The sequence below is a fragment of the Oncorhynchus mykiss genome, chromosome 24 (genome assembly GCF_057628025.1).
Source record: "Oncorhynchus mykiss isolate SJ-2025 chromosome 24, ASM5762802v1, whole genome shotgun sequence".
Classification (NCBI taxonomy): Eukaryota; Metazoa; Chordata; class Actinopteri; order Salmoniformes; family Salmonidae; genus Oncorhynchus; species Oncorhynchus mykiss.
This window is the reverse complement of record NC_143045.1, coordinates 2352032-2424120: the sequence shown is the minus strand read 5'-3', so window position 1 is coordinate 2424120 and position 72089 is coordinate 2352032. Positions and strand designations below refer to the sequence as shown.

Below are 72089 nucleotides of genomic sequence, written 5' to 3'. Positions count from 1 at the left end.
TGGTCTGATACTCCTTCCATTTCAATATTATCGCTTGCACAGTGCTCCTTGGGATGTTTAAAGATCGGGAAATCTTTTTGTTTCCAAATCCGGCTTTAAACTTCTTCACAACAGTATCTCGGACCTGCCTGGTGTGTTCCTTGTTCTTCATGATGCTCTCTGCGCTTTTAACGGACCTCTGAGACTATCACAGTGCAGGTGCATTTATACGGAGACTTGATTACACACAGGTGGATTGTATTTATCATCATTAGTCATTAAGGTCAACATTGGATCATTCAGAGATCCTCACTGAACTTCTGGAGAGAGTTTGCTGCACTGAAAGTAAAGGGGCTGAATAATTTTGCACGCCCAATTTTTCAGTTTTTGATTTGTTAAAAAAGTTTGAAATATCCAATAAATGTCGTTCCACTTCATGATTGTGTCCCACTTGTTGTTGATTCTTCACAAACAAATACAGTTTTATATCTTTATGTTTGAAGCCTGAAATGTGGCAAAAGGTCGCAAAGTTCAAGGGGGCCGAATACTTTCGCAAGGCACTGTAACATCCAATCAAAATTCAGCCGGTGGAAGCCAGCGGGCAATTCTAGGCGTTTCGGCTAATACAAAATTCTTCAGACCTCCAAAGGTGCGGCGTGACAACAATGTGATTTGAAGGTATGGCTAATCGAAACTATACCTTTTCAGACTGTTCAAATCTGCAAAAACCCTTTCCGGTCACAACTTGCAGACTTGTTTACGTGTTGCTGTGCATTTTGTTCCCAACCTTACTTTGCTACCTGACAACTTTACGGTTTTTACTTTTTATTTACCGTTTATGATTTTAGTTTTTCCCTCACTCACTTTTTTCTATTAAACTTTTTCACTCCGGACGCTTTATCTGGACATGGTTTGTCAGGACCTCCAGCAGCCGAAGCTAAGTAGTAACATTAACATGATGCCTTCTAATTGCAGTCGCTGTACTCATAATATACAGGAGAACGATCGCCTTACGGCGAGGATAGCTGTGCTGCAAGCCCAGCTTCAGACGCAATCGTTAGGCAAGAGTAATTCTAAGTGTAGGAAAGGATGTAACAGCGTCTGTACCACCAGTAAGTACAGATAGTAACGTTAGTATAAATCCCCTCGCACGGTCCACGCAGCCTGACAACTTTCTCATGGCTTCTGGAGGGAAATGCTGTAGGAATGCTCAACCGGTGACACTCATTCAGCCGACAAACTTTCAACCTGTTTTCCCCATAAAGCAGCGAGTCGGAGTCTGAATCTTGTCTCTACTCCTCCCATTACGGGGTCTGAGACGCCGAAGCTTCCCACCATTAGCTCTGACAAATTGAAAACCCTAGTCATTGGCGACTCCATTACCCGCAGTATTAGAATTAAAACGAATCATCCAGTGATCATACACTGTTTACCAGGGGGCAGGGCTACCGACGTTAAGGCTAATCTGAAGATGGTGCTGGCTAAAACTAAAACAGGCCAGTGTAGAGAGTATAGAGATATTGTTATCCACGTTGGCACCAACGATGTTAGGATGAAACAGTCAGAGGTCACCAAGCGCAACATAGCTTCAGCGTGTAAATCAGCTAGAAAGATGTGTCGGCATCGTGTAATTGTCTCTGGCCCCCTCCCAGTTAGGGGGAGTGATGAGCTCTACAGCAGAGTCTCACAACTCAATCGCTGGTTGAAAACTGTTTTCTGCCCCTCCCAAAAGATAGAATTTGTAGATAATTGGCCCTCTTTCTGGGACTCACCCACAAACAGGACCAGTTCTTGCCTGGTTTAGATCTTATCTGTCGGAAAGATATCAGTTTGTCTCTGTGAATGGTTTGACCTCTGACAAATCAACTGTAAATTTCGGTGTTCCTCAAGGTTCCGTTTTAGGACCACTATTGTTTTCACTATATATTTTACCTCTTGGGGTTGTCATTCGAAAACATAATGTTAACTTTCACTGCTATGCGGATGACACACAGCTGTACATTTCAATGAAACATGGTGAAGCCCCAAAATTGACCTCGCTAGAAGCCTGTGTTTCAGACATAAGGAAGAGGATGGCTGCAAACTTTCTACTTTTAAACTCGGACAAAACAGAGATGCTTGTTCTAGGTACCAAGAAACAAAGAGATCTTCTGTTGAATCTGACAATTAATCTTGATGGTTTTTCAGTCGTCTCAAATAAAACTGTGAAGGACATTGGCATTACTCTGGACCCTGATTTGTCTTTTGACGAACATATCAAGACTGTTTCAAGGACAGCTTTTTTCCATCTACGTAAACATTGCAAAAATCAGAAACTTTCGGTCCAAAAATTATGCAGAAAAATGAATCCATGCTTTTGTTACTTCTAGGTTAGACTACTTCAATGCTCTACTTTACGGCTACCCGGATAAAGCACAAAATAAACTTCAGTTAGTGCTAAATACGACTGCTAGAATCCTGACTAGAAGCAAAAAATGCGATCATATTACTCCAGTGCTAGCCTCCCTACACTGGCTTCCTGTTAAGGCAAGGGCTGATTTCAAGGTTTTACTGCTAACCTACAAAGCATTACATGGGCTTGCTCCTACCTATCTTTATGTTAAAGGAATTTCATTCCTATATGTTCATCAACCAATTCAATTAAAATACTCTGCCCATTTCTAAGAATTTGTAAGATACTTATTTGCATAAAATGGACAGAGACCAGTCTCAAAATCAATCAATAGCATTTATTCTCGAGAGTACTGATCATAATACAATGTACATTGGTTTATATACATCACATTTCGTCATAGCGTTTTGAATGCTGCTCCTCCTTCTCTCCGATACAATGGCAACATAGTTCACAAGCCTTCCCACATTGTCTGCCACCTGTTAAACAATCTACTACTAGCCCAAGGTCTCTCCCCTCCCTGGGTAGAGACAGGATGTCCTGTAAGGAACACAGCATTCCAACCAGTCTGACGATAGCTCAGTTCGTTTCTAACAAGGAACAGACAGTCCTTGTTCTAATTCTTGACTAAAATTACACACATTATATTCAGCATTATGATTATAATAAGATTTATACATCCATACAGTAACATAGTAGTATTCTGTTTAGTTATAGTTTTAAGTTAAATGTATACATCATTTAGTCATTATTCATCAAAATCCCATAGCACTTTCTGATTTGGTCCTGCTGTACATATCTACACGTACGCTACGGTCACAAGACGCAGGCCTCCTAATTGTCCCTAGAATTTGTAAGCAAACAGCTGGAGGCAGGGCTTTCTCCTATAGAGCTCCATTTTTATGGAATGGTCTGCCTACCCATGTGAGAGACGCAGACTCGGTCTCAACCTTTAAGTCTTTACTGAAGACTCATCTCTTCAGTGGGTCACATGATTGAGTGTAGTCTGGCCCAGGAGTGTGAAGGTGAACGGAAAGGCTCTGGAGCAACGAACACACAGAACCCTATTACAGGGGCTGAGTCACTGGCTTACTGGTGCTCTTTCATGCCGTCCCTAGGAGGTGTTTGTCACATGAGTGAGTTGAGTCACTGATGTGATCATCTTCCTGTCTGGTTTGGCGCACCCCCTTTGGGTTGTGCCGTGGCGGAGATCTTTGTAGGCTATACTCGGCTTTGTCTCAGGATGGTAAGTTGGTGGTTGAAGGTATCCCTCTAGGGGTGTGGGCGCTGTGCTTTGGCAAAGTGGGTGGGGTTATATCCTGCCTGTTTGGCCCTGTCCGGGGAGGTCTGGTATCATCGGCTGGGGCCAGGGTGTCTCCTGACCCCTCCTGTCTCAGCCTCCAGTATTTTTGCTGCAGTAGTTTATGTGTCGGGGGCTAGGGTCAGTCTGTTATATCTGGAGTACTTCTCCTGTCCTGTGTGAATTTAAGTATGCTCTCTCTAATTCTCTCTTTCTCTCTTCTTTCTCTCGGTGGACCTGAGCCCTAGGACCATGCCTCAGGACTACCTGGCATGAGGACTCTTTGCTGTCCCCAGTCCACCTGGCCGTACAGACATTGGTTATATGTAGAGCCAGGAGTTTTTCCTGACTATATGACTGTACCAGGAAAAATTCTGGGAACTAGATATGATGAACCCAAGGACTCTGAATTAACTTCGGCAAGGGTTCTATATTACAAAGGTTACATTTTTCTCGGTCAAGTCACAGGATCAGGAGAGACTCCAGGCATTAGTTATACACAGCATTATTAAGTTAATATAGACTCATCTGGCCCATATCTACCAGAATTCAAATCTGAAAACGTTATTACAATTCAACAAGCATTAATAGGAATTGATCTAGGCGTGTAGGCCTACACGGAACAAAAACATCAACATCAGCTGCAAAAATACAACCTTATTATACTGTCATACTGTTTCCACCTTTGTCTTTTCCAGCCACCATGGTTCCCCAGTTCACCCCTGCTGACCTGGGGTGGTTACAGGAAGAGCGGGAGTGTCTGCCCTGCCTCCCAGGGAGGTTCTGCAGGTATGGTACTAGAACAGTCTTTTCTCATTAACACCTCACTCTACAGTCAAACACTAAACTCTCAGTTACATACCAAATTAGAAAGGCCCTCAAGCATGTGTGGTTCAGTGATTATGGTTCAAGAGAGGGCCAATTATAACACTTTTGAAATCGCTTATTTTGTGCTTTGTGGCCATTGCAATGCAGTTATATTGCACTTCTGTCCCTCCCCTCCCCCATCCTCTTCTGTGAGCTCATCGACAGATCTGTGTATATTGACTATAGCCTAATTTACTGTAGCCCCCTTTTTATGTGGTGTGATATGTCAACAGTAAATACATTTCATATATGATATCGGTAGTGGTGGAAAAAGTACTCAATTGTCATACTTGAGTAAAAGTAAATATACCTCAAAAGAAAATGACTTAAGTAAAAGTGAAAGTCACCCAGTAAAATACTACTTGAGTAAAAGTATCTGGTTTTAAATGTACAGTGGTGGGGAAATACTCAACTGTCATACTTGAGTAAAAGTAAATGCTATCAGATTCCATATCTTAACTAACTAACAACAACAAAAAATATAAATAATTATGGACAGACAGGGTCACATTCTGACATATTTACAAATGCAGTATTTGTGTTTAGTAAGTCCTCCATATCAAAGGCAATAGGTATGATAACGTGTTATATTGATAGGTGCTTGAATTGGACCATATTACTGTCCTGCCTGAGCATTCGAAATATAACTAGTACTTTTGGGTGTATGGGAAAATGTATGGGAGTAAAAAGTACAGATTTTCTTTAGTAGTGGAGTAAAATAAAAGTTGTCAAATATATAAATAGTAAAGTACACATACCCCAAAACACTACTTAAGTAGTATTTGAAATTATTTTTACTTAGTTACTTTACACCACTGGCTATCAGAAGAATACTCATTTAGTGGTGTTTATGAAGGTCTTAGGTAATGTTAGAATAAAATAAAAAAATATAAAAATACAATAGCATTTTCGTTAGTTTGTTACTGTAGGCTAGGGATCATCAACTAGATTCAGCCACGGGCCGATTTTTTTTCTTGAGCGGATAGTCGGGGGGCCAGAACATAATTACAAATCATTTGTAGACTGCAAATTAACCGCAAGAAGCCCAGACAGATATAATATTGGACTAAAACATAAAAATGTCAAACCTTGCTTACATTTGTTTATGATCACGTGTTTCTCTATTATTCGTGGAAATACCTGGGAACAGATTTCCCAAATTAAAATCACTTGAAGCTGATTTCCTGGTGTTTTCATCATTTTTTTTTTTATATCCAACAATGAAAATTCAATAAACAAAGAAAACTTGGGGGGGGGGGGGGCAAATGAAAACACCCGCGGGCTACCAGTTGGGTAACCCTGCTGCAGGCTTTTATGTGAATAAACACACAAAAAACACTGAAACACCACAGTTCAATAGTTAAATCAAACCCAAAGAAGTCCATATTCATTTTGGCAGGTCTTAAGAAAAATTAACAGAAAAACATATTTGAAGTTGTATTATTTTACCAGTCTTTGCTCAGTAGCCTGAACAATGTTGCCACGAGTGCTTTCAGCGCTGTTATTCTTGGAAAAAGTTATATTTTGAAATAGAACTGAATTTTGAGTTATTTGACTTTCTGGGAAACCGGCCCTTCATGCATAGTAATTAAATGCTTGTAGACGCAAAGCGCATTTTCCCGAAAGGGATTCATTTAACTTCATTCAAAGTCATAGATTAGGTTGTGGTAAGATGCTCTGTGCCTGTAGCCACAAAATATTTCAAAGTAGACGTGCTGATCTGGGATCAGTTTTGCCTTTTAGATCAAATGAATAATATTATATGGACATATCCTAGATCAGCATTCATACTGTGAGATGCTTTATGGATATGGGCCATGGTCATTAATAATGTACTGTAACTATTCTAACTGTAGGGCTGGTAAGATCCAGGGCTGTTGTGCAGCAGGGTATCTGTGTATGTCTGGCCTCACTCCAACTGGAGCCGGTGTGAATGGGGAATGCAGTGTGCCGGTCCTTGTTCAGGAAGTGGGTCACTTTTTATGAGTTGTTCAAAAACAGGATAACATACAGTGTATTATTTCAAAGTCCAAGATCATTACAGGGGTGTAATTTATTGTCCATTTATTGTATAGGAGAGAGTTTGGCTTATGACTTTGGAGTTCCTGTGTTCGACGTTTGTTGTTACAGTACTTGGGCATACAGGTCTGTGTATCGATTTTAATGTGTAATAATTTATAGTGTTAGTTGTCTCTGGATTCTACTGCCCAGAAGGTTCAGAGAAGCCTGAAGTCTGCTGTGACAACACTATCAGAGTTTTACCTGGAGCAGCCAATATCCATTGTCCACGGCCTTGTCCACCACAGCAAAGGTGCAAAAAAGGTAATTATAACGCCAAATAATAATGATGCCTTATAATGCTTATTCTTTCTACCCATTTTAATCAAAATATCGGAATTCAAATACATGATGTACCATAAGACACCAGACCTAGGTTCAAATAATATTTGAGATTTTAAACTACTTTGAGAGTCTGCTTGGTAGATGGGTGGGGTTTGCACTTTTGTGACTTTTATATTGGTTCCATTGCAACAGGCATCTCAATCTAGCACAGTTAAATAATGTTTAATAATTTCAAATATACTGGACAAAAATATAAATGCAACATGTAAAGTGTTGGTCCCATGTTTCATGAGCTGAAATAAAAGATCCCAGAAATGTTCCATATGCACAAAAAAGCTTATTTCTCTCCAATTTTGTGCACAAATGTGTTTACATCCCTGTTAGTGAGCATTTCTCCTTTGCTACGATAATCTATCCACCTGACAGGTGTGGCATATCAAGAAGCTGATTAAACAGCATGATCATTACACAGTGCTGTGCTGGGGACTATAAAAGGCCACTCTAAAATGTTTAGTTTTGTCACAAAACACAATGCCACGCATGTCTCAAGTTTTGCGGGAGCGTGCAAATTGGCATGCTGACTGCAGGAATGTCCATCAGAGCTGTTTTCAGAGAATTTAATGTTTATTTTTCTACTGTAAGTTGCTGCAACATTGCTTTAGAGAATTTGTAAAAACGTCCAACCGGCCTCACAACCACAGACCACATGTAACCACGCCAGCCCAGGACTTCCACATCCGGCTTCTTCACCTGCGGGATCGTCTGAGACCAGCCACCCAGACAGCTGATGAAACTGAGGAGTATTTCTGTCTGTAATGAAGCCCTTTTGTGGGGAAATAGTCATTCTGATTGGCTGGGCCTGCCTCCCAAGTGGGTGGGCCTATATCCTCTCAGGCTCAAAGATGGCAGCGCCCCTGTCCAGTCCTGTGAAACCCATAGATTAGGGCCTAAGGAATGTATTTCAATTGACTCATTTCCTTATGTGAACTGTATCTCAGTAAAATCTTTGAAATTGTTGCGTTCATATTTTTGTTTTAGGATAGTATTTGAAACAACTTCTGTGAGACACCCTCAGTATTTTGTCCATGAACAAGGCAATTTTAGAATTCCATTAAACTCTTCTACAGGTGACACTGTTCTGTAACGGTGTCCTGTGATGGGGTGGCTTGTAGTGACCACGACCCAGGGGTGGGACCCAGGGCATGTCCATTCTTCACCTACAGATCCACCCCTGGGACAGCCAGCAAGGGGGACTGCCACTCCTGTCCCCCTGGATCCTACTGTAACTCTACAGGTCAGACTGAAACACCTTAGACTTCAATATCTTACCATACTATTACTGTAGCATTGGCAAGTAGCCTAGGGGTTAAAAAGCGGACTAGCAACCAGAGGGTTGCCGGTTGGACAGAGAAATAATGTCTGACAGGGAAAACGTTTGGCAGGGAAAATGTCTGACAAGGCAAAAAATCTTGTCCTACATGCCATCTCCTGCCTTTGTGCCTTTGAGCAAGCCACTGAAACCCTAAACTGCTCAATGGGCGCCATAGTATGGCTGCCCTTCTCCATCCTCTGTATTTGTATGTGTCTTTCCGGGGTTTGGAGTAAAGCAGAAGGCAGTTTCCGCCATTAGACACAATAATGCATTCTTCTTTCATTAAGTTCCCTCGGGAAAGACAACATTCGTCTAAGTTATGAAATAGGAGAGCAGAGGCGGGTAATGAGCTATAATAAGGGGAATCTAAAATACATTTTCCTGAGGCAACACAAATGAGTACCCTGTGGATTTACATATAACTATAGTAATCCATTTACTTTCCTTGACAAATGGCATACTATTAGACCTACAATTATCTTCCAACCACTTGTATTTGAATAAAGCTACATTGTAATTATTAGGCTCAAATCACCAGTATACTTTTACAGTGATTGCTCTGCCTGGGTTGTTTTTTCAGGTCTTACAGATTACTCTGGCTACCCCTGTCCCCCGGGCTACTGGGGCGGCAGCTGCCAGTCAGTGTGAGCCATTTGCAGGGGGCACCTACTGCCCTGACCCCATGTCCACAGGGCAGCCCGACATTGCTGGAATCTCCTGTTGTCACGTTCGTCATAACGAGGAGACCAAGGCGCAGCGTGATATGAAAACATTCCTCTTTAATGAAAGAGAACACTGAACAAATATTACAAAACAAACGTGACGCTATATATATATATATATAAAACGAGTGCTGACATGCAACAACACATAGGCAATAACCCACAAAACCAAAATGGAAAATGGCAACCTAAATAGGATCCCCAATCAGAGACAACGATAAACAGCTGTCTCTGATTGGGAACCAATTCAGGCCACCATAGACCTACATATACTTAGACATACTAAAACCCCATAGATATACAAAAAACCCTGTCCACCTGTAGACCCTCGTACCAGTGTGCCCCTGGTAGGTGATGATGTATGAAGGAATGTAATGTCTTAGGGCCAGGAGTTTTTCATGACCATAAGATTGACCAGAAAATTCCAGGTAGTTTTTTTCTGACCAGAAAACCTGATTAAGCAAAACCCCAGGCCCTAATAAGTGTGTGTGTGTGTGTGTGTGTGTGTGTGTGTGTGTGTGTGTGTGTGTGTGCGTGCGTGCGTGCGTGCGTGCGTGCGTGCGTGCGTGCGTGTATGTTGGTCAGGTGCGGTCTTAGAGAAGCTGTATAAGGCTGACACCTACTGTGGGCCCCAGACTGCAGAATCTGAAAGCTACCAGAAGGATCAAACACCTACAACACACCAAACCAAAGGCCTAACTTAAAACCATGATGTAATACTTACCCCTGTTCCTAGGCACATTCATTATGGTCCTTAACATGACAAGAAACAGTAACATTTATATTACATTTATGCCATGACATCATAGATTTACTTTGAAGATAACATTTAAAATCTGATCATTTGTCATTCCACAGTTGCATGTTTCCCTTCTACTGTCCTGCAAACAGCTCTGCCATGCTGTCCTGTGAGGGGGGCTCTGTGCCTCTCAACACCAGTGGCCCCAGAGCCTCCCAGGAGAGCAGCTGTGGGCTGTGTGAGGCAGGGACCTACCGACCTCCATCCTCACTGTCTCACCTGCCCACTAGGGTACCGCTGCCCTCCAGGTCAGCTGTTTGTGTTACTTTTAGTTTAGTGTGATTGCTTTAGCAAGATTTAGTGATGCTTTCCACAATCCATCCATCTTTTCAACCCTCTTTTATCCATTTGTTCATCCTTCCAACCTTCATTCATTCATCCTTCCAATTTTTCACTGATCCACCCATCTTTCAAAGTTTTATCTATACTTTCTTAGCCTCGTACGAACCATCCCTGTCTACCATGTAGCGAAACAGAATGTAAGCTTGTGAAATCAGGATGGTTCATACAAGGCTAATACCTTCTTGCCTACTTAAATTAATCCAACCAACCAACCATCATCCATCTATCATACCGTCATCTTCCTTCCATCCATACATCTATCCAGTCTTCAAGCCTTTCCTTCATCAATTTTTTTCAACATTCAGTTATCCATCCATTCTTCTTTCTTCATCCATCACACGTTTCATCTTTCTTGATTTCAAAGCTTCCTAACCTTTTCCCGATCAGGTGACCAGACCAGGACTCCTTACCCTTTGTGTGTATGTGTGCATTTTTGTGTAACATAATTAGGGCCATGTGTTTTGGACTATCATGTCACATTAGCTAGATTTTAATAATAATACTGATGATAATAAAAGTAACAATAATAATAATGGCAACACTTTATTTTATACATGTTAACCACTAATTTGTAGTTTATAAGTAGCTTAAAGGCCTTTGTTAGGTCTTATTAGCCATTTATTAGGCCTTATTTCAGTAGTTTGTTATTCAAACATAAGTCATGTAATACTGGCCAATCCTTAATAACCCAATTATTAACTAGAATAAAGGCATATTTATAGTTAATAAAGAAAAAGTTACACAAGAAACCGATTCTTAGTAAGCTGTCTCAATGTGGGACTAATTAGGGCATACTACCTCAATATGTGTTCCCTATTCTGAATTGTCACTGTATTATTACATGCAGAATAGTTTTTCTCCAGGAATGACCTCATTGGACTGACAGTGGCATACCTCCCCTCACGTATGCCATTCAGCCAACATTCTCACGGTGAGATGAAAGATCTGAGATATAGGATGGTGCTAAACCAAGCCTAGCCTTAAATGTGATTAACATAGTTTTTAAATCTATTCTCAAAGTGACTGGTAGCCAGTGTCGAACGTCTAAAATAAGTGTGATATGGTTACATTTCCTGGTGCTTGTTAAAAGCCGAGCTGCAGCGTTTCGAACTCACTGTAGACGATGAAGTGATTTTGTACATGCAGCTTGATGTTTAGGTCAGGGTTAAAGAAGACACCAAGGTTTCTGGCCATTTGCTTTACATTTGTGGACAAATGCCCAAGATTATCTACAATCTGAATTCTAGCAAGGTAGGGGCCAAATACAACCTCAGATTTTTTTTATCATTGAGCTGAAGAAAATTGTCAGACAGCCAACATTTGATTTCAGCAAGACATTTGTGAAGGTTAGCTACGCTAGCTTTGGTCACTATGTCTTATTTGTAAATAGAGCTGTGTGTTATCCACATAGCAGTAAAACTGAATTTTATGATTGCGGATGATCAAAAAAGGGAACCATATACAAGGAAAAAAGGATGGGGCCCAGAATTTACCCCTGAGGGACACCGTAGTGAAAAGGTGCTTGTGACAATACTGAGCCACCCATTCTCACTGATAAAAGTGCATTTTCGAGTTGTGGGAGTGCTCAGAGATCGCGATAGATAAGTAGTTAGCTCTTGCATCTTGAATAGCAACATTGTAATTTCGTTGGACTACCAGATGTTGAGGCGTGATTCAACACTGCAGAGAACACGTTTCAATGGCGGCGAGCTTTACACGAATCCAGCCGATGCTTGGCATTGCGCATGGTGATCTTAGGCTTGTGTGCGGCTACTTGGCCATGGAAACCCATTTCATGAAGCTCCCAACGAACAGTTCTTGTGCTGACGTTGCTTCCAGAGGAAGTTTGGAATTCAGTAGTGAGTGTTGCAACCTGAGGACAGGTGATTTTTACACACTACGTGCTTCAGCACTGTGAGCTTGTGTGGTCTACCACTTTGCGGCTGAGTCGTTGTTGCTCCTAGAAGTTTCCATTTCATAATAGTAGCACTTTCAGTTGACTGGGGCAGCTCTAGCGGGGCAGGACTTTGAAGAACTGACTTGTTGGAAAGGTTGCATCCTATAATGGTGCCACGTTGAAAGTCATTGAGCTCTTCAGTAAGGCCATTCGACTGCCAATGTTTCTCTATGGAGATTGGATAACTATTTGCTCAATTTTATACACCTGTGTGGCTGAAATATCCGAATCCACTTATTCGAAGGTGTGTCTACAAACTTTTGTATATATAGTGTATGTCATCGAATCTGTTCACCAAATTATCGGTGTGAAGATAAAGAACAGGATCAGTGGTAGGGGATAGAAAAGCATTTGTAAATTTACTAGCAGTCGTGGAGTTACTGATACAAGAGCGAGTGGGGAAAGACATTTTAGGGGGATAAAGCATTTTAAAAAACAATACTGAGATGGTCAGTATTGACATCAATAGTTTCCAAGTTATCAATATTCAGACCAGCACAATATCAAGAGTATGGCCTTTGTGGTGTGTAGGCCTTGTGGCATGTAGCACAAGTTAAATGATTCTAACAGGTTAAGAAACTCCCCTGCTAGTGCATTGTTTGGGCCACACACATGAATGTTTAGATCTCCAAGAATAATTACCCTGTCATATTTAGGCGTAACCAAAGAAAGCAGGTCAGAGAATTCATTATGAACAAACGATTATGTTTAGGAGGGTGGTACACTAAAAAGGTGGCAAAATATGAGAATATATTTCTCAAATGAGGAAAAGTTGCCACATGACACAGGGCTCCATATAAACTTGTCTCTATGAATGACGGCTACCCCACCACCATGGCCAAACGGCCTTGATTTCTGTAGTTAAGAAAAGAAAAGGATGGAGGGGTAGTTTCATTTAGAGAACTAAAATCCTCAAGTTTAAGCCAAGTCTCAGTTAGCTTGAAAATATCAATGTCATTGGAAATAATAAAATCATTGCATATGAACAACTTATTATTTAGAGATCTTGACATGGATAGCTGTCACGTTCTGACCTTAGTTCCTTTGTTTTGTCTTTGTTTTAGTATGGTCAGGGCGTGAGTTGGGGTGGGCAGTCTATGTTTGTTTTTCTATGTTGTATTTTGCGTGTGGCCTGGTATGGTTCTCAATCAGAGGCAGGTGTCATTAGTTGTCTCTGATTGATAATCATACTTAGGTAGACTTTTCCCACCAGTCTTTCGTGGGTGATTGTTTTCTGTGTGTTCCACACGGAACTGTTTCGGTTTTCGGTTCTGTCTTTCAATTTATTTTTTATTTTGGTGTTCAGTGATTTTGTTCATTAAAACATGACGAACACGTACCACGCTGCATATTGGTCCGATCTCTCATACTCCTCGTCAGAGGAGGACAAATCCCGTTACAATAGCTGCAGGATTTACAGAGGTATTCTGGGGAGTTAGAGGAACATAAATGAGGTTACTTACATGAACTGCACTACGGGACATAATATACTTTTCATGTCCTCTGTTGCTAATTATGGAAGGGAGGACTGGAACACTACCAGAGCCAGGCCGTCAGTCGTCTCTAAAACAGTTTGCAATGTCCCTGCTTGCGGTTAGGGTGAATCCCATCTCTTTTAAAAAGTGCTGGCTCCCACAAAATTGTCACTAAAGGAGGTATGTCGTAGCAAAGTTTCTTCAAGTACTCGTTTAGGCATCTGAAACGTTCTGAACCCCTTCTTCACCCCCTCTGAAACGTTCTGAACCCCTTCGTTCTGAACCTTTTATTTGAGCCTTTTCCAGAAATTAAATGTGTAAATGTAGCCTACATTGCAATTGTTCGACACAGACCGGAGCCATCTTAGTGCTGGAAAGCACCGTTCTTCCAAACGCAATTGCTACAACTCCCGTACAGGCTCGGGAGAGAGACGAAGGCTGAATGCCTGTGGTATAAGAAGATAAAAGTCAACAACTTGACTTTTATCTTCTTATACCACAGGCATTCAGCCTTCGTCTCTCCCGAGCCTGTACGGGAGTTGTAGCAATTGCGTTTGGAAGAACGGTGCTTTCCAGCACTAAGATGGCTCCGGTCTGTGTCGAACTAACTATTTATTATTATTTTTATTTTATTTTTTATTTTTACCCCTTTTTCTCCCCTATTTCGTGGTATCGAATTGTTGTAGTAGCTACTATCTTGTCTCATTGCTACAACTCCCGTACAGGCTCGGGAGAGACGAAGGCTGAATGTCATGCGTCCTCCGATACACAAGCAGAGTGTATCGCTTCTTAACACAGCGCGCATCCAACCCGGAAGCCAGCCGCACCAATGTGTCGGAGGCTACACCGTGCACCTGGCAACCTTGGCTAGCGCGCACTGCGCCCGGCCCGCCACAGGAGTCGCTTGTGCGCAATGAGACAAGAAGATCCCTACCGACCAATCCCTCCCTAACCCGGACGACGCTAGGCCAATTGTGCGTCGCCCCACGGACCTCCCGGTCGCGGCCGGTTACGACAGAGCCTGGGCGCGAACCCAGGGACTCTGATGGCACAGCTGGCGCTGCAGTACCACTGCGCCACCCGGGAGGCCCCTGAACTGACTATTTTCTACAGGGATCTGTATTTCAAGAGCTCCAGCTCTGACAATGAACTGGACTGCCAGTCTGAGGTTCGATTCAGCAGTCAGTGTCGTCGGATGCATCTGTGTTTGGCTGCTCGGATACAAATGCAACCACACATGACACTTGTCATGTTTTAGAATCAAATCAAACTTTATTTGTCACCTGCGCCGAATACACTGTGTAAACCTTACCGTGAAATGCTTGCTTACAAGCCCTTAACCAACAGTGCAGTTCAAGAAAGAGTTAAGAAAATATTTACCAAATAAATTAAAGTAAAACATTATATAATGTGACATAATAAAATAACAATAACGAGGCTATATACAGGGGGTACCGGTACCGAGTCAATGTGCGGGGTTACAGGTTAGTCGAGGTAATTTGTACCGCTTGCCGTGCAGTAGCAGAGAAAACAGTCTATGACTTGGGGGACTGGAGTCTTTGGCAATTTTTTGGGCTTTCCTCTGACACCGCCTAGTATACCGGTCCTGGATGGCAGGAAGCTTGGCCCCAGTGATGTACTGTGCCGTACGCAGTACCCTCTGTAGCGCCTTCAAGTCAGATGCCGAGCAGTTACCAAACCCGGTGGTGATGCTCTCGATGGTGCAACTGTATTACTTTTTGAGGATCTGGGGACCCATGCCAAATATTTTCAGTCTCCTGAGGGGGAAAAGGTGTTGTCGTGCCCTCTTCACGACTGTCTTGGTGTGTTTGGACCATGATAGTTTGTTGGTGATGTGGACACCAAGGAACTTGAAATACTCGACCCACTCCACTACAGCCCCATTGATGTTAATGGGGGCCTGTCCGGCCCGCCTTTTCCTGTAGTCCACGATCATCTCCTTTGACTGTTCCTTGTGAGTGCATGTTTGTATCCTGCTGAACTAAGGGAGGGAATAGGAGTAGGAACCCTCTCTGGTCTCTGTACTGTAGGTGAACAAGCGCTGTAATGCGGAACAGGTGCGTCTTGCTGTGTCCAGAGAATGTTTCTCCCCGTCTCATCACTCCTGTAACATCCCCTGTGGACCTCAGGAAGGGAGTCTGGATGTGGAGATGGGCATGTGAGTACTCTGTCAATGTAATATAGTATAACATATGCCATTTAGCAGACACTTTTATCCAAAGCGACTTCTTTACGTATGGGTGGTCCCGGGAATCGAACATCCTGGTGTTGTAAGCGCCATGCTCTTCCCACTGAGGTACAGAGGACCACATGTCCAATTTTTACCATGTCAAATATTTCTGTTGTATTTACTGTTGGCTTATTCAAAATTATCTCTGGTCTATTGAATTAACTGTAATATTGTTCAATGTTACAGTCGTCCAGTATCCTTTTTTACCGACCGTTCTGTGTGACTCAGTTGGTGCTCGCAACACAAGGTCATTGGTTCAGTTCCTGCAGGGATCACATATACTTACTATGTACTGTATGCACTCCCTGTAAGTCACTTTGGATAAAAGCATCTGCTCAGTTATATTACACTCGTATTTGTGTATAAGCATCTGGAACTTTCTGAGAAGTAACACACTCAAGGGACCTGACCTCCGTCACATGACTGTGCCCAAGATGGCTTCAGTAGCCTCAAAGCCATACTGTATGTGCTATAGCCAACTCTGCTGTCATTGTGATGGCATTTGGATTTGTATTTATTATTGATCTCCATAAACTGCTGTCAAGGCAGCAGCTACTCTTACTGGGGTCCAGCAAAATTAAGGCAATTATACAATTTTAAAAGCATTACAATACATTCACATATTTCACAACACACTGTGTGCCCTCAGGCCCCTACTCCACTACTACCACATATCTACAATACAAATTCCATGTGTAGGTGTGTGTATAGTGCGTATGTTATCGTGCATGTGTCTATGCATATTTTTGTTGCTTCACAGTCCCCGCTGTTCCATAAGGTGTGTTTTTATCTGTTTTTTTAAATCAAATGTCACTGCTTGCATCAGTTACTTGATGTGGAACAGAGTTCCATGTAGTCATGGCTCTATGTAGTTCTGTGCTTCTCCCATAGTCTGTTCTGGACTGTGAAGAGACCTCTTGTGATATATCTAGTGGGGTATGCATGGGTGTCGAGCTGTGCACCAGTAGTTCAAACAGAAAGCTCGATGCATTCAACATGTCAATACCTCTCAAACGTAAGAGTAGTGATGAAGTCAATCTCTCCTCCACTTTCAGCCAGGAGAGATTGAGATATATTATTAATATTATGCCCGTGCTGCCCAATTGCAATTTTCCTGAGTCCCTTTTTGTGGCACCTGACCATATGACTGAACAGTAGTCCAGGTGTGACAAAACTAGGGCCTGTAGAACCTGCCTTGTTGATAGTGCTTTTAAGAAGGTAGAACAGACTTCTCCCCGTCTTAGCTACTCCTGCATCAATATGTTTTGACCGTGACAGTTGACAATCTACGGTTACTCCAAGCAGTTTAGTCACCTCAATTTCCACATTATTTATTACAAGATTTAGTTTAGGTTTAGCGTATAGTGAATGATTTGTCCCAAATACAATCATTTTAGTTTTAGAAATATTTAGGGCTAACTTATTCCTTGCCACCCACTCTGAAACTAACTGCAACTCTTTGTTAAGTGTCCTAGGGAATTCCTGATTCTACCTGGATTATGTTGGAGAAGACTACATTAAAGAACACCTTCTGTGTTCTGTTGGACTGGTAACTCTTTATCCACAATATAGCAGGGGTGTAAAGCCATAACACATGTTTTTCCAGCAGCAGACTATGATCGATAATGTCAAAAGCCGCACTGAAGTCTGACAAAACAGCCCCCACAATCTTTTTATCATCAATTTCTCTCAGTCAATCATCAGTCATTTGTGTAAGTGTTGTTGAATGTCCTTCCCTATAAGCGTGCTGAAAGTCTGTTGTCAATTTGTTTACTTTAAAATAGCATTGTATCTGGTCAAACACAATTGTTCCCAAAAGTTTATTAAGGCTTGGCAACAGGTTGATTGGTCGGTTATTTGAGCCAGTAAAGGGGGCTTTACTATTCTTAGCTAGCCAAATGGCTTTTGCTTCCCTCCAGACCTGGGGGCACACACTTTCTAGTAGGCTTAAATTGAACATTTGGCAAACAGGAGTGGCAATATCGTCTGCTATTATCCTCAGTCATTTTCCATCCAAGTTGTCAGACCCTGTTGCCTTGTCATTGTTGATAGACAACAACTTTCTCACCTCTTCCACACTCACTTTACGGAATTTAAAATGAATATGCTTGTCTTTCATAATTTGGTCGGATATACTTGGATGTGTAGTGTCAGCGTTTGTTGCTGACATGTCATGCCTAAATTTGCTAATCTGTTCAATGAAAAAAATCATTAGTTGGCAATATCAGTCCTTTTTTTAAATGAATGAGCCATCTGATTCAATGAATGATGGAGCTGAGTTTGCCTTTTTCCCCCAAATGTTATTTAAGGTGCTCCAAAACTTTTTTACTATCATTTACTATCACTACTTTATGTCATTTATCTTTGTTTCATAGTGTATTTTCTTATTTGCATTCAGTTTAGTCACATGATTTCTCAATTTGCAAAATGTTTGCCAATCGGTTGTGCAAGGAGGCTTATTTGCCAATCCTTTTGCATCATCCCTCTCAACCATACAATTTTTCAATTCCTCATCAATCCACAGGGATTTAACAGTTTTTACAGTCATTTTCTTAATGGGTGCATGCTTTTTAGTAATTGGAATAATCAATTTCATAAATGTGTCAAGTGCAGCGTCTGTTTGCTCATCATTACACACCATGGACCAACAAATATTCATCAACAACATAGGAATTACTACAAACTTATTGTATGACCTCTTTTACACCATATTAGGCCCAGCCGGGTTTTCCTAGATATGGCTACTATATTATAGAATAAATTGTCCACTATATAGTGTGGAAGGAACACCAGAGGGCAGGCTGGGCTCATGGATAGTAGCCCAACAAGGCATGGGAGACAAGGTAACCAGAGGCAATTAAGCACAGCTGACGGTACTAATGACATACTCTCCTTGTTACGGTGCGTGAATGAGGACCCAAAAGCGAATTAACTTAAACAGAGCTCTTTAATTACCAAACATAGGTAGGCTCAGACGGACCGGCAGATTCCGACAGGACAAGACAAGGCTACAGCAAACATGACGACAGTCTGGTTCAGGCATGAAACACAACAAACAAGAATCCGACAAGGACAGGAGCAGAAACAGAGAGAGATATAGGGACCTAATCAGAGGGAAAAAGGGAACAGGTGGGAAAAGGGGTGACGAGGTGGTTAGGAGGAGACAAGGCACAGCTGGGGGAAAGAGGGGGAGAAAAGGTAACCTAACAACGACCAGCAGAGGGAGACAGGGTGAAGGGAAAGGACAGAGACAAGACACAACATGACAGTACATGACAGTACCCCCCCACTCACCGAGCGCCTCCTGGCGCACTCGAGGAGGAAACCTGGCGGCAACGGAGGAAATCCTCGATCAGCGCACGGTCCAGCACGTCCCAAGAGGGAACCCAACTCCTCTCCTCAGGACCGTACCCCTCCCAATCTACGAGGTACTGGTGACCACGGCCCCGAGGACGCATGTCCAAAATTCTACGGACCCTGTAGATGGGTGCGCCCTCGACAAGGATGGGGGGGGGGGGGGGGAAGACGAGCGGGGGCGCGAAGGACGGGCTTGATGCAGGAGACATGGAAGACCGGGTGGACGCGACGAAGGTATCGCGGAAGAAGAAGTCGAACTGCGACAGGATTAATGACCCGAGAAATACGGAACGGACCAATGAACCGCGGGGTCAACTTGCGAGAAGCCGTCTTAAGGGGAAGGTTCTGAGTGGAGAGCCAAACTCTCTGACCGCGACAATATCTAGGACTCTTAGTTCTACGCTTATTAGCAGCCCTCACAGTCTGCGTCCTATAACGGCAAAGTGCAGACCTGACCCTCTTCCAGGTGCGCTCGCAACGTTGGACAAAAGCCTGAGCGGAGGGGACGCTGGACTCGGCGAACTGAGATGAGAACAGCGGAGGCTGGTACCCGAGGCTACTCTGAAAAGGAGATAGCCCGGTCGCAGACGAAGGAAGCGAGTTGTGGGCGTATTCTGCCCAGGGGAGCTGTTCTGACCAAGACGCAGGGTTGCGAAAAGAAAGACTGCGTAAGATGCGACCAATAGTCTGATTGGCCCGTTCTGCTTGACCGTTAGACTGGGGTGAAAGCCGGAAGAGAGACTGACGGAAGCCCCAATCAAACGGCAAAACTCCCTCCAAAATTGAGACGTGAATTGCGGACCTCTGTCCGAAACGACGTCTGACGGAAGGCCATGAATTCTGAAAACATTCTCGATGATGATTTGTGCCGTCTCTTTAGCAGAAGGAAGCTTAGCAAGGGGAATGAAATGAGCCGCCTTAGAGAACCTATCGACAACCGTAAGAATAACAGTCTTCCCCGCTGACGAAGGCAGTCCGGTGACAAAATCTAAGGCGATGTGAGACCACGGTCGAGAGGGAATAGGAAGCGGCCTGAGACGGCCGGCAGGAGGAGAGTTACCGGACTTAGTCTGCGCGCAGACCGAACATGCAGCCACGAAACGACGCGTGTCATGCTCCCGGGTGGGCCACCAAAAACGCTGGCGAATGGAAGCAAGCGTACCCCGAACGCCAGGGTGGCCGGCTAACTTGGCAGAGTGAGCCCACTGAACAACGGCCAGACGAGTAGGAACGGGAACGAAAAGAAGGTTCCTAGGACAAGCGCGCGGCGACGGAGTGTGAGTGAGCGCTTGCTTTACCTGCCTCTCAATTCCCCAGACAGTCAACCCGACAACACGCCCCTCAGGGAGAATCCCCTCGGGGTCAGTGGAGGCTACTGAAGAACTGAAGAGACGAGACAAAGCATCAGGCTTGGTGTTCTTAGAGCCCGGACGATAAGAAATCACGAACTCGAAACGAGCGAAAAACAGCGCCCAACGCGCCTGACGCGCATTAAGTCGTTTGGCAGAACGGATGTACTCAAGGTTCCTATGGTCAGTCCAAACGACAAAAGGAACGGTCGCCCCCTCCAACCACTGTCGCCATTCGCCTAGGGCTAACCGGATGGCGAGCAGTTCGCGGTTACCCACATCATAGTTACGTTCCGACGGCGACAGGCGATGAGAAAAATACGCGCATGGGTGGACCTTGTCGTCAGAGAGGGAGCGCTGAGAAAGAATGGCTCCCACGCCCACCTCTGACGCGTCAACCTCGACAACGAACTGTCTAGAGACGTCAGGTGTAACAAGGATAGGAGCGGATGTAAAACGATTCTTGAGGAGATCAAAAGCTCCCTGGGCGGAAACGGACCACTTAAAGCACGTCTTGACAGAAGTAAGGGCTGTGAGAGGAGCTGCCACCTGACCGAAATTACGGATGAAACGACGATAGAAGTTCGAAGCCGAGAAAGCGCTGCAGCTCGACGCGTGACTTAGGGACGGGCCAATCAATGACAGCTTGGACCTTAGCGGGATCCATCTTAATGCCTTCAGCGGAAATAACAGAACCGAGAAATGTGACGGAGGAGGCATGAAAAGTGCACTTCTCAGCCTTCACAAAAAGACAATTCTCTAAAAGGCGCTGGAGGACACGTCGAACGTGCTGAACATGAATCTGGAGTGACGGTGAAAAAATCAGGATATCGTCAAGGTAAACGAAAACAAAGATGTTCAGCATGTCTCTCAGGACATCATTGACTAATGCCTGAAAGACAGCTGGAGCGTTAGCGAGGCCGAAAGGAAGAACCCAGTATTCAAAGTGCCCTAACGGAGTGTTAAACGCCGTCTTCCACTCGTCCCCCTCCCTGATGCGCACGAGATGGTAAGCGTTACGAAGGTCCAACTTAGTGAAAAACCTGGCTCCCTGCAGGATCTCGAAGGCTGAAGACATAAGAGGAAGCGGATAACGATTCTTCACTGTTATGTCATTCAGCCCTCGATAATCTATGCAGGGGCGCAGAGACCCGTCCTTCTTCTTGACAAAAAAAAACCCCGCTCCGGCGGGAGAGGAGGAGGGGACTATGGTACCGGCGTCAAGAGCTACAGACAAATAATCTTCGAGAGCCTTACGTTCGGGAGCCGACAGAGAGTATAGTCTACCCCGGGGGGGGGGTGGTTCCCGGAAGGAGATCAATACTACAATCATACGACCGGTGTGGAGGAAGAGAGGTGGCCCTGGACCGACTGAACACCGTGCGCAGATCGTGATATTCCTCCGGCACCCCTGTCAAATCACCAGGCTCCTCCTGTGAAGAAGAGACAGAGGAAACAGGAGGGATAGCAGACATTAAACATTTCACATGACAAGAGACGTTCCAGGAGAGGATAGAATTACTAGACCAATTAATGGAAGGATTATGACAAACTAGCCAGGGATGGCCCAAAACAACAGGTGTAAAAGGTGAACGAAAAATTAAAAAAGAAATGGTTTCACTATGATTACCAGAAACAGTGAGGGTTAAAGGTAGCGTCTCACGCTGAATCCTTGGGAGAGGACTACCATCCAGGGCGAACAAGGCCGTGGGCTCCTTTAACTGTCTGAGAGGAATGTCATGTTCCCGAGCCCAGGTCTCGTCCATAAAACAGCCCTCCGCCCCAGAGTCTATTAAGGCACTGCAGGAAGCTGACGAACCGGTCCAGCGTAGATGGACCGACAAGGTAGTGCAGGATCTTGAAGGAGAGACAGGAGTAGTAGCGCTCACCAGTAGCCCTCCGCTTACTGATGAGCTCTGGCCTTTTACTGGACATGAAGTGACAAAATGACCAGCGGAACCGCAATAGAGACAGAGGCGGTTGGTGATTCTCCGTTCCCTCTCCTTAGTCGAGATGCGGATACCTCCCAGCTGCATGGGCTCAGCACCCGAGCCGGCAGAGGAAGATGGTAGTGATGCGGAGAGGGGGGCAACGGAGAACGCGAGCTCCTTTCCACGAGCTCGGTGACGAAGATCAACCCGTCGCTCAATGCGAATAGCGAGTTCAATCAAGGAATCCACGCTGGAAGGAACCTCCCGGGAGAGAATCTCATCCTTTACCTCTGCGCGGAGACCCTCCAGAAAACGAGCGAGCAAAGCCGGCTCGTTCCAGCCACTGGAGGCAGCAAGAGTGCGAAACTCAATAGAGTAGTCTGTTATGGATCGATTACCTTGACATAGGGAAGACAGGGCCCTGGAAGCCTCCTCCCCAAAAACAGATCGATCAAAAACCCGTATCATCTCCTCCTTAAAGTCCTGATACTGGTTAGTACACTCAGCCCTTGCCTCCCAGATTGCCGTGCCCCACTCACGAGCCCGTCCAATAAGGAGAGATATGACGTAGGCGACACGAGCAGTGCTCCTGGAGAAAGTGTAGGGCTGGAGAGAAAACACAATATCACACTGGGTGAGGAACGAGCGGCATTCAGTGGGCTCCCCAGAGTAACACGGCGGGTTATTGATTCTGGGCTCCGGAGATTCGAAAGCCCTGGAAGTGGCCGGTGGATCGAGGCGGAGATGGTGAACCTGTTCTGTGAGGTTGGAGACTTGGGTGGCCAGGGTCTCAACGGCATGTCGAGCAGCAGACAATTCCTGCTCGTGTTTGCCTACCATCGCTCCCTGGATCCCGACGGCTGAGTGGAGAGGATCCGAAGTCGCTGGGTCCATTCTTGGTCGGATTCTTCTGTTACGGTGCGTGAATGAGGACCCAAAAGCGAATTAACTTAAACAGAGCTCTTTAATTACCAAACATAGGTAGGCTCAGACGGACCGGCAGATTCCGACAGGACAAGACAAGGCTACAGCAAACATGACGACAGTCTGGTTCAGGCATGAAACACAACAAACAAGAATCCGACAAGGACAGGAGCAGAAACAGAGAGAGATATAGGGACCTAATCAGAGGGAAAAAGGGAACAGGTGGGAAAAGGGGTGACGAGGTGGTTAGGAGGAGACAAGGCACAGCTGGGGGAAAGAGGGGGAGAAAAGGTAACCTAACAACGACCAGCAGAGGGAGACAGAGTGAAGGGAAAGGACAGAGACAAGACACAACATGACAGTACATGACACTCCTTCCCCTATAAGAGAGAGAATGGAACCAGCAGAGAGGAGAGGGGAAAACTATCTCTGGAAGATGGCCACCGAGAGAGAGGAGCTATCCAGGCAGAACCACTAAGACGGTGACAATCCCGTGACTTTTTGTTGTAGTTTAAAGATAATCATATTGTGTTCCTGTTTCATCTGGAGAAGAAGATGTATGTTTTTCCTTGGAAGATTTTCATTGATTATGTTGGAGTGTTTGTGTTGACCAAATGCCCTCAATAGAGAACTGTGTTCAATCAAGAAAACCATTCCAGAATGATGGATAACGCCCTACTACAACAATTGATCACGGCACAGCAGACAACCATAGAACTCCTGCAACAACAGCTGAGCCGATGAGAAGAACCTAGAGTTAAGCCAAGAGCGGCTGCTCACGCCATCTTACCTCGTCTCTCCAAGGAGGATGATATTGAGGCCTTCCTCATGACCTTCGAAAGGACGGCCACCTTGGAAGAGTGGCCGCCCACAGAATGGGCGAGCGCATTAGCCCCTCTTTTGACCGGGGTGGCTCAGGAAGCCTATTTTGACCTGGATTCCCGCGAAGCTGCGGACTATGGGCGACTAAAAACCGAGATCCTGTCCCGGTAACAGCTGACTGCCAGAGATAGGGCTGTAAAGTTCCATCAATGGACCTATACAGCTGATCAACCCGTCTGTGCCCAGATCTTCGCATTAGTACGACTGACGAAACAGTGGCTAGAACCTGGAAAGGGACTAGGACATGTGATAGAGACTCTCGTAGTGGACAAGATATTGAGAGAATTACCCAGTGACTTAAAAAGGGTGGTGGGGCAAGCCAACCCGTTGTCAGCCGACGACATAGCCCAGGCGGTGGAAACATATCGGTCTACAGGGGAGTTGTTAAAAAGTGACAAGGAGGAACGGAAGGAGTCTTCCAATCCCGTACCACGACTCACCCCGGCGCGCCCGCCACCGAAACGTCCAAGCCTCCCCCCAGAGGTGGGAGAAGTCAGTCACCACACAGCAGGGTCGGTGTTATAAATGTCAGTCTCCCGACCATTATGTCCCACAATGTCCTAGCAAGGATGAGCCCATGGTCACGGAGTCATCACTGCCTACCCCCACACATCCCGTTTTGAGGGGACAGGATGCAACACTGTTGGTTAGCAGAGATAGCCCCAGCCTCAGAGATTCCGGTTCGAGTCGAAGGACAAGATGTGGTAGCAATTCTCGACTCGGGAAGTATGGTTACGTAGTAGAGGAGCGGATGGTGACCTCCGCAACACTGCTACCAGACAAAGTAGCCGTATCTTGTATCCATGGAGACACCCACTATTACCCCACTGTGAATCTGCCTATTCTCACTCCAAAAGGAAGGTGTACAGTCAGGGCAGGGAAAGTGCCCCAGCTGAAGGTGCCAATATTGATCGGGAGAGACTGTCCCCTATATAAGGAGCTTCGGCAGATGACGTTATGCACGGGAAGAAGAGGGACAGGAAAGAAGAGAAAATCCAAGCCCGAGGTAGTAGTCCTACAAGGAGACGTAGCCGCGTCCTCGTCCTCTGCAGCAGAGGAAGAAATAGCGACCCAACGTTTACGACAGATATTCCAGGAAACCACCGATGAAGACACATGTGAAGGGTTATACACAACGCAGGAAGGAAGGAGCAACCAGGCGCTAAGGGATATATTTGAAGCTCCATCCGAGGAGGGAACCTGGAAGGGATTCTCCTCGGTCACCCCTGATGGGGATGGGGAACAACCTCCACATCCCTCTACCGAGGTCGACCTGCCCCAGGAATTAAAGGGACAGTTCGGCACCTCGCAGCATAGAGACCCAGACCTAAGGGAGGCCATGAGGAAGGTGAAGGTGATCAACGGGAGGAACGTCGACGGATCAGGCGAGCCCCCTCTTCCTTACTATGCAATCAGGCGGGGTCTCTTATACTGGGTCGTACGACGAAGGGGGGAAAACCAGGAATTACTAATGGTGCCTAGACCATACAGGGATACAGTTCTACAGTTAGCCCATTCCCACGTCCTAGGAGGACACCTGGCACGAGACAAGACTAATACAGAATCATGCAGAGATTCTATTGGCCCTGGGTCACCCGGGATGTGGCCAGGTATTGTAGGACGTGTGATCAATGTCAACGTACAGCTCCACGGCCACACCTACATAACCCTTTGATTCCTCTCCCCATCATAGAGACTCCCTTTGAACGCATAGCTATGGACCTCGTAGGACCCCTCCCAAAATCCGCCAGAGGACACGAGTACATCCTAGTGGTTATAGATTACGCTACCAAGTTCCCGGAGGCCATACCCCTGCGTAACATGTCGTCAAAGGGAATTTCCAAGGAGTTAGTCCTGATGTTCTCTCGTGTGGGTCTCCCCAAGACAATCTTAACCGATCAAGGAACCCCGTTCATGTCCCGGTTGATGAAGGACTTGTGTCGGTTATATCAGGTTCAACAGATACGTACAAGCATATTCCACCCTCAAACAGACGGGTTGTGTGAACGCTTGAACAAAACGATTAAAAGCATGTTGAGAAGAGTGGTGTCCCGAGACGGGAAAAACTGGGACATGCTTCTCCCACACTTAATGTTTGCCCTGCGAGAAGTACCCCAGGCATCCATTGGATTCTCTCCGTTTGAATTGCTCTATGGCAGACCCTGTCGAGGAATCCTCGACTTAGCCAAGGAGACCTGGGAGACCTAACCATGCCCCTTTCGATCCACAATAGAACACGTTACCCTGATGAGAGACCGCCTGTCAGCAGTGTGGCCCATAGTCACGGAGCATATGGAGAAGGCCCAAAGGACCCAAGGCCGGGCCTATGATAAGTCCGCGACCCCCCGTGAGTTCACCGTGGGAGAGAAAGTGATGGTGATTGTGCCCACGGCCGAACATCGCTTGCTGGCGCAGTGGAGGGGGCCCTACGAGGTAATGAAAAGGGTCTCACCGGTCAATTACCTCATCAAGCAACCTGACAGGAGGAAGAAGGTCCAACTCTATCACATAAACCTGCTGAAGACGTACCATGGACGAGAGGAGGAGGTGGCTTTGATGGCCCTGGAGGGCAAAGGAAAAGAGGAGGCTCTACCACAGGTGCGCCGTGGCCAAACTCTCCTACCGGAGCAGTCAAGACAGCTAGACAAGCTGATTATGAACATCGGTCGAATATTCTCTCCATTCCCAGGACAAACAGATGTCCTGTTCCACCATATCCACACTGAACCCGGCAAGAAGGTGCATATCCCCCTTACAGGATTCCTGAGGCTCGCCGAGTCATCGCTAAGAAAAAGGTGAGGGAGATGTTGAGGATGGGCGTGATCGAGCCATCGACGAGTGAGTGGTACAGTCCCATAGTCCTGGTCCCCAAATCCGATGGTAGTATGAGACTCTGCAACAACTTTAGGGGCGTGAATGCCATCTCTACATTTGATGCGTATCCCATGCCCCGCGTGGATGAACTCTTGGAGCGCTTAGGAAAGGCCAAGTTCATCACTACCCTGGATTTGACAAAGGGATATTGGCAAGTGCCGGTGGCTCCGGAGGATCGCCCAAAGACTGCCTTCGCCACCTCAGAGGGGCTTTTCCAGTATGTGAGGATGCCCTTCGGACTGCATGGTGCCGCTGCAACTTTCCAACGCCTCATGGATGCCATTCTACGGCCCCATCAAGAGTATGCAGCGCCGTACATAGACGATGTGGTCATCCACAGCGAGGACTGGGATAGTCACCTCCTGCAATTACGGGCGGTGCTCGTGAGTTTGGAAGCCACAGGGTTGACAGCCAATCCAAATAAATGCTGCCTGGGCCTGTCCGAAGCGGAATACCTGGGGTACACCGTGGGGAATGGGAAAATACGCCCACAAGCAGAGAAGACCAGGGCAATTCGTGACTGGCCTCGACCCCGGACCAAGCGAGACGTTCGGGCCTTCTTAGGGATAACAGGATATTATCGCCGTTTTATCCCGGGATATGCAACCATTGCCAACCCCCTCACAAACCTCATCAGGAAAAACCTGCCAAACCAGGTAGAGTGGAAAGACGAGACGGAAGAGGCCTTTCAATTGCTAAAAGATGGCCTGTGTTCTGATCCCGTTCTACAGGCTCCAGACTTCTCACAAGAGTTCATTGTGCAGGTCGACACCTCGGATACAGGGCTCGGGGCCGTACTAGCTCAGGGTAAAGGTGAAGCAGAGAAGCCGATTCTCTTCATTTAGTAGGAAGCTCAGCGATCGGGAACAGAGGTATGCGACCGTAGAGAAAGAGGCCTTAGCCATCAAGTGGGCCCTCGATTATCTCCGGTACTACCTACTGGGTCGGAGGTTTGCATTAGTTACTGACCATGCACCCCTCACGTGGATGGCTGGTAAGAGAAACAATAACAACAGAATAGCCAAATGTTTTTTTTTTTTTTTACAACCATTCTCTTTCCATGTCATCCACAGGGCCAGATCGAGGAACGGGAATGCAGATGCGCTGTCCCGACGCGACCAAGACGGTGCGTCTGGCGCCCGATCCTTCGGTTCGGTCCTGGGGGGGAAGGTATGTGGAAGGACCACCAGAGGGCAGGCTGGGCTCATGGATAGTAGCCCAACAAGGCATGGGAGACAAGGTAACCAGAGGCAATTAAGCACAGCTGACGGTACTAATGACATACTCTCCTTCCCCTATAAGAGAGAGAATGGAACCAGCAGAGAGGAGAGGGGAAAACTATCTCTGGAAGATGGCCACCGAGAGAGAGGAGCTATCCAGGAAGAACCACTAAGACGGTGACAATCCCGTGACTTTTTGTTGTAGTTTAAAGATAATCATATTGTGTTCCTGTTTCATCTGGAGAAGAAGATGTATGTTTTTCCTTGGAAGATTTTCATTGATTATGTTGGAGTGTTTGTGTTGACCAAATGCCCTCAATAGAGAACTGTGTTCAATCAAGAAAACCTACTCCTGACTCGTTTTTTCCACCTTCCCGCTTTAGAGTGACGCCCAATTACTTGGTCCGCTCACAATAGGGAATAAGATGCCGTTTCAGACTTCTTTTACCATATAGAGTGGGGCAAAAAAGTATTTAGTCAGCCACCAATTGTGCAAGTTCTCCCACTTAAAATGATGAGAGGCCTGTAATTTTCATCATAGGTACACTTCAACTATGACAGACAAAATGAGGAAAAAAAATCCAGAAAATCACATTGTAGGATTTTTTATGAATTTATTTGCAAATTATGGTGGAAAATAAGTATTTGGTCACCTACAAACAAGCAATATTTCTGGTTCTCACAGACCTGTAATTTCTTCTTTAAGAGGCTCCTCTGTCCTCCACTCGTTACCTGTATTAATGGCACCTGTTTGAACTTTTTATCAGTATAAAAGACACCTGTCCACAACCTCAAACAGTCACACTCCAAACTCCACTATGGCCAATACCAAAGAGCTGTCAAAGGACACCAGAAACAAAATTGTAGACCTGCACCAGGCTGGGAAGATTGAATCTGCAATAGGTAAGCAGCTTGGTTTGAAGAAATCAACTGTGGGAGCAATGATTAGGAAATGGAAGACATACAAGACCACTGATAATCTCCCTCGATCTGGGGCTCCACGCAAGATCTCACCCCGTGGGGTCAAAATGTTCACAAGAACGGTGAGCAAAAATCCCAGAACCACACGGAGGGACCTAGTGAATGACCTGCAGAGAGCTGGGACCAAAGTAACAAAGCCTGATGGTATCAGTAACACACTACGGCGCCAGGGACTCAAATCCTGCAGCGCCAGACATGTCCCCCTGCTTAAGCCAGTACATGTCCAGGCCCGTCTGAAGTTTGCTAGAGAACATTTGGATTATCCAGAAGAAGATTGGGAGAATGTCATATGGTCAGATGAAACCAAAATATAACTTTTTGGTAAAAACTCAACTCGTCGTGTTTGGAGGACAAAGAATGCTGAGTTGCATCCAAAGAACACCATACCTACTGTGAAGCATGGGGTTGGAAACATCATGCTTTGGGGCTGTTTTTCTGCAAAGGGACCAGGACGACTGATCCGTGTAAAGGAAAGAATGAATGGGGCCATGTATCGTGAGATTTTGAGCGAAAACTTCCTTCCATCAGCAAGGGCATTGAAGATGAAACGTGGCTGGGTCTTTCAGCATGACAATGATCCCAAACACACCGCCCGGGCAATGAAGGAGTGGCTTCGTAAGAAGCATTTCAAGGTCCTGGAGTGGCCGAGCCAGTCTCCAGATCTCAACCCCATAGAAAATCTTTGGAGGGATTTGAAAGTCCGTGTTGCCCAGGAACAGCCCCAAAACATCACTGCTAGAGGAGATCTGCATGGAGGAATGGGCCAAAATACCTGCAACAGTTTGTGAAAACCTTGTGAAGACTTGCAGAAAACATTTGACCTCTGTCATTGCCAATAAAAGGTATATAACAAAGTATTGAGATAAACTTTTGTTATTGACCAAATACTTATTTTCCACCATAATTTGCAAAGAAATTCATAAAAAAAATCCTACAATGTGATTTTCTGGAGAAAATAAATCTCATTTTTTCTGTCATAGTTGAAGTGTACCTATGATGAAAATTTTTAAGTGGGAGAACTTGCACAATTGGTGGCTGACTAAATATTTTTTTGCCCCACTGTACGGTATATGCCCACATGTTCTCTGAGACAGAGAAGTACAAAATGTGAATGGGCTCTGGGAGAAAGTAGTGCACTATATACACTCTTAGAAAAACAGTTGCTATCTAGAACCTTGAAAGGTTCTTCGGCTGCCCCCACAGGAGAACCCTTTGAAGAACCCCTTTTGGTTCCAGTTAGAACCCCTTTGGTTCCATGTAGAACCATTTTGGGTGGAATGTAGAACCCTTACCACAGATGGTTCTATATGGAATCCAAAAGGGTTCTACCTGGAACCAAAGGGGTTCTAACTGGATCCAGAAGAGGTACAATTTTGTGGCTTGCTATATCTAGGATTAGAGGGACTCTCCACAACTATATTCAATGTGCGGGACAAAATTGAGGCCATGATTAAGAAGTTGGAGCTCTTCCCTGTCTGCATTAACAAGGACAGGACATAGGTCTTTGTATGATTTTTTTGTGTGTAGAGGAACTCAAGCTTACGGACAATGTCAAATGTGAAATAGCGAAGCACCTGAGTGATTTGGGTGCGCAATTAAGTAGGTATTTTCCCAAAATGGATGACACAAACAACTTAATTTTTTATCCTTTTCATTCCCTGCCTCCAGTCCACTTACTGATATCTGAGCAAGAGAGCCCCATCGAAATTGCAACAAGCGGTTCTGTGAAAATTGAATTGAATCAGAAGCCACTGCCAGATTTGTGGATTGAGCTGCATGCAGAGTATCCTGCCTTGGCAAATCGCACTGCTAAGCCTTTGCAACCACGTACCTATGTGAGAGTGGATTCTCGGCCCTCACTAGCATGGAAACTAAATACAGGCACAGACTGTGTGGAAAATTATTTAAGACTGCGTCTCTCTCCAGTACAATCCAACATTGTAGAGTTATGTGCATTCATTCAAACACACCCTTCTCATTATTCTGTGGTGAGATATTCACAATTTCCGATGCACAAATAAGGTTCTATATGTAAGATGGCTAAATAAAGAGCAAAACTATTTATTATTATTATATTATTATTTGTGCCCTGGTCCTATAAGAGCACCTTGTCAGTTCCCACCAGCCGGGTTGTGACACAAACTCACACTAATTCTTATGTTTTGTATAGTGTGTGTGTGGCAGGCTTACAATGATGGCAAAAAATATATATTCGAGATTGTGCTGACCCTGGTGCTAGAGGGGGTGCGCCGCTGAAGGGGTACGGGACTATAACAAGTTTGGGAACCACTGCTCCAGTGGAATACATCTACAGTGGAGAAACGATCAATACTGGTTTATTCTATTAGCTTTTATTAGCTTGGCTAATAGCTTTCAGGAAGTGTGCCAGCCATTTATCTGACATCTGATCTTACCACAGTTATGATTGAGAGTTGGTAGATAGCAGGGAATGGCTCTACTAACAGCTCTCTGGTCAGAATTCAATCATGGCAGATAATGGGTTCTCTGAATTGTATTTTCAGAGGTGTATTTTATTTCCACTGCAGCATGTCCCTTAGAAATCAGCAGTCCTGTGGTATTACCCATACAATTATGATAGTGAGCATGGCTGAGAAGTCTTCAGGTGCGTCATGCAACAGGGCTGTTGTTTTTCTAAATCCATCCATCTGACCAGGGACACCTTGCTGTGCAAGTGAAACTCCTCTCTGAAAAGCTCCTTTTGAAAAGCCACTATCTACAATTATTGACTTCTTTCTTTTGTTTTTGTCTCAGCCTGAATGGCCTGGGCTGCAGGGGAGTGCGAGATGGGGCTGAGGAGCCTGCAGTCTACCGTGGAGGAGGTGACTAACTCAGTTAAATTACTCACTGCCTTAATGATGATAGGTTCATAGTCATGATGGGTTAATCCCCGTCTACACCGCAATTTCACAACCACCCATGCATGGTGCAGTACATACAGTTGAAGTCTGAAGTTTACATACACCTTAGCCAAATACATTTCAACTCAGTTTTTCACAATTCCTGACATTTAATCCTAGTAAAAAATCCCTGTCTTAGGTCAGATAGGATCACCGCTTTATTTTAAGAATGTGAAATGTCAGAATAATAGTAGAGAATGATTTATTTCAGCTTTCATTTCTTTCATCACATTCCCAGTGGGTTAGAAGTTTACATACACTCAATTAGTATTTGGTAGCATTGCCTTTAAAATTGTTTAACTTGGGTCAAACGTTTCGGGTAGCCTTCCACAAGCTTCTCACAATAAGTTGGGTGAATTTTGGCCCATTCCTCCTGACAGAGCTGGTGTAAGTGAGTCATGTTTGTAGGCCTCCTTGCTCGCACATGCTTTTCAGTTCTTCCCACAGATCTTCTATAGGATTGAGGTCAGGGCTTTGTGATGGCCACTCCAATACCTTGAATTTGTTGTCCTTAAGCCATTTTGCCACAACTTTGGAAGTATGCTTGGAGTCATTGTCCATTTGGAAGACCCATGTGTGACCAAGCTTTAACTTCCTGACTGATGATTTGAGATGTTGCTTCAATATATCCACATAATTGTCCTACCTCATGATGCCATCTATTTTGTGAAGTGCACCAGTCCCTCCTGCAGAAAAGCACCCCCACAACATGATGCTGCCACTCCCGTGCTACACGGTTGGGATGGTGTTCTTCGGCTTGCAAGCCTCCCCCTTTTTCCTCCAAACATAACGATGGTCATTATGTGCAAACAGTTATATTTTTGTTTCATCAGACCAGGGGACATTTCTCCAAAAAGGACGATCATTGTCCCCATGTGCAGTTGCAAACCGTAATCAGGCTTTTTTATGGCGGTTTTGGAGCAGTGGCTTCTTCCTTGCTGATCAGCCTTTCAGGTTATGTCGATATGGGACTCGTTTTACTGTGGATATAGATACTTTTGTACCTCCAACATCTTCACAAGATCCTTTGCTGTTGTTCTGGGATTGGTTTGTACTTTTCGCACCAAAGTACGTTCATCTCTAGGAGACAGAACGCGTCTCCTTCCTGAGAGGAATGACGGCTGCGTGGTCCCATGGTGTTTATACTTGCGTACTATTGTTTGTACAGATGAACGTGGTACCTTCAGGCGTTTGTAAATTGTTCCCAAGGATGAACCAGACTTGTGGAGGTCTACAATTTGGCTGATTTCTTTTGATTTTCCCATGATGTCAAGCAAAGAGGCACTGAGTTTGAAGGTAGACCTTGAAATACATCCACAGGTACACCTCCAATTGACTCAAATTATGTCAATTAGTTTATCAGAAGCTTCTAAAGCCATGACATAATTTTCTGGAATTTCCCAAGCTGTTTAAAGGCACAGTCAACTTAGTGTAACGGTATTCGTCGTCTGAAGAAGAGGAATCATCGGACCAAAGCGCAGCGTAGTAAGTGTTCATGCTTGTTTTATTAAAACTGAACACTATAATGAAAATCAACAAGAGAATAATCGAAACAGTCCTGTAAGGTGAAAACACTAAACAGAAATTAACTACCCACAAAAAACCTGTGGGGAAAAGGCTACCTAAGTATGGTTCCCAATCAGAGACAATGATAGACAGCCATCCCTGATTGAGAACCATACCCGGCCAAAACAAAGCAATACAAAAAACATAGAAAAAGGAACATAGAATGCCCACCCAAATCCCAGCCTGACCAAACCAAAATAGAGACATAAAAAGCTCTAAGGTCAGGGCGTGACACTTAGTGTATGTACACTTCTGACCTGCTGGAATTGTGATACAGTGAATTATAAGTAAAATCATCTGTCTGTAAACAATTGTTGGAAAAATGACTTGTGTCATGCACAAAGTAGATGTCCTTGCCGACTTTCCAAAACTATAGTTTGTTAACAAGAAATTTGTGGAGTGGTTGAAAAACGTGTTTTAATGACTCCAACCTAAGTGTATGTAAACTTCCGACTACAACTGTATACAGCCATGTACAATATTATTTCCCCCACTCGATGAATAGTTAACGTTTTTTATTATACCCACATATCCCACATATCATAGACACTGAAATACAATGGGTAATAGGTTCAGGAGTATTTTGCTCTGCCATTTCCATTTTGGTATCAATTTTCCATTTTATACGCAAATTCACCTCTAGAATGACAACACAGCTAAGCCATGATAATGTACAAGTGAGGTTATTTCTATCAATGACATGATCAGTAGTCTTGCATTGGCATTTGAAGTTAATATTATTATCCACTTTCTCCACCAATGCTTCCCAAGGAATCATGACTGGAAAGTTTGAGCTGGAGCAACTCAACGTGAAAATTATTTTCTACAAGCTGGAGGATCAGAAGCTGCATTTGGCATCCCAGCTGGCCAGGCACCGCAAGGACACCCAAGAGTTCTACCAAAATATCTGCCAACAGACAGATGCCCAGAGGGTACGCAAAATATGGCATAATTGGACGGGAGAAAGTAAGGGACCTGAGTTCCACTACTATTTGAAACCTTTCAAATACTTTACCTGCCTGGAAGGCCAAGTGAGCAAGTTTTGCACTTTTGGGACTCTTCTATTGGTTCCATTGCAACAGCCATGTTCAATTTAACACAGATGAAATATATTACATTATTTCAAGTTGTATTTTAACTTAATAGTCCTCCTCAAATCTGCAAAGTAAAAGAACATAAACATATATCAGACCTATCAGTACTTTGAACAGTGTAACTAGTGGTTTTATGTTTTATTAGGATGTTCTGGAGAAAATGGAACCCAACATGTTGAGTCTGTTGAAAGAGCTGTTGAAACGTGATGCCTTGCAGAATGATCCATACACCAATACTGATGCAGACTGGGATGGACATTTCCAATCAACACAAGGTAAGACTGAATTATGTCATTCATTCTGTGGCAGTGGCTTGCGATATAAAGCAAAACGAGAGACTTTGAGCATGGTGTGATCATCGGTGCCAGGTGTGCCGGTCCTAGTATCTCAGAAATGGCCGGTCTCCTGGGCTTTTCACGCACAACAGTGTCTAGGGTTTACAGAGAATGGTGCAACAAACAAAAAAACATTCTTTAAGCGCAGTCCTGCGGTCGCAGTACAACAGTGGTGTGCAGAAAGGCATCTCAGGAACACACAACTCGTCGGTTCTTGTCCCGGATGGGTTATTGCAGCAGACGACCACGCCGGCTTGCACTTCTATCAGCTAAAAACAAGAAGAAGCTGCTCCAGTGGGCACGCGATCACCAAAGCTGGACAATTGAGGAGTGGAAAAAAACATTGCCTGGCCTGACAAATCCCGGTTCTTATTGCGTCATGCTGACGGCAGAGTCAGAATTTGGTGTAAGCAGTAGGAGTTCATGCCTGGCGTCAACGGCGGTGGTGTATTGATGTTGGGAATGATTTCCTGGCACACGTTAGATCCCTTGATACCAGTTGAGCAATGTTGCCTTGTAATGTTGCCAGAATTCCGGCTGTTCTGGAGGCAATGGGGGGGGGGGGGGGGGGTCCGACCCATAATATGTGCTATTTAGCAGACACTTTTATCCAAAGCTACGTAGTCATGAGTCCATACATTTTTTACATATGTCCAGGGAATCTAACCAACTATCTTGGCAATGCAGGTGCCATGCTCCACCAACTGAGCTACCGAGGACCACCGCCAATCATCGGCAAAGTTGTATTTACATTTTCTTTGAGAATCTATAGGAATGTGGGATGTGGATGTTGTTTCTAACTCATCGACTAATAGCTCATCATAGTATTTCCGTTTTTAGTTTTCCAACATGACCAAACCTGCATCAAGCCATGAGACAGGACCACCACCTCACGATCTAGGTAGGATACAGACACTGTACACATTTTTCCCCTGATCTACACCTGTAGACTCATTCACCAGCTGTGAGTATATTTCCACACAACTTCTTATTGGAATGAATAGAAGAGTCAGACATATTGCGAGAATTTGTAACCTCGGTCCACTGTGAATTCAGTAGATAGTGTTAAGTTAAGAAGTGAGGAGACACGGACACCGTAGTTGGGTCACGTTTAGGAAGAGTGGTTTTGTTTATTGAACCTGAAAGACTTTAATACTTTTCAACGCAGTACTTTTAAACTTTGTCAACTTGCATCGCCCTATGAAGTGGGAATGCAACTACTCCCACACATATAGGACATTGTAGTGTTGTGTATTCATTTCTGAGTTATCTTCTGATTTCTTTGTACTAGTACACCTACAGAGCACAGCCCCCTGTCTGAGTGAGCAGGACCTGTCCAAACTTGTGGCCATGACCCCTCTGTCCAGGACCCTGCAGGAGATACAGGAGTCCCTCTAGAACCTATCCAGTATAGACAGAGGATAGGGACAGTTTGAACCTCTCGAAAGCTCCATGTTTCTCTTCTCTGAGATAAGAGATAATCCTCTGTAACTGTTGATTGAAATGTTGGAGATAACAACTGATACTCGAGACGGACTCGAGTCCAACACAATATTGACTAGAGTGCCCATCATGGGCTATGGTCAATTATACTGTACATCAATAAATGCTGCATATTACTTTTATTCGCATACATTCTATAAAAACTTTAATAAATATTGATATACCAATCAATTAAAATGTCATTGCCCTCATAATACAGAAATTGTTCAGTAAGACACTCAGAAAAGTAGGCCACAAAAAGACTATCTTAGTGTTTATCTGGGTATCTGACCTGTACAGTACACAAATGATGTCCTCTGACACTATAGTTTGTATTCCAGCCAGTACTGACAAGAACAGAGAGGACCCAGCAGTGCACCTGATCCCCGTTGCCCTGGACAACCTCTCCCCACAGCGCTTTGCTGTGCAACACTCAAATCTTCCCTCCCGGTCACGCTGCTTCTGGCCAAAATGGTTCCTGTCTCAGCCTACGAGGGCGTGGTGTCACACTGCAATGGGCAATTTTTATTTTGACACCACCAATCAGATTCTGTATCTCTGTGAGGCAAAGCTTGAGAGTGTTGGACAGTTTATTGCCACTCTCCTACAGTCCATGGCCTTTATTGCTTCAGGTAAATAGATAAGAAATAATGTTGTGAAGCATGGTCACATTTTAAGCAGATTTTTTTTGTACAACTTTGTTGTTGATGTTCTCCCACTGTAGGTTTATCATGTCAAATCAACTTCCTGTATTAGGTTCCAAGCCTGAAAGCTTCATGCAAGCCCTCCATCATGCCATCTATGCTTTGAGCCTTCAGTTGTTTAACTCTTCTTTCACATATGAAGCAAACAAGGTAAGAAGCCTTGAAGTTTCTGTTACCCATTTATTCAAAGTTAAATATACTGTAATGGTGAGTGCAGCAAGCATACTTTTGCCTTACTTTTACAGGCAAAGAGGGACACCTCACTGGATTCAGACCAGCCTCCTGGGAAGTTAGAGGCGGACTTTCTCAATGTCTCTGTCCCCACTGAAAGCCCGTTCACAGAGCACCTCTTGTCAGACAGGTTTGTGTTACACTTTTGATAATTACTTCATGAAAATTGTAAAATCGTATTAAACGGGATGAGCCGGTGCCAGCTAGACGGCAACAGTCCAGAGGAAAAGGAGCACACCAGAGAACACCCAGAGCCAGACAACCATAGAGCAGATGGTCAGGAGGAACACAGTAATTATCCAGACCATGAAGATCTAGAAAGCAGGGTACCAAAGAACCATAAACTAGAAGATAACCAGAGCCCATACAATCAGGAAGTAGAAAGCCAGGGATCAAGCAGTCAGATGACACCCATGGGTTAAAAAGGCTACACAGAACTAGATGTATGGGAATGAGCCAGTCAGAAGCATGTGAAAATGCAGCACTACTGAAGTGTGTGGTTTTGGTATGATTCTTGTGATTTTGTTAATCACATCTGATTTAATCAAACTGGTCATTTTCATTGGACTGATATTTATTAAAGATATGAATTATGCTTGTGCACTACCACTTTTATCACAATGTCGCCAAGTAGAAATACTTCCCAGGTCATCGGCCCTCCATATCTTTCAGGCTTCAGCCACCGTTGTCAAATCAAAACATCACCGTTTCATTGGATGACCAGTCTAGACTGTGAGCAGATTTAGGAGGTCTGTGGCCAATCGTCAATGGCTATCAGTATCAGTGCACACAACTCGGTGCCAAGTCTCGGGTTAAAATGGGGTGATGCCCCTTAGAAAGTTCCATAGGCTGACTCAGCCTGACAGACCCTATCATGGAGATTAGAAACAATGTCTCACTAAAAATCATATCTCATACCACCCAAGATCTGACTACTTGTCATACCTCTCTCAGCTGGCACTGTACTCTTGGAAAAAGGGTTGCCAAAGGGTTCTTTGTGGAGGGGTAACCCGAAGAAGCCTTTATGGTTCTAGGTAGAACCTTTCCTTCAAAGAGTGTAAACCTGCATACATCTTTCTCATGTAAGGATTTGCAATATTACAATATTATTTCTGCTCCGGTTGCTTAAACGAGAACAACAGTGATATCACAACAGTGATATTTATAGAAAGTAAAGCCCTGTGTATGTTTTTGTCCTCAGGTTGGCATAATGTTACCGTTTGCCAGCTGCTAGTGGAGCCCACAACTATTCCTGTCCCATCACTGTCTGTCGATAACAAATGGACAGACAGCTGCAAAACATAGTCCATGATACAAACACAAAATACTTTCCCCAAATGTTATTTGAACTTGTTTGGTCATTACAGTTTTGTTTGGAGCAGCACATATTTTTGAGGAAACGTGTTTGATAAGTAAGATTTTTCAGGATCCTATGGATACAGACTCACTGTAAGTGTTGCTATTTGATTTAATTTGGGGGCGGGGGATAATGCTGTGTTACGTACAATTAAAAATGTATATTTGCTGCAGTATTAAAATCTCTAATTGAGGTACATAAATATTGAAATTGATGAGTATATCAGTGATGCCACAAAAAAAGATGCTCAATAACAATGATCAGACCCTTCAAAATCTATCCTCCTCTTCATATAGGAGTGTGTAAACCCCATATGCATGTTTTGTATTGAACATCTGAACTACACCACTGGGGATAAGCATGTAGTCTACTTCTCATTAATTTAGCACTGAGTTTCAATAATTAAAATGTTTCTATAGTTGCTGGCCAGATTTAGCAGTTAAGTTCCAACATTTCCCATTAGTGTCCACATGCTGTAATCATGTTGTAATCTTGAAATCCCTCCAAATCCCCGAAACTCTGTTCACTTGCCCCGGACACCATGCAGTAGAAAACATAGTTATGGTTTTATAAACGTTGGAACAAAGCGTTTTAATGTTTTAAAAAAAATGTTTTACTAAATTATTTTAATGTTTGTTTTTGAAGGAAAACATTTAAGTTTGTAAGAATATTTTTTTATACATACATTTTTTTTTTTTCTAACAGCAAATGTGTTTCTTATTGGACAGTACAGTACCTTCCTGTTTTACTCTGTTCCAAAAAAACAAACATTTTCTCCTTACTGAACTCCACCCACTTGTGGTGAGCCTCATAGTTGTGCTAGTTATAATTTTTGGTCATCCCAATTCACAGTCTCATATTTCTACTGAGCCAAAGTGTCACTTGACCAGTGCATCCACTTACCAGTTGGGTGTCAATATCCAATCAGTCTACTTTACCGTAAGTAGGCCACCAGTGATTGCTTGTATTTGCTTGGTGTGCATTACCACCACCCTCAAAGCTTAGTGTTGTGTGTACGTTTATTAGGACATGATCACTTGATTTTCACACTACACAGTACCCACTGTTATTGGTCACATGCAGATGTTATTGCGGTTGTTTGCGAGTGTAGCAAAATACATGTGTTTCAAGCTCAAACAGTGCAGTAATATCTAATAATTTCACATCAATATACACACAATACAGACACATCTAAGTAAATGAATGGAATTAAGAATATATAAATATATCGACAAGCAATGTCAGAGCGGCATAGACTAAGATACAGTAGAATAGAATAGAATACAGTATATACAAATGAGATGAGTAATGCAAAATATGTAAACATTATTAAAGTGGCTAGTGTTCCATTTATTAAAGTGGCCAGTGATTTCAAGTCTATGTATATAGGAAGCAGCCTCTAATGTGCCACTGATGGCTATTTAACAGTCTGATGGCCTTGAGATTGAAGCTGTTTTTCAGTCTCTCGGTCCCAGCATTGATGCACCTGTACTGACCTCACCTTCTGGATGATAGCGGGGTGAACAGGCAGAGTCTCGAGTGGTTGTTGTCCTTGATGATCTTTTTGGCCTTTCTGTGCAGTTGCCGTACCAGGCGGTGATACAGCCCGACAGGATGCTCTCAATTGTGCATCTGTAAAAGTTTGTAAGGGTTTTAGGTGCCTAGCCGAATTTCTTCAGCTTCCTGAGGTTGAAGAGGTGCTGTTGTGCCTTCTTCACCAGGCTGTCTGTGTGGGTGGACCATTTCAGTTCGTCAGTGATATGTACGCCGAGGAACTTGAAGCTTTCCACCTTCTCCACTGCGTTCCCGTCGATAGGGGGTTGCTCCCTCTGCTGTTTCCTGAAGTCCAAGATCATTGCTTTTGTCTTGTTGACGTTAAGTAAGAGGTTGTGCGCTCCTTTTTTAGTCCGTGATTGTCTGTAGACCCTGCCACATACGTCTCGTGTCTGAGCCGTTGAATTGTGACTCCACGTTGTCTCTATATTGATGTTTTGCCTGTTTGATTGCCTTACGGAGGAAATAACTACACTGTTTGTATTCTGCCATATTCCCAGTCACCTTGCCATGGTTAAATGTGGTGGTTTGCGCTTTCAGTTTTGTCCGAATGCTGCCATCTATCCACAGTTTCTGGTGAGGGTAGGTTTAAATAGTTACAGTGGGTACAACATCTCCTATACACTTCCTGATAAACTCAGTCACCGTATCAGTATATTTGTCAATGTTATTCTCGGAGGCTAACATATCCCAGTCAGCGTGATCAAAACAATTTGGTCAGACCAGCTTTGAATAGTGAGTTTCTGCCTATAGGAAGGGAGTAGAAAAGGGGAGTCATGGTCAGATTTGCGGAATGAAGGGTGGGGGAGGGCCTTTTAGGCATCACGGAAGTTGGAGTAGCAGTGGTCGAGTGTTTTAGCACCTACTCGTACTACAGTTGTTGTGCTGATGGAACTTCGGCAGCACTTTCCTCAAATTTGCTTTGTTAAAATCCCCAGCTACAATAAATGCGGCCTCAGTATATGCGGCCTCAGTTTACATAAAGTCCAGTGAAGTTCTTTGAGGGCCGTCATTGTATCGGCTTGAGGGGGAATATACACTGCTGTGTCCATAACCGAAGAGAATTTTCTTGGGATGTAATAAGATCGGCATTTGATTGTGAGGGATTCTAGGTCAGGTGAACAAAATGACTTGAGTTCCTGTATGTCATCATACTTCTTCACGGAGAGATTTATTCCTGTTTGCGCAATGAATTGTGAACCCAACTGGCTGTACGGACTTGGATAGTAAATCCCAAGAGAGCAATGTTTCGATCCCTGATGTCTCTCTGGAAGGAAATCCTCACACTCAGCTCTTCAACTTTATTATCCAGAGACTGAACATTACAGAGTAATATACTCGGAAGTGGTGGGTGATGTGCGTACCTCCCGAGTCAGTCTAGAAGCCCACTCTGAGTACCTCTTATCCACGGACGATGTTCTGGGTCAGCCTCCGAAATCATTTCAATTGCCCTGGGGGTTACGGACAAAGGATCTGATTCAGGAAAGACGAATATTCCTGGTTGTAATGCTGGTAATACTGGCGAGTTACCGTCGCTCTGATATCCAAAAGTTATTCCCGGCTGTATGTAATAACACAAAAATATGTCTGGCCTAATAATGTAAGAAATAACATATAAAAATTAAAATTAAAAAAATACTGCAAAGTTGCCTAGTGGCTAGAAGCGCGGCTACCCTCTCTATCGGAGCCATTCAACGTCTATTCCACGTTGGTTTCACATAATTCTGTGGAATCAACGTTGATTCAACCAGTGTGTGCCCATTGGGTAGGAACAAATCGATTTGTTTTGTTCTTAGAAAGGAGAATGATAAACAAACCAGTGTGGTTTCTTCTCAGAGCTGAGCTTCTCCTGTGTTAGTCTAAGGGTTTTTCTTTTTCTCTGCCGTGTTCCCGTCATCCGGTCCTTGTGCATCACTGTTGCCATGGTTCCCTTATCTCTGGGATGTGGCAGTGGCAGCCACCAGGCCTGCCATATTTAGTGTTTCTGAGACACCCAGCCTGCTGGGAACAACACACTGCTTATTCTCCACTCCCATTTTCATTGTTTATGTGTTTTCATTAGAAATAATATGCCGTGGGATTAGTCATTCAAATTATGATTGCTGCCTACTTGCCTGATGCCATGGATATATCAGCCATGTGCTCTGATATTTAAACAGTGAATCCATAGATATAGAATGGCAACATACTCCAAATGAAATTTGTAATCCATGGTAGAAAGCTGAAATCATTAAACCTATGGTATACTTTGAGGTAAGCCTTTCTTATTCATGCACACATACTGTACATCGGCCACTAGATTAAACACAGTGATCTCATTGTTAGAGTACACTGCATTTTCTAATTTGAGCACTACAAATACACTGTATCTGCTTCATGAAGTTGAATGTAGTTTTAAGATATCTTCCCTGGATAAACCTTAGATTTTTTTCCCCCAGATTAAGAACATTGAAGAACAATCGAGAGTTTAAGAGGTCGACGTGCCATTGAGAAATGTAGAAATACTGGTTAGAAGATTTCGGAATAAATATCACAATAGCTTTACTTGAGATGCTGGGTTCAGAATGAACTGTATTTATGCAATGTATGGAATACTCACACACACAGTACCATCCATTACAGTACAAATCTGATTTATCATATTCCATATGTCAATGCCTAACAGTTCGTTAAACAGCGTAGTCTTTCCTAAATAAATGTCTAGGAAGGCAAACATAATTCATACTCAATGTGACTCATGGAGAATAATGGGTATAGTTGATACCATGCCGATCCTTCATAAGTACTTTAGCGCCGCGTCTCAAAAGGTACACTATTCCCTATAAGTGTACTACATTTGACCAGGGCCCATAGTGTCCTCTGGTCAAAGGTAGCACACTATATTGGGAATAGGGTGACATTTGAGATGCAACCCAGGCTTCTTTCACACTGGTGTGTGGGTGAACTGGGGGGGGGGGGGGGGGGTAATGACTGCTCTCAGAGGTAATGGCAGAGAGAAGCAGTGAAGCAGAATGGAATAAAACATAATCGAAAAACTCATCGCTTTGTGTCAAATGCAGATTAAGTTTTATGTAGATGAAAGGTCATTGCGTCATCCTGCTATAAGCACCAAATATGAGCGAGAATCATGGGGATTGTAAGGTTGCATTAGAAGCTCTGTAGGCTGGTTTTTCTTGGTATGATCAGAATGATGAGTTTTTCAATGGCCTACACATGCCCTAGTTTAATGCCCTACACATACCGTATACACATACTGTACACACCGATGTCAGAGTATACATTAAATCAAGAGTTAAATATCTACTCCAGGGTGATCTTTGAGCTCTATCACTGCTGTGTGATCCTTTGGAGATGCCTGGGGGGGTGAAGACAAATATATGTGCTTCACTGATCTGTATTAAATGAGTGGCTATGAGTAAGCACTCTCCTTCCAGATGCTCAACAACATTATAGAACATTTGTATGGTTGTGGTGGTACATTGGATGTCAGTTGTCATTTTTGTTCATAAGTCTTAAATTATTTGTACGAGAGGAACACGCACTTGCAACTCATAACATTAACGTTGAATCGCCCTTCATAGAAATTCCCTCATGTACATTTTTTGGTGGTAAAAAAGTTAGAATTGGATGTGTTTATAGGGCACCCGATACTGACATTGGTATTTTTAATGATGCCCTTGCATCAAGATTTTAAGGTGTCGACCGGTTGCACCCTCTACAACCATAATAATATTATTATTATTTTACCCTGCTGGTCATCTCTGAACGTTTGAACATATTGGTCATTTATAATCTCAACCCAGCACAGCCAGAAGAGGACTGGCCATCCCTCAGAGCCTGGTTTCGTCCTAGGTTCCTGCCTTTGTATGGAGTTTTTCCTAGCCACCATGCTTCTACATCTGCATTGCTCGCTGTTTGGGGTTTTAGGCTGGGTTTCTGTACAGCACTTTGTGACATTGTGTAAAAAGGGCTCACTGACATCAGACTTTTTGAATACTTTATACACCAGCTATCTATATCTCCTCAACTACAAGCCCACAAAAGTGACCAGTTCATCGGTCATCCTTATTAGTAATATTTTTACTGATTAATTGAATAATGTGGCAAAAACAGGTACAATTTATACTGACATTTATGACCAATTTCCAATATTCCACTTCTCTTTGTCAGCTAGAAAAATGTGGAAATGAATAGGTGGGAATGGATAGTAGCATTAAATGTTGAATATTTGACAAAAGTATTTACCGAGCACTTTAATATGTTGATTGATGATATTTAATGGGAACATTTTTATAATAATTTACTGTGGAGTCTGCTTTACCAGACTTTTCTCACATCCTTCAATTCTGTATTTCACCGCTGCTTTCCCTTATTCAGACCTCATACGAGAGCAGCAGATGGGTTCTGGAAACAATCGTTTACAACCTGCTTGTCACGACTTCTGCCGAAGTCGTTGCCTCTCCTTGTTCGGGCGGTGCTCGGCGTTCGACGTCACCGGTCTTCTAGCCATCATTGATCCATTTTTCATTTTCCATTGGTTTTGTCTTGTCTTCCCACACACCTGTTTTCAATCGCATTCATTACCTGTTGTGTATTTAACACTCTGGTTCCCCTCATGTCTTTGTCAGAGATTGTTTATTGTCAGTGTAGTGTTTTTTGTATAGGTGTCTTCGTACCCATATTTGTTTATATTCATTTTTCATTTTTCATTATTCATTTTTCGATTTAGTGTTATGGAGCATGTTACTTGGACATTTATTAAAAGACTCCATTTTACACTCCGTTTGACTCTCCTGCGCCTGACTTCCCTGCCACCTATACACATATATCTGACACTCTCCAAAAATCCTCAGTAAAAAAAGTTTCTCAAAAATCCTCCCCCTCTTGAATTCTGCCAATTCAAAATATACTCAACAAAAATATAAACGCAGCATGTAGTGTTGGTATCATGTTTCATGAGCTGAAATAAAATTTGTTCACATCCCTGTTCGTGACCATTTCTCCTTTGCTAAAATAATCCATACACCTGACCGGTGTGGCATATCAAGAAGATATTATTAAACAACATGACCATTACACAGGTGCACCTTGTGCTGGGGGCAACAGCTGCAACTGTACACAGCTCATCTGTAAATAGTAGCCTAGTGGTTAGAGCGTTGGACTAGTAACCGGAAGGTTGCAAGTTCAAACCCCCGAGCTGACAAGGTATAAATCTGTTGTTCTGCCCCTGAACAGGCAGTTGTTGTTTGTGTTGCACTGCTTTGCTTTATCTTGGCTAGGTCGCAGTTGTAAATGAGAACTTGTTCTCAACTAGCCTACCTGGTTAAATAAAGGTGAAATAAAATAACATAACCAGAGCTGCTGCCAGAGATTTGAATGTTAATTTCTCGACCAAAAGTCACCTGCCATGTCATTTTAGATAATTTAGTAGTACGTCCAACCGGTCTTACAACCACAGACCAGGTGTAACCATGCCAGCCCAGGACATCCACACCGACTTCTTCATTCACCTTCTTCTGAGACCAGCCACCTGGACAGCTGATGAAACTGAGGAATATTTCTCTCTGTAATAAAGCCCTTTTGTGGGGCAAAACTCTGATTGGCTGGGCCTGGCTCACCAGTGGGTGGGACTATGCCCACCCATGGCTGCGCCCCTGACCAGTCATGTGAAATCTATAGATTAGGGCCTAATGAAGTTATTTCAGTTGACTCATTTCTTTATATGATCTGTAACTCAGTAAAATCGTTGAATGCTGTGTTTATATTTTTGTTCAGTATAGTATAACACATTTACCCATCTACTTCGGATATCCACAAAAATATACTAGCAAATTACAAGAATGTGCAAACAATATAAAGTCAACATGGAAAATCATCATATGTTGAACAAGAAAGTCTTCTTCAGCTCTCCCATCTCAATTCAATGTTGGAAGTAAGACCTATAGTGAACCTTTGTTATTTTATGTGAATTTAATAACTTTTTTGTGAACTGCACAGTAGTCTCCTCCATGTAGCCTAACTCTCATGCACACACACAAAAACAAATGTATTACAGTACACTGAATCTATTATGCTTTGTTTTAATTGATTGAACAAACGTTATTGTACACACACTGTCACGATCGTCTGAAGAAGTGGACCAAAGCGCAGCGTGGTAAGCGTACATGTCTTTATTTATAAAATGTCGCCAACAAAAACAACCATGAAGCTTATGAGGGCTACAGTGCCACTAACAAAGACAACTTCCCACAATAACAAAAGTGAAAAAGGCTGCCTAAGTATGATTCCCAATCAGAGACAACGATAGACAGATGTCCCTGATTGAGAACCATACCTGGCCAAAACATAGAAACACAAAACATAGAAATCAGAACATAGAATGCCCACCCAAATCACACCCTGACCAAACCAAAATAGAGACATAAAAAGGCTCTCTAAGGGCAGGGCGTGACACACACACACACACACACACACACATGCTGTACATATACAGTACCAGTTAAAGGTTTGGACACCTACTCATTCAAGGGTTTTTCTTTATTTTTTATTATTTTCTACATTGTATAATAATGATAATGAAGACATCAATACTATGAAATGACACATTGAATCATGTAGTAACCAGAAAAGTGTTAAACAAATCTAAATATTCTTCAAAGTAGCCACCCTTCGCCTTGATGACAGCTTTGCACACGCTCTGCATTCTCTCAACCATCTTCACCTACAATGCTTTTCCAACAGTTTTGAAGGAGTTTCCACATATGCTGAGCACTTGTCTGCTTTTCCTTCACTCTGCGGTCCAACTTATCCCAAACCATCTCAATTGGGTTAATGTCTGGTGAATGTGGAGGCCAGGTCATCTGATGCAGCATCCCATCACTTACGCAGCCTTACACAGCCTGGGGGTGTGTTTTGGGTCATTGACCTGTTGAAAAGCAAATGATTGTCCCACTAAGCGCAAACCAGATGGGATGACATATTGCTGAAAAATGCTGTAATAGCCATGCTGGTTAAGTGTGCCTAAATCACAGACAGTGTCACCAGCAAAGCACCCCCACACATCTCCTTCATGCTTCACGGTGGGAACCACACATGCAGAGATCATCCGTTCACCTACTCTGCGTCTCACATTTGCACTCATCAGACCAAAAGCCCAAGCAAGTATCTTCTTATTATTGGTGTCCTTTAGTAGTGGTTTCTTTTCGGCCATGAATGCCTGATTCATGCAGTGTCCGCTGAACAATTGATGTTGACGTGTCTGTTACGTCTGTTACTTGAACTCTGTGAAGCATTTATTTGGGCTGCATTTTCTGAGGCTGGTAACTCTAAAGAACGTATCCTCTGCAGCAGAGGTAACTCTCAATCTTCCTTTCCTGTGGTTGTCCTCATGAGAGACAGTTTCATCATAGCCCTTGATGGTTTTTGCAACTGCACTTGAAGGAACTTTCAAAGTTCTTGACATTTTTCTCATTGATTGAGCTTCATGTCTTAAAGTAATGATGGACTGTCGTTTCTTTTTGCTTATTTGAGCTGTTCTTGACATAATATGGACTTGGCCTTTTACCAAATAGGGCTATCTTCTGTATACCATCCCTACCTTGTCACAACACAACTGATTGGCTCAAATGCATTAAGAAGGTAAGAAATTCCACAAATGTACTTTTAACAAGGCACACCTGTTAATTAAAATGCATTCCAGGTAACTACCTCATGAAGCTGGTTCAGAGAATGCCAAGAGTGTGCAAAGCTGTCATCAAGGAGAAGGGTGGCTACTTTAAAGAATCTCAAATCTCAAATATATATTGATCTGTTTAACACTTTTTTGGTTACAACATGATTACTTATGTATTATTTCATAGGTTTGATGTCTTCACTATTATTCTACAATGTAGAAAATAGTAAAAAATTCAGAAAAAAACCCTTTAATGAGGAAGTGTGTACAAACGTTTAACTGGAACTGTACTTCGTATTGTCCATGTGCCTGGGAACAAGAAGATAGGGAGTGAAAATAAATAGGTTGTGACTTTTACGCATGCGCATCAATGGAAACGTTATCGTAGCCCTAAGTGACGACCGCTTATTGCGAAAAACAAAGGCAGTGAACAGCTGAACAGAACGTGATTTTCGGATTGTTCCTCATTTTATGAAGAATCTGACAAAAGAGTATCCTTTTTTGATTAAACCAATTTATTATTCGCTATTCATATAAAACTTTTTACAATCCATCGTCATTGTATGATTGAGGATTTCTAGACGCTCACCCAAATCCTGCAATAGAAAGTGGCCTCAGCGGAGTGTGGAATCTACAGGTCTCTTTTGGGTTTTATTCATGGTGAAGCTGCGAGGAATATCGAGTGAATGACTGTGAGTTTGAGTATTATTTTTTTGCTCACCACAAATATACTACGACTTTAATAATGTGGGATAAGTTTACAAAAAGATAAGTGATAAATCTTAGGCAACAGGCCAGTCAATGATCATATTAAATTAATGTTCTCTTCAGACACTGTCAAATTACCATCATATAGCGTAAAGCAAGATTTTTATTACACTTTGTGAAATCTCTACAGAGAATGTGTTATATTTATCGACGACCGATCTCCTGGGTAGCGGTGCGCTGTCCATTGTCCTGAAATTACGCTCTTCAAATAGCCTAATCAAACTAGGGCATTAAACTAACACGCCATAGATATACTCTAGATGAAAATACTGTAGATGAAATATGAGATTATTCGGGGTTTAACGTGTTTTTTCTTTCTTTGATTGTGAACAGGAGAGCGTGTCCAAGACAGCTATCCCAGAGAATACCGAATATGAGAACTCGAACAAGGGTTATATTGCATTCTCTATTACTGTTGGTTTTAGTAGGTAAGTGTTTGCACTTACATTATGTGTTTTGTCTCTAATGGTTGAAAATCACACTTAAATTAGATTTGTGATGCAACGGTTTTTGACATTAATTGACACATCACTATCAAACAAATCCCAACAATTAGGCCTTTATGTTCCATCTACATTGACATAACTTTTTTTTTTGGAGGGGGGGTTCAACTGAACACTTTGAGAGATCTGACTAAAGCTAATATGGCATGATTTGACACGGTCAAGTGACATAGACAACCTCTAATAACATTCACTTGGCTTTTGGATAAAGTTAAATGAAGGTATAAGCCTATTATCATTACATGTAGAAGCCAACAGACAGGACATGATTTGGGTAATCAGTCTCTAAAGTAAAATAAAATACAATTTGGTAACACATTTATATAAAATATTCTAAATATTTCACCAACTATTCCAACATTTAAAAACATGAACAAACTAATAGAGGTACTTAAATAGGGAGCAAACAGTAGATCATCTTCAACATTAAGTGAAAGCCTCAAATGAGGTCCGTCAGTGCTGCCATTCAGAAATAAGAAATACATTTGCATAACATTAGGCTGCTGACACATACCATTTAGAGCAGGTTTCTACCTGGTCCTCTTTCCCTATACGTTTCTGTGTCACTTTCACTACTGTGACATTCCTGGTTTCCATGCATGGAACTATCAAACTATCATGGTCCAAACACATTAAGACAGTTGTGAAGAGGGCACGGCAAAGCCTATTCCCCCTCAGGAGACTGAAAATATTTGACATGGGTCCTCAGATCCTCAAAAGGTTCTACAGCTGCACCGTCGAGAGCATCCGTACTGGTTGCATCACTGCCTGGTATGGAAATCGCTCGGCCTCTGACCGCAAGGCACTACAGAGAGTATAGCCCAGTACATCACCGGGGCCAAGCTTCATGCCATCCAGGACCTCTACACCAGGCGGTGTCAGAGGAAGGCCCTAAAAATTGCCAAAGACTCCAGCCACCTTAGTCATGGGCCGTTCTCTCTGCTACCGCACACCAAGCAGTACTGGAGCGCCAGGTCTAGGTCCAAAAGGCTTCTTAACAGATTCTCCCCCAAACCATAAGACTCCAGAACAGCTAATCAAAGGGCTACCTAGACTCTAGCTTTCTTTTAAGCTGCTGCTACTGTCACGCCCTGGTCGAAGTATTTTGTGTTTATTTTCATTTATTTGGTCAGGCCAGGGTGTGTCATGGGTTTTTGTATGTGGTGTGTTGGGTTTGTAGCTTAGTGGGGTGTTCTAGTGAAGTTTATGGCTGTCTGAAGTGGTTCTCAATCAGAGGCAGGTGTTTATCGTTGTCTCTGATTGGGAACCATATTTAGGCAGCCATATTCTTTGGGTGTTTCGTGGGTGATTGTCCTTAGTGTCCTTGTTTCTGTTGCGGTGTTAGTTTGCACCAGTTTAGGCTGTTTCGGTTTTCACATTACGTTTATTGTTTTTGTACAGTTCGTGTTTCTTCATTATTAAATAAACATGGATTGCAATAGCCACGCTGTATTTTGGTCCGACTCTACTTCAACCGAAGAAAGCCGTTACAGAATCACCCACCACAACAGGACCAAGCGGCGTGGTAACGGGCAACAGCAGCGAAAGGAGGAAAGGACATGGGAGGACGTTATGGACAGCAAGAGTATGGACTATACGACTTGGGAGGAGATAGACAGGTGGGCGGTCGATCCAGGGAGAGTGCCGGAGCCCGCCTGGGATTCGATGGAACAGTGCGCGGAAGGTTATCGGAGAATGGAGTTGGCGAAGCAAGCACGGCGGCGCGGACGGAAGCCCGAGAGTCAGCCCCAAAAAGTTATTGGGGGGGGGGGGGGGGCTAACAGGGAGTATGGCTACGCCAGGTAGGAGACCTGCGCAAACTCCCTGTGCTTACCGGGGGGCTAGAGAGACCGGGCAGGCACCGTGTTATGCTGTGGTGCGCACGGTGTCTCCAGTGCAGGTGCATAGCCCGGTGCGGTACATTCCAGCTCCGTGTATCGGCCGGGCTAGAGTGAGCATCGAGCCAAGTGCCATGAAGCCGGCTCTACGCATCTGGTCCCCAGTGCGTCTCCTTGGTCCGGCTTACATGGCACCAGCCTTGCGCTCGGTGTCTCCGGTTCGCCTGCATAGCCCAGTGCGGGCTATTCCACCTCGCCGCACTGGCAGGGCGACCGAGAGCATTCAACCAGGTAAGGTTGGGTAGGCTCGGTGCTCAAGAGCTCCAGTGCGCCTGCACGGTAGGTCTATCCAGTACCACCTCCACACCCCAGCCCTCCGGTAGCAGCTCCCCGCACCATGCTTCCTGCGCGTGTTCTTGGCCCAGTACCACCAGTGCCAGCACCACGCATCAGGCCTACAGTGCGCCTCGCCTGTTTAGCGCTGTCAGAGCCTTCCGCCTCTACAGCGCTGCCGGAGTCTCCCGTCTGTTCAGAACTGCCAGTCTGCAAGGAGCTGCCAGTCTGCAAGGAGCTGTCAGTCTGCATAGAGCTGCCAGTCGGCAAGGAACTGCCAGTCTGCAAGGAGCTGCCAGTCTGCATAGAGCTGCCAGTCTGCAAGGAGCTGCCAGTCTGCAAGGAGCCGCCAGAGCTGCCAGTCTGCAGGATGCCGCCAGAGCTGCCAGTCTGCAAGGAGCCGCCAGAGCTGCCAGTCTGCAAGGAGCCGCCAGAGCTGCCAGTCTGCAAGGAGCTGCCAGAGCCGCCAGTCAGCATGGAGCAGCCAGAGCCGCCAGTCAGCATGGAGCAGCCAGGGCCGCCAGTCAGCATGGAGCAGCCAGAGCCGCCAGTCAGCATGGAGCAGCCAGAGCAGCCAGTCAGCATGGAGCAGCCAGAGCTGCCAGTCAGCATGGAGCAGCCAGTCAGCATGGGGCAGCCAGAGCAGCCAGTCAGCATGGAGCAGCCAGAACTGCCAGTCAGCCAGACTCTTCCAGATCTGCCAGTCAGCCAGGATCTGCCAGAACCACCAGCCAGCCAGCATCTGCCGGATCCAACTACCTGCCTGAGCTTCCTCTCAGTGCTGAGCTTCCTCTCAGTCCCGAGCTACCCCTCAGTCCCGAGCTACCCCTCAGTCCCGAGCTGCCCCTCAGTCCCGAGCTGCCCCTCAGTCCCGAGCTGCCCCTCAGTCCAGTGGGGTTCTGGGTGAGGACTACTAGGCCATGGTCGGCGGCGAGGGTGGACTATCCAGGGACACGAGGAGGAGGGACTAAGACTTTGATAGAGTGGGGTCCACGTCCCGCGCCGTAGCCTCCACCATGGACAGACGCCCACCCGGACCCTCCCCTATGGTTTTTGGTGTGCGTCCGGGAGGGGGGGGGGGGGGGGGGGGTTCTGTCACGCCCTGGTCGAAGTATTTTGTGTTTATTTTAATTTATTTGGTCAGGCCAGGGTGTGGCATGGGTTTTTGTATGTGGTGTGTTGGGTTTGTAGCTTAGTGGGGTGTTCTAGTGAAGTCTATGGCTGTCTGAAGTGGTTCTCAATCAGAGGCAGGTGTTTATCGTTGTCTCTGATTGGGAACCATATTTAGGCAGCCATATTCTTTGGGTGTTTCGTGGGTGATTGTCCCTAGTGTCCTTGTTTCTGTTGCGGTGTTAGTTTGCACCAGTTTAGGCTGTTTCAGTTTTCACATTACGTTTATTGTTTTTGTACAGTTCGTGTTTCTTCATTATTAAATAAACATGGATTGCAATAGCCACGCTGCATTTTGGTCCGACTCTACTTCAACCGAAGAAAAAAAGGAACTAAGGTCCGGCCGCAAAACCTAAACCCATAGGGGAGGGTCTGAGTGGGCATCTGTCCGCGGTGGCGGCTCTGGCGCGGGACGTGGACCCCACTCCACCTTCCGGGCCCACTTAGGTGGCGCCTTTGGAGCGGCGACCCTCGCCACTGACCCCGGACTGGGGACTCTTTCAGCGTGCCCAGAATAGACAGGAGGCTCTGGCAGCGCCGGAGTGAAGGGCGACTCTGGCAGCGCCGGAGTGAAGGGCGGCTCTGCAGCGCCGGAGTGAAGGGCGGCTCTGGCAGCTCCTGAATGACGGGCGGCTCTGGCAGCTCCGGACAGGAGGGAGGCTCTGGAAGCGCTGGACAGGAGGGAGATTCTGGAAGCGCTGGACAGGCGGGAGCACCTGGAGGGAGGAGAAGGAGAGACAGCCTGGTGCGTGGGGCTGCCACAGGAGGCCTGGTGCGTGGAGGAGGCACCGGATGGACCGGACCGTGGAGGCGCACTGGAGGTCTCGAGCACCGAGCCCACACAACCTGTCCCGGCTGGATACTCCCCGTATGCGTAGGGCTGGTGCCATATAACCCGGGCCGAGGAGACGCACTGGAGACCAGAAGCGCTGAGCTGGCTTCAATACTCCTGGCTTGATGCCCACTCTAGCCCGGCTGATACGAGGAGCTGAGATGTAGCGCACCCGGCTATGCCTGCGCACTAGGGACACCGTGCGCCTCACAGCATAACACGGTGCCTGCCCGGTCATCCTGTCGTCACGGTAAGCACGGGTAGTAGGTTCAGGTCTCCTACCTGACTTAGCCACACTCCCCGTGTGCCCCCTCCAAGAAATGTTTGGGGCTGCCTCTCGTCCCTGTTGCGCTGCCGTGCTAAATCCTCATATCGCCGCCACTCGGCTGTAGCTGCCTCCAGCTCTTACCTGGGGCGGCGATATTCCCCAGCCTGTGCCCAGGGTCCCTTACCATCCAAAATCTCCTCCCATGTGCAGGAGTCCAGAACCCTCTGCTCCTGGTTACCACGCTGCTTGGTCCGGTTGTGGTGGGTAGTTCTGTAACAGTTTTCGTTGGTGGATAAAGGAGTAGACCAAAACGCAGCGTGGTAAGTGTTTATGTTGGAAATTTAATCAAAACTGAACACTAAACAAAATAACAACGAGGAATAACAAGAACGAAACATAGAATGCCCACCCCAACTCACCCCCTGCCAACCTAAAATAGAGACATAAAAAAAGGAACTAAGGTCAGGATGTGACAGGCTGCTTCCCAAACGGCACCCTAATCCCCAAATAGTGCACTAATTTTAACCATATATTGAACTACTTTTGACCTGGGCCCTGGTCTAAAATAGTGCACGAAATATGGAATATGGTGCTGTTTGGGACTCAGGCCTTGTATGTGGGGTTGATGATATTACGCTCACTGCATGTGCCAGTCTAGTGTGAAATGCACAGTTGAAGTCGGAAGTTTACATACACCTTAGCCAAATACATTTAAACTCAGGTTTTCACAATTCCTGACATTTAATCCTAGTAAAAAAACCCTGTTTTAGGATAGTTAGGATCACCACTTTATTTTAAGAATGTGAAATGTCAGAATAATAGTAGGGAGAATTATATATTTCAGCTTTTATTTCTGTCATCACATTCCCAGTGGGTCAGAAGTTTACATACACTCAATTAGTATTTGGTAGCATTGCCTTTAAAATTGTTTAACTTGGGTCAAATGTTTTGGGTAGCCTTCCACAAGCTTCCCACAATAAGTTGGGTGAATTTTTGCCCATTCTTCCTTACAGAGCTGGTATAAGTGAGTAATGTTTCTAGGCCTCCTTGCTCACGTACGCTTTTTCAGTTCTGCCCACAGATTTTTGATAGGATTGAGGTCAGGGCTTTGTGATGGCCACTCCAATACCTTGACTTTGTTGTCCTTAAGCCATTTTGTCACAACTTTGGAAGTATGCTTGTGGTCATTGTCCATTTGGAAGACCTATTTGCAACCAAGGTTTATCTTCCTGATTGATGTCTTGAGATGTTGCTTCAATATATCCACTTAATTTTCCTACCTCATGATGCCATCTATTTTGTGAAGTGCACCAGGCCCTCCTGCAGCAAAGCACCCCCACAACACGATGCTGCCACCCCTGTGCTTCATGGTTGGGATGGTGTTCTTCGGCTTGCAAGCCTCCCTCTTTTTCCTCCAAACATAACGATGGTCTTTATGGCCAAACGGTTCTATTTTTGTTTCATCAGACCAGAGGACATTTCTCCAAAAAGTGCGATCTTTGTCCCCATGTGCAGTTGCAAACCATAGTTAGTTAGGTTCTGGAGCAGTGGCTTCTTCCTTGCTGAGCTGCTTTTCAGTTTATGTCGATATAGGACTCGTTTTGCTGTGGATATAGATACTTTTGTACCTGTTTCCTCCAGCATCTTCACAAGGTCCTTTGCTGTTGTTCTGGGATTGATTTGCATTTTTCGCACCAAAGTACGTTCATCTCTAGGAGACAGAACAGAAATTTTCTGGAATTTTTAAAGGCACAGTCAACTTCTTACCCACTGGAGTTGTGATACAGTGAATTATAAGTGAAATAATCTGTCTGTAAACAATCGTTGATAAAGTTACTTGTGTCATGCACACAGTAGATGTCCTAACTGACTTGCCAAAACTATAGTTTGTTAACAAGAAATTTGTGGAGTGATTGAAAAAGGAGTTTTAATGACTCCAACCTAAGTGTATGTAAACTTCCGACTTCAACTGTATACATATATTTCTATATATATATTTTGTATTATTATTGTATTTTCTCCCCTATTTCATGGTATGCAATTGGTAGTTACAGTCCTATCACATATCTGCAACTCCTGTAAAACTCCATAGAAGCAAAAGTCGAGAGCCGTGCGTCCACCAAAATACGACCCCACCATGTCGCACTGCTTATTTGACGCAATGCTCGCTTAACCCGGAAGCCAGCCGCACCAATGTGTCAGAGGAAACACTGTACACCTGGCGACCATGTCAGCATGCGTGCACGCAGTCCACTACAGGAGTGATGGGGCATGGACGTCCATGGGGCATGGCCGGCCAAATCCTCCCATAACCCAGTCGACGCTGAACCAATTGGGTGCCGCCTCATGGCTCTCCCGGTCGTGACCAGCTCCGATGGTCCGGGGTGTGAGGGTGTATTATGTGTTGAGTGAGTTGTGATTTGGGAATAGTGGTATCTATGGTACTGCATTATGCCAGTCTGACTGGCACAACAGGAAGCTCATCCAAGCCTGGCTCACATTACATCATTAAGAGAGCAGCAAAATTAGGTCATAGGTTTATCCGATAGAACACCACGCTCTGACAACAGACCAAAGGGTGATGGGTAGAGGGTGAAGTTGAATAGAATAATACATTTGTGTTTTTGCTGTCTTTTATTCCTGCTAGCTCCCACACGCAGGTTGATGTTTAATATCATGAGTGTCTTGGAGGCAGACCTGAGTGATTTCCCCTTAGGCTAGCTTCAAAGTCAAAATTGGCTATATTGTAAAAATTAATAAAAAACTTTTAGCTTTTTGGTATTAATTTAAGGTTAGGCATTAGGTTTAGCAGTGTGGCTAAGGTTAGGATTAAAATCTGATTGTATGACTAGTGACCACTCTGCAGAGCTGCCTCCAGAACAACATTCATGACGAAAAACGCAACCCTGCCTCTCAAACACACGCACAAACACACACATGTATGTATCTCTGGGTGATGTGTACTGTGCATGCTACCGTGTGGTGCTGGTGTGATGCTCTGTGTGTTATTATCTCCAGTGCAGGTGAGCAGGCCAGTATGTGTGGATGTGCCCTCAGAAACAGAGGCTGTTGTTGGGAACCCCATGAAACTGACCTGCATCTCATGTATGAAGAGGGAGGAGGTCAACGCTGAGACGCGCGTGGACTGGTACTACATCCCACCTGACGAAGAACCCATCCCTGTAGGTCTCCTCCATCTAACATCCATTTGCACAAACAAAAACTTCTACATTTTCAGTACAATTATTTCACCTGACAGGACCAGCACTATATCCTTACTATGTGACCTGACCAGGAATGATTGCCTATAACTTTTTCCTGGTCAGGCTGTATGGTCCACAAATACTTTGAATTATGAGGGAAAAATCTGGCAAAGTTAGCTAACAACGATTAATGTGTGTGTGCTTGCTACGTTGCCCCATCAGATCTACCTGTTTGATGGAAAACCCAGGGACCTGGAGGGGCCTTGGAGGGGTCGACTGGTGTGGAATGGAAGTAAAGACCTGCAGGAACTCTCCATCAGTATCCTCAACGTCACAATGAACGACACGGGCACCTACAAGTGTGTGGTCTTCCGACAGTTTGAGTTTGACTGCTACTCTCCCTCGGTTACCAACAGCCTGATAATCAACCTGGTGGTCAGAGAGGAAGGTAAGAGTACTTCCTGTTTTGTAATTGTACTTCCTGTCATTTCAAGCTCCCTGCTGGAGGCTTAACTATCTGTGGTTTGCAATGTGTGATTTGCGTATTTATATGTGCTTTACCCATAAACCTTATTCTTGTTGCCAATGTGTTATTTTGTCTTAGGTGCTATTTGGTATGTTAATCCTATTTACAATTCATGAAACGTTTTTAATAGTTGTATTGTATGAGTAATTGTGTGTTTTTGCTCTGTTTTTATTATCAAAGCTCAGTTGAAGGCCTCATAGTAAGGGAGGGTTTTTTCTAACCATCTACTTTACTATCTATTAATGTACATCATTTGGTTTTCCCTTTACTGGATGCTAGCTGGATGTTCACCTTACTCATAAATACTATTTAATAGGTATACTTGTATACAATTATTTGCACATTCACTTTACATTACCTCTATCTGCCTATCTATTGTGGACTGCTGGGGGTTCCTATCTATTGTGACTTTGGAAAGTATTCAGACCCCTCACATTTTGTTATGTTACAGCTTTATTCTAAAATGTATTAAATTGTTTTTTCCCTATAATGACAAAGCAAAAAGAGATTTTTAGAAATGTTTGCTAATTTGTAAAACCTAAAAAAAACGGAAATATAATATGTAACTATTCAGACTCTTTACTTAGTACTTTGTTGAAGCACCTTTGGCAGCGATTGCAGCCTCGAGTCTTGTTCGGTATGACGCTACAAGCTTGGCACACCTGTATTTTGGGAGTTTCTCCCATTCTTCTCTGCCGATCCTCGTAAGCTTTGTCAGGTTGGATAAGGAATGTCTCTGCACAGCTATTTTCAGGTCTCTCCAGAGATGTTCGATCGGGTTGAAGTCCAGGCTCTGGCTGGGCCACTCAAGGACATTCGGAGACTTGTCCCGAAGCCACTCCTGCGTTGTCTTGGCTGTGTGCTTAGGGTCGTTGTTCTGTTGGAAGATGAACCTTCGCCCCAGTCTGTGGTCCTGAGCACTCTGGAGCAGGTTTTCATCTAGGATCTCTCTACATTTTGCTCCGTTCATCTTTCCCTCTATGCTGCCACCAACGTGCTTCACCACAGGGTTGGTGCCAGGTTTCTTCCAGACATGACACTTGCCATTTAAAAAATATCTATATATTTCACCTTTATTTAACCAGGTAGGCCAGTTGAGAACAAGTTCTCATTTACAGCTGCGAGCTGGTCAAGATAAAGCAAAGCAATGCGACAAAAACAACAACACAGAGTTACACATAAACAAACGTACAGTCAATAACACAATATAAAAAATCTATGTATAGTGTGTGCACATGTAGAAGAGTAGGGAGGTAAGGCAATAAATAGGCCATAGAGGAGAAATAGAGGCGAAAATGATAGATGTGCAGATGATGATGTGCAAGTAGAGAAACCGCGGTGCAAAACAGCAAGAAGATTAACAACAATATGGGGATGAGGTAGTTGGGTGTGTTATTTACAGATTGGCTGTGTACAGGTACAGTGATCGGTAAGCTGCTCTGACTGCTGGTGCTTAAAGTTAGAGAGGGAGATATGAGTCTCCAGCTTCAGTGATTTTTACAATTCGTTCCAGTCATTGGCAGCAGAGAACTGGAAGGAAAGGCGGCCAAAGGAAGTATTGGCTTTGGGGATGACCAGTGAAATATACCTCCTGGAGTGAGTGCTACGGATGGGTGTTGCTATGGTGACCAGTGAGCTAAGATAAGGATGGGCTTTACTCCTGTACTCCCTGTTCACCCACGACTGCGTGGCCACGCACGCCTCCAACTCAATCATCAAGTTTGCGGACGACACAACAGTGGTAGGCTTGATTACCAACAACGACGAGACGGCCTACAGGGAGGAGGTGAGGGCCCTCGGAGTGTGGTGTCAGGAAAATAACCTCACACTCAACGTCAACAAAACTAAGGAGATGATTGTGGACTTCAGGAAACAGCAGAGGGAACACCCCCCTATCCACATCAATGGAACAGTAGTGGAGAGGGTAGCAAGTTTTAAGTTCCTCGGCATACACATCACAGACAAACTGAATTGGTCCACTCACACAGACAGCATCGTGAAGAAGGCGCAGCAGCGCCTCTTCAACCTCAGGAGGCTGAAGAAATTTGGCTTGTCACCAAAAGCACTCACAAACTTCTACAGATGCACAATCGCGAGCATCCTGGCGGGCTGTATCACCGCCTGGTATGGCAACTGCACCGCCCTCAACCGTAAGGCTCTCCAGAGGGTAGTGAGGTCTGCACAACGCATCACTGGGGGCAAACTACCTGCCCTCCAGGACACCTACACCACCGATGTCACAGGAAGGCCATAAAGATCATCAAGGACATCAACCACCCGAGCCACTGCCTGTTCACCCCGCTATCATCCAGAAGGCGAGGTCAGTACAGGTGCATCAAAGCTGGGACCGAGAGACTGAAAAACAGCTTCTATCTCAAGGCCATCAGACTGTTAAACAGCCACCACTAACACTGAGTGGCTGCTGCCAACACACTGACACTGACTCAACTCCAGCCACTTTAATAATGGGAATTGATGGGAAATGATGTAAATATATCACTAGCCACTTTAAACAATGCTACCTTATATAATGTTACTTACCCTACATTATTAATCTCATATGCATACGTATATACTGTACTCTATATCATCGACTGTATCCTTATGTAATACATGTATCACTAGCCACTTTAAACTATGCCACTTTGTTTACATACTCTTCTCATTTGTACATACTGTACTCGATACCATCTACTGTATCTTGCCTATGCTGCTCTGTACCATCACTCATTCATATATCCTTATGTACATATTCTTTATCCCCTTACACTGTGTACAAGACAGTAGTTTTGGAATTGTTAGTTAGATTACTTGTTATTACTGCATTGTCGGAACTAGAAGCACAAGCATTTCGCTACATTCGCATTAACATCTGCTAACCATGTGTATGTGACAAATCAAATTTGATTTGATTTGATTTGACTTAGCAAAGACCTGGAGCCAGTGGGTTTGGCGACAAATATTTAGCGAGGGCCAGCCGACGAGAGCATACAGGTCACAGTGGTGGGTAGTATATGGGGCTTTGGTGACAAAACGGATGGCACTGGGATAGACTACATCCAGTTTGCTGAGTGTTAGAGGCTATTTTGTAAATGACATCGCCGAAGTCAAGGATCGGTAGGATAGTCAGTTTTACAAGGGTATGTTTGGCAGCATGAATGAAGGAGGCTTTGTTGCGAAGTAGGAAGCCGATTCTAGATTTAATTTTGGATTGGAGATGCTTAATGTGAGTCTGGAAGGAGAGTTTACAGTCTAACCAGACACCTAGGTATTTGTAGTTGTCCACATATTCTAAGTCAGAACCGTCCAGAGTAGTTATGCTAGTTGGGCGGGCGGGTGCGGGCAGCGATCGGTTGAGAAGCATGCATTTAGTTTCACTAGCATTTAAAAGCAGTTGGAGGCCATGGAAGGAGTGTTGTATGGCATTGAAGCTCGTTTGGAGGTTTGTTAACACAGTGTCCAAAGAAGGACCAGATGTATACAGAATGGTGTTGTCTGCGTAGAGGTGGATCAGAGACTCACCAGCAGCAAGTGCGACATCATTGATATATACAGAGAAAAGAGTCGGCCCGAGAATTGAACCCTGTGGCACCCCCATAGAGACTGCCAGAGGCCCGGACAACAGGCCCTCCGATTTGACACACTGAACTCTATCTGAGAAGTAGCTGGTGAACCAGGAGAGGCAGTCATTTGATAAACCAAGGCTATTGAGACTACCGATAAGAATGCGGTGATTGACAGTTGAATGCAGTTTGGGTCTAGAGTGTCTCCCCCTTTGAAGAGAGGGATTACGCGGCAGTTTTCCAATCTTTGGGGATCGACGATTCAAAAGAGAGGTTGAACAGGCTAGTAATAGGAGTCGCAACAATTTCAACGGATAATTTTAGAAAGAGATGGTCCAGATTGTCTAGCCCAGCTGATTTGTAGGGATCCAGATTGTGCAGCTCTTTCAGAACATCAGCTGGTGCTCTTATTCTCCATGGACTTTAAAGTGTCCCAAAACTTTTTGGAATTAGTGCTACAGGGTGCAAGTTTCTGTTTGAAATAGCTAGCCTTAGCTTTCCTAACTGACTGTGTATATTGGTTCCTGACTTCCCTGAAAAGTTTCATATCGCGGGGGCTATTCGATGCTAATGCAGAACGCCACAGGATGTTTTTGTGCTGGTCAAGGGCAGTCAAGTCTGGAGTGAACCAAGGGCAATATCTGTTATTCGTTCTACATTTTTTGAATGGGGCATGCTTATATAAGATGGTGAGGAAAGCACTTTTAAAGAGCAACCAGACATCCTCTACTGACGGGATAAGGTCAATATCCTTCCAGGATACCCAGGCCAGGTTGATTAGAAAGGCCTGCTAGCTGAAGTGTTTTAGGGAGCTTTTGACAGTGATTGGGGTGGTCCCATTACGGACCACAGACCCATTACGGACGCAGGCAATGAGGCAGTGATCGCTGAGATCCTGGTTGAAGACAGCAGAGGTGTATTTTGAGGGCAGGTTGGTTAGGATGATATCTGAGGGTGCCCATGGTTACGGATTTAGGGTTGTACCTGGTAGGTTCCTTGATCATTTGTGTGAGATTGAGGGCATCTATCTTAGATTGTAGGATGGCCGGGGTGTTAAGCATATCACAGTTTAGGTCACCTAACAGTACGAACCCTGAAGATAGATGGGGGGCAATCAATTCACATATGGTGTCCAGGGCACAGCTGGGGGCTGAGGGGGGTCTATAACAAGCATCAGTGGTGAGTGACTTGTTTCTGGAAAGGTATTTTTTTTAAGTAGAAGCTCGAATTATTTGTGCACAGACCTGGATAGTGTAATAGAACTCTGCAGGCTATCTCTGCAGTAGATTGCAACTCTGCCCCCTTTGGCAGTTCTATCTTGTCAGAAAATGTTGTAGTTGGAGATGGAAATTTCTGGATTTTTGGTGGCCTTCCTAAGCCAGGATTCAGACACGGCTAAGACATCCGGGTTGGCGGCATGTGCTAAAGCAGTGAATAAAACAAACTTAGGAAGGAGGCTTCTAATGTTAACATGCATGAAACCAATACTTTTACGGTTACAGAAGTCAACAAATGAGAGCACCTAAGGAATGGGAGAGGTGTTGGGCGCTGCAGGGCCTAGGTTAACCCCTAGAGGAACAGAGGAGGAGTAGGATAAGGGTACGGCTAAAGGCTGTAAGGACTGGTCATCTAGTGCGTTCGGAACAGAGATTAAAACGAGCAGATTTCTGGGCGTGGAAGAATAGATTCAAGGCATAATGTACAGACAAGCATGTGGTAGGATGTGAGTACAGTGGAGGTAAACATAGGCATTGAGTGACGATGAGAGAGGTTTTGTCTCTAGAGGCACCAGTTAAGCCAGGTGAGGTCACCGCATGTGTGTGGGGTGGAACAAAAAGGGATATCTAAGGCATAATTGGCAGGGCTGGGGGCTCTATGGTGAAATAAGACAATCACTAACCAAAACAGCAATAGACAAGGCATATTGCCATTAGGGAGAGGCATGTGTAGCCGAGTGATCATAGGGTCCAGTGAGTATCAACAGATGAGTCAGGGAGCCGATTCAGTAGTCGCTACTACGCTAGATGAACTGGGGACACAGTGATTCAGACAGCTAGCGGGCCAGGGCTAGCAGATGGGCCTCCAGCAACGTCGCAACGGAGGGGCCTGTTGAAACCACCTCGGACGATTACGTCGGCAGACCAGTCATGATGGATCGGCGGTGCTCCGTGTTGGCAGTAAAGGGTCCAGGCCAATTGGCAAAAGATGTATTGTAGCCCAAGAATTGCCTTGTGGACCTCTTCGGCTAGCCGGGAGATGGGCCTAGCTCGAGGCTAGCACAAGGCTAACTGGTGCTTGCTTCGGGACAGAGACGTTAGCCAAGAATAGCTACTCGGATTGCAGCTAGCTAGCTGCGATGATCCGGTGTAAAGGGTCAGAGCTTGTGGTAGGAATCTGGAGATGTGGTAGAGAAAAAGCAGTCCGATATGCTCTGAGTTGATATCGCGCTGTACAGACTGGCAGGTATTGACCGAGCTAAAGCTTGCTTGTATCCGAGTTAACAGTGAAGAACGCTAGCAGTGGCTAATTGACTACTAGCTAGAAGCTAGTTAGCTGGCCAACCTCTGATGGGGGTTACGGTTCTAAAGTATAAAAATAGCAGATCCGGGTGAGGCGGGTTGCAGGAGAATATATTCAGTCCGTAGATGGAAAGTGAGATTAAAATATATACGAAATATATACAAATAAACAAGGAAAAAAACTATATTTACACGGGACGGGACTAGACAAAACACACGTCCGACTGCTATGCCATCTTGGAACACAAAGTTTCCAAAGTTTCATCAGACCAGAGAATCTTCTTTCTCATGGTCTAACAGTCTTTAGGAGCCTTTTGGGAAACTCCAAGCGGGCTGTCGTGTGCCTTTTACTGAGAAGTGGGTTCAGTCTGGCCACTCTACCATAAAGACCTGATTGGTGGAGTGCTGCAGAGATGGTTGTCCTGCTGGTAAGGTTCTTCCATCTCCACAGAGAAACTCTAAAGCTCTGTCAGAGTGACCTTGACCAAGGCCCTTCTCCCCCGATTGCTCAGTTTGGCCTCATAGCAAAGGGTCTGAATATTTAAATATATAAGGTATTTCAGTAATTTTTTTATGCAATTGCAATTAAAAAAAAAATGTTAACTGTTTTTTCTTTGTAATTATGGGATATTGTGTTTAGAATCATTTTGGAATTTAATCCATTTTAGAATAAGGCTGTAACGTAACAAAATATGGAATAAGTAAATGGGTCTGAATACTATGTAAGAAAAAGAGAAGAAGAAATGGCATGACTGTTGAATAATACTGTTGGGTTTGCAGTATGACAATTGTTTAACTGAGGGAATTTGACCTATCAATATGTGCTACAATATCTTATGTGTTTTGCATAGAGCTACACTAACTGTCAGCTGGCAATAAATTGCCTGGACTATAGTGTACTATGCATGGAGGAAAACACTAAAGCATCATGAGAGGACTTTTTGGTTATTCCCAATAAGGTTATGTGAAACACTATTCTGTATACTTTACAAATGTGATTATACTAGCAATAATTGGATCTTACCATCTTTATAATTGGACCATTATCCCATCAAATGTATCTTCTCAATATGTACCAACATTTTTTACAAAACGTGTATGTACACACAAAGCATACCTCTTAAGGATCAGCCCCTTTTTCCCCAATTTTAGCCTAAAATGACATACCCAAATCTAACTGCCCGTAGCTCAGGCCCTGAAGCAAGGATATGCATATTCTTGGTACAATTTGAAAGGAAACACTTTGAAGTTTGTGGAAATGTGAAAGGAATGTATGAGAATATAACACAATATAACTGGTAAAAGATAATACAAAGAAAAAATCAACGGTTCTTTTGTATTTTTTTTGTACCATCTTTGAAATGCTAGAGAAAGGCCATCATGTATTTTTCCAGCCCAGTTGTAATTTATATTTTGGCCACTAGATGGCTGCACTGTTTGTGTTTTAGACTGATCCAATGAACCATTGTGTTTCTGTTCAAACTTTTGTATCAAGACTGCCCAAATGTGCGTAATTTGTTTATTAATAACTTTTCATGTTCAAAATTATGCACTCTCCTCAAACAATAGCATGGTATTATTTCACTGTAATAGCTACTGTAAATTGTACAGTGCAGTTAGATTAACAAGACTGTAAGCCTTCTGCCAATATCAGATATGTCTATGTCCTGGGAAATGTTCTTGTTACTTACAACCTCAAACTAATCGCATTAGCCAACATTTGCTCAACCGTATCGTGGAAGTGACACCGATCCCTGAAGAAGTCTGCCTCCTATAATGAATGAGATTGACTTCACCTGGCTAACAGAACTAGCTGTAATGCCCACATATGGGACTGTTTATATTTTTTTATTATGAGTGAATGGATAAATCAGAAATAGATTGCTACATACTGAAGCCATTTGAATTAGAATTGCCATTTCATTGCTAGTGGTGACAGGACAGTTATTTATTATGGCTGATATGCTGGGTCTCAAAACATATTGAGAATTTGTTCACCGTCCCATACAAACAAATAGGTCCACATAGTTATCTAACTAACACATAGTTATCTTTACAGCTCTTTGCTTTATTCAGAAATCACATAATTGTAGAACAGTCTGTGCAAGATTTACAGTAAGTCCCTATCAAATCAATGCAGTTTAAATACATTGTCTATTTCTGTTGTCTTGCAGTGGTCCATCCAAACAGATGTGGTGTGGGTTGTGTCATAGAGATGGAAAGAGGGCACACCTATCTTTGCCATTCATCACTTCTGTGACAGCATGGGCAGAACCATTGAGGGCTATATCAATTTCAAAGTAGTCAATGTCTTCTTCTTCTAATTATATGAGTTTATTGGCGGTTTGTAATCAAACTAAAAAGGTGTATACCTACACCTACTGTGTTCAAGTGTGTATAGCCTGAACAGGCATTAAGCTAAAGTTAATTATTTAACTGCCACCTGTTGAGCTTGAATCTTTGCTCAGAAGTATTTGCTGATCCCTTCTGCTGACTTGGATGAAATTCTGTTATCCTTCCTTGACCCATAGGTAGTCCCACCCAGTTGCCTACTTTAAAATGGTGAAAGCCTTTGATGGCGCTGCCAATGCTGAAACAGACTTTGTAGCAAGTGTGCCCTATATCCATCTCTATGGGTTGTGTGTGTCTGTCTGGCAGCCAGTGAGGACACCACTGCCCTGTACTCAGAGATCATGATGTATGTCCTGCTGGTCTTCCTTACCTGCTGGCTCCTGGTGGAGATGGTATACTGCTACAGGAAGATCTCCAAGTCGGACGAGCAGGCCCAGGACACCGCGTGAGTAGCTCTTAGCCATGTGTCTCATGGCTTTTTATCTCATAGGCTTGTCTTGTATCTCGTAGCTTTGTATCTCGTAGCTTTGAATCTTGTAGGCTTGTATCTCTTAGCATTAGATCTCATACGCTCATATCTCGCGGTCGTGTCTTGTATCTCGTAGCGTTGTAACTCGTAGTCTCGTATCTTGTAGCCTCATGTCTCGTAGCCTCATATCATGGCCTCGTCACCATACTGAATGTACCAAGGCCAACTCTAGTTTCTATTGTTGCTTTGAATCACGTATCTAGATGTAGGCCTTAGGACAATGATAGACAACTAGAGTTGGCTTCAGCACATACAGAATGGATACGATGCTAAGTGTCTCATACTATATGCGGAGTTTAGGCTTTACCAACAGTAAGCATTACTGACAATGTGGAGTAAAATTCCCCTTGCTGATTTTACGACTCCTTCAATAAATTGGGGGTAGTGAATAGTTTACATTTACTGTTAGGCCATGCAGTATCCAATGTATAGGTTGTGCGTTCTGTGAAAGAGTGTAATGGAGGTGTAATTTCTGAGGGCTCATGCTGTCGGTCAATAGTAGTCGGTCAGCTATTTCAGTAAGTTGTCTTTCTGCTGAGGTCCCTGGATAGTTTGGAGCGCTCTGCTGACTCCTGTTCTGCCATTTTCAAACAACCAATTTAGTGCTCTGTGGATTTGCAGCCGGATCTGAAATTGACTTGTTCTGTGGCCAAGGCTTCAATATATTTCGGTGCTGTCAGCTCCCAATGATTGGTGGTGGTGCTGGGCGGTAGATGGAAGTCGGTACAGTGGATTGTGGGCCATCAAATTTCAACCTTACAATAAAGATATTGGGTAATATACCGTGAATGTTTGATTCCAATGACACTATTCCTGTACCTTACAATGGAAGTACCAGTAGTGCAGGATAGATGTACACAGAACTTACTTGGGAAATTGAGAGAATGTCTGATGGCATCGATTGAGGAAATGGGTTAAAATAATGCACTTCTGAACAAATGAAGAGCGTGTACACTGCTACATTTACATGGCTTGTGTCAGTTGTTCCGAAAATGCTTTTTAAATAGACAACTCTTTGCACTCAGTCTAGAGCCAATGCCTAATGACCCTATGCCCAAGAATACCACAGTAAGTTTAACCACCAGTGGTGTGTTGCAAGGCGTGACCTCCGTCCGGTCTAGTGCCGACAGGACTTAGGGCGCTGGTTAAAAAAAAGAATGCACTGTATAGGAAATAGGGTGCCATTTGGGACGCAGGGGGCACTGAGCTGTTTGTGCAGATAAACATTAGAGACGCACTGATGGCAGCCAGCCATAATATACTGTATGTGACTGGCGGTTCAACAGTACAGGATAATGCATCCATTTAAAAGGATCTGTAGCATGCATTACTGATCCTAAATTACATCAATCATGGACTGTTGGCTAGGAGACAGGATGATCCCACACCAGTTGCAAGTGTGATTTACTGATTTCCTACCATTTCCCCACTTTCATTTGACCTGCTCCTCTTACTTGAATACTTTTTTATTGTAGAATAATGGCTAGGAAATAGGCTAACTCATGGGTTGTGGGAATCCTATTAGCAAAGTTGAAAGAAATCGATGTCATGTTTCTTAGTCAGTGTCCAGGCTTATGTTCAGTATGTTCAGAATTGCTGTTGTCATGAATAAACTGTAACATTCCCAATGGTAAGTTACCCCAATTGTCTAAATTGTTTTGCAATTGTCTCAATTGTTTTCCGTTGACAGAGTTCAATAAGAAAGGCCCAATGAAATGTTCACAGTATGGTGCTCCATGGATGCACCGCAGGATCTTAGATTTGCCTCTCTTTTGTACCCATCTACAGGACAAACTACCTAGCCATTCCCTCCGAAAATAAAGAGAACCTGGGTGTTCCAGTTACAGAATAAAAGTGATTGTCTCACACCAGTACGGTATTTTGAATGTGCCTCTCAATCTGATCTCGATCAGAAAATCACTCTCCACTTCAACTCACGAGTCTCTTTCTGCTGCAACCGCTTCCCCCATTTTCTTCCGTAAGACATTGCTCACTCACACCATAGTAAGAACATTCCCTTCCTCAACCACTCATCTCTGTGCTTTATCTCCATTTTACCATCAGCTCTTTCTCACTCATAGTACTAGTACTAATATTAAAAGTCGACCTAATAGTGAAAATAATGAGAGGTGAAAACAATAGTTATATAAGAAATCCACTCTCCACGTGAGATTCTTTGGTACTTGATGTAAGTGTCGTTTTCAAAGGGAGAGTGGCCCGATTACAACAGCGAAAGAAATGAGGCCTGTGAACACTTTGAACATGCCCCCTGCTGTGTTCTCAGAACAGTGGTCGGAGACGTGTTTTCTTAGTATTGCTAAGGGGCTGTGTGAGGCACAGTAGTACTTTCTGAGAGTGGTACTTTCTGTTTTTTTTTAAGTGGAAGAAAGTTTCTCGCAAGTTACTGTTTTACATTTCTGAATCTGTATTAGAATATCTGTTACTGTTGTACCTAATCTGAATATTTCAACACATCAAGCGACTTAGTCTATCCTCTATTTCAGGTACTGACCAATGGTGTATGAAGCAGTTCATAGTCACCTGACGATACAGACTGAACTCTTTGAAGGGAACATTCAGTGAAGATGTCGCAACGCCTCTCAGCAACCAGGAAACCTGCCAAGTGGAGTCCCCTTTGTCTTGGTCTTGTGGTGTGAGCTAGCCAAACACTTGAATGCTCAAGTATACTCTCCCTTCTTATCTTACTCTGAACCACCATGTGCCAGACAGCAGTGATTTGATGATTTAGTAAGTTGTTTATGATGTTTGAATGTCACCCACAGAAACAAAATTGAACCTACTGTTGCAGAGGATCAACCAATGGCTTCAAAGCAAATTACTTATACTTTTAAATGTGTGAAATGTTGTTCAAATGGTACACTGCACATCATTGGGTGCACATAAAAGCTTCTGGTACATTATTTTCAGTTCATTTTTACTCTACTGATAGAAAACGACGAGATTAGGGGTCAAGGTTTTGCTCTTATACGACCGGAGTCTCGTCGTTATCTTTTTACAGAAATTGGATTGCATAGCTTCTCAAGTTTACTTCACTCAAGTTGTTTGGTAAAATGAAATGTTTCATGCACAGTATGACTGTGGTTTATGATATGATATGAACACTGAGTCCTCTCGCTGGTTCTTAGTGTGACTCCAAGGCTCCATTTGGCCTTCTAGGTCAGAGGCTCCTCTTTAAGTTCAATTCTCTTCCACCGAGAGAACCTGGCTTGAGAAGATGTTGTGCATTTTGATCTTAGAGAGTGACTAGGCTATTTTACAAAAGAAGAAGAAGAAGAAAAAAATGGTTACAGTACAAAGTCACAGTAATTGGTAACAGAGATTCCTATATCTTTTACTCACATCAACAATATGGCTTTTTTTACTCAGTGTTTTATGAGATCAAGTTTATTCAATGGCATCTTAAGACATTCAAAACAATGATGCTGCATAATACAACTACTGTACGCACCAATAGCCAAATACTTGATCATTCTAAACCATGCTAAATCATATACTGGCTGGTGAGATTGTTTGTTTTTAATATAGAGTAGAATTGCTATTGAGACTCATATGTGCCTACTTCCATAGTGTATGAATTGTGTACAATCATACTATATACAGTGCATTCGGAAAGTATTCAGAATCCTTCACTTTTCCCACATTTTGTTACTTTACAGCCTTATTCTAAAATTGATTAAATTGTTTTTTTCCCTCATTTTTAAAAATGTATTACAAATAAAATACTGAAACATCACATTTACATAAGTCTTCAAAGCCTTTACTCAGTACTTTGTTGAAGCACCTTTGGCAGCGATTACATCTTTGAGTCTTCTTGGGTATGATGCTACAAGCTTGGCACACCTGTATTTGGGGAGTTTCTCCCATTCTTCTCTGCAGATCCTCTCAAGCTCTGTCAGGTTGGATGGGGAGCGAAGCTGAACAGCTATTTTCAGGTCTCTCCAGATCGGGTTCAAGTCCAGGCTCTGGCTGGGCCACTCAAGGACATTCAAACACTTGTCCCGAAGCCACACCTGCATGTCTAGACTGTTTGCTTAGGGTCATTGTTCTGTTGGAAGATGAACCTTCCCCCAGTCTGAGGTCTGGAGCAGGTTTTCATCAAGGATGTCTCTGTACTTTGCTCCATTCATCTTTCCCTCAAAACATCACAAAAGCATGATGCTGCCATCACCATGCTTCACTCTAGGGATGTTATTGGCCAGGTGATAAGCGGTGCCTGGTTTCCTCCAGATGTGACGCTTGGCCTTCAGGCCACAGAGTTCAGTCTTGGTTTCATCAGACCAGAGAATCTTGTTTCACATGGTCTGAGAGTCCTTTAGGTGCGTTTTGGCCAACTCCAAGCGGGCTGTCATATACCTTTTACTGAGGAGTGGCTTCAGTCTGGCCACTCTACCATAAAGACCTGATTGGTGGAGTGCTCGAGAGATGGCTATCCTTCTGGAAGGTTCTCCCATCTCCACAGAGGAACTCTGGAGATCTTTCAGAGTGATCATCAGGTTTTTGGTCACAACCCTGACCAACCCCCGATTGCTCAGTTTGGCCGGGCGGCCAGCTCTAGGAAGAGTCTTGGTGGTTCCAAACTTCTTCCATTTATTAAGAATGATGGAGGCCACTGTGTTCTTGGGGACCTTCAATGCTCCATAAATGTTTTGGTACCCTTTCCCAGATCTGTGCCTCGACACAATCCTGTCTCGGAGCTCTACGGGCAATTCCTTCGACCTGGCTTGGTCAACTGTGGGAACTTATATAGACAGGTGTGTGCCTTTCCAAATAATTTCCAGTCAATTGAATTGACCACAGGTGGACTTCAATCAAGTTGTAGAAACATCTCAAGGAGGATCAATGGAAACAGGATGCACCTGAGCTCAATTTCAAGTCTCATAGCAAATGTATATTTTTTATTTATACATTTGCAATAATTACTAAATACCTGTTTTCACTTTGTCATTGTGGGGCACTGTGTGTAGATTGATGAGGGGGAAAATAATTTAATGAATTTTAGAATAAAGCTGTGAAGTAACAAAATGTGGAAAAAGTGAAGGGGTCTGAATACTTTCCGAATGCTCTGTATGTCACTGTATCTCTTTTACACTGTATCTCCATATTGAGCTATTAAAGGACAATGCATTCCAAATGTATCCGAACCCTTCGCCATACTTATCTAATTTGTAAAGTCCTTCAACATTCATCTTGAAAATGTTTTGATTACAGAGTTGGCACAGAGACGAGACAAGCAGGTCGCGTTTCAATGAAATGCTAAAACACTCAATAAGTGTTTGTGCAAGTCTGTCTGTCAATCTCCTCACTGATTGTGTGACTAATAACAGAGGAAGGTATTGTAAAGTTTTTTTTAGATACCTCAAAAACATAACAGATAAAATAGAACTATTTAGTTATTGCCTGATTAGCGAATACCACAGGGAAAAGGAGCATCATC

At 44.1% G+C, this 72089-nt stretch overlaps 1 protein-coding gene across 4 annotated transcripts; it reads left to right on the top strand.

Moving 5' to 3' along the window:
- Window positions 1-38934: 38934 nt before the first annotated feature.
- LOC110503532 (sodium channel regulatory subunit beta-3) lies at window positions 38935-71790 on the top strand. Of its 4 annotated transcripts, none has more exons than XM_021581896.3 (7): window positions 38935-39096; window positions 49332-49426; window positions 56961-57124; window positions 57368-57593; window positions 66412-66550; window positions 68423-68488; window positions 69139-71790. In XM_021581896.3, exons 1-6 carry the CDS (start codon window positions 39080-39082, stop codon window positions 68484-68486), a joined length of 705 nt encoding a protein of 234 aa, XP_021437571.2. In that variant the 5' UTR covers window positions 38935-39079; the 3' UTR covers window positions 68487-68488; window positions 69139-71790. The 4 variants fall into 4 exon arrangements, with proteins under 4 accessions (XP_021437571.2, XP_021437573.2, XP_021437572.2 ...); XM_021581897.3 differs by lacking the exon at window positions 38935-39096 and adding an exon at window positions 48558-48922; XM_021581898.3 differs by lacking the exon at window positions 68423-68488 and having other exon boundaries at window positions 69139-69727.
- The last annotated feature ends 299 nt before the right edge of the window (window positions 71791-72089 follow it).

What these genes read in the sequence shown, in the direction of transcription:
- LOC110503532 (XM_021581896.3), top strand. An exon ending in CTGACGAAGAACCCATCCCT is followed by an intron (nt 57,125 to 57,367) that starts GTAGGTCTCCTC and finishes TTGCCCCATCAG; the next exon opens with ATCTACCTGTTTGATGGAAA. An exon ending in GAGCAGGCCCAGGACACCGC is followed by an intron (nt 66,551 to 68,422) that starts GTGAGTAGCTCT and finishes ACCCATCTACAG; the next exon opens with GACAAACTACCTAGCCATTC.